Below are 72,089 nucleotides of genomic sequence, written 5' to 3'. Positions count from 1 at the left end.
TCAAATATAAAATATATATCATGGGACCTCCTTTGCCAGGACCAAAATATGGGAATAGGGTTTTCCATTTTTTCTGGCAAAAACGAAAGCTGTTTCTGGTGTAGACCATTCAGTTTGAAAGATAATGCATATATTATCAGAGAATGTTTTTTTTTGCATTCTGACCACAAGCATTGTGGTTAATGTAGACATGATTCCTTGTAAAAGGCTTCAGTTTGGTGTTTTAACATCTCAACACCTGTTTGTTGCCATAAAAAAGGAGAAAACCTTATAAAAAAAAGATCATGTTGTAGTTAAAAATGTAAGCATGCATCTCTCCGTGATTATTTGCTCACTCTTCGATTTCTGTTGCAATTTCTTCATATGGGTGACATTATTAAGAATTCATGTCAACTAGATATGCACTGTATTCTTCACAAACCATTGCACTATTTGATCTGACATTTACATGGAAGTGTTGTCAGAAGATTATGTAATAGTAGTTTTAATAATACTAATGCATAATTTACATCCCTTTTATTATGGGTTCTGATTGATCATACTTCACCATACTGGTCAGTGTCGTTTGATGAAGTCTTCAGGCGCTAGTCCAGGACCAGTTCAGATGTCACTCGTCACTAATGTTAGACGTAGTGAGGAATCGGATTCTGGTCTCCAAGTTCAAAGTGCAGTGAGCAAACCACTGCACCAACACTCTCCCCAAAAGACGATGTGTTGTATTTATTTAATTTAATTAATTGTTACTACACATCTCAGGTGAAATGTAACATTAAATTTACTTCGTGAATATAACGTTTAGTATGGTTTTTTTCTGCATATTATTGTGTCATCGTTGCAACCAATTAAATCAATTATTTTTTATACTGTTGTTAAGTAACTTTTCGATCTCTATTCATATATGACACTTGCGAAAGTGCTGTTGGCAAGTATTCTGTTTCTTATGCAGCAAAGCCTCACCGAGCCTCCAGACCTTGTTCTCAGAAGAAACCTCCATTGGATTGTGATGTTCGGATTCAATAAGTGTTTTGCACATTGGTTGAAAACCAAATGAAGCAGAGAAATCCCTTAAACACGGGGATTTAACACCCAAAGCTCCCATATAGACAAGATCACAATCTCACATGTTCTGTATTTGCCATCTTCTGACCACCTCGCTGGCAGATTTTTCTGGGAGTTTCACGGTCATGCTGTTGAGCCACAGTGCTGCAGTCGGGCGTGTGCGCACAAAGGCCCTGTTTCATTTGTGAAACGGCAACAACGATCCCCCGTATAGCCTTTAACAGGCTGTTGGGGCAAGCGCGTGTCAAGGCCGAAACGGTACGCCAAGGGGGTGAGTGGCCACCACCATGCCCGACCGCCATTGTCTCCCTAGTGGCGATGTTTACACACTACACCAGGTACGCATTTGAGGCTGAGGTGACCTAGGAGAGGCCCAGGACCGGTTCAGATAATCGTCATTGGTGTTGGCCTTGAGTAGGAATCGATCCCGACCCCCAGGTTCGTAGCGTAGCTCACTAACCGCTACGCTACCGCTCCCCATTGTGTGAAGTGACACACGTATTAGACTGCACATTGGACTATAGTGTCACGTATACATAAACATCAGCAACATTAAAGCATGCACTATCAATGAAAATGTATCAAATGTAACCATTGTCATTTGACATTTAAAATTTGTGACGAATATAATTTGCAAATGAAATGAATCATGCTGATATAGGGGACATCATTCTATTCACTAAATATGTTTGCGTCTCTTTAAAATGTAAATTAGCGATGGAGCGTACGGATAATTCAACACACATGAATCATGTAAAGACACGTGCATGTGATCCCTGGGCTGCTGCTTTGCAAAATACGTAAATATAGAAAAAATAACCACACTGTGCTGACCAGCATAGTGAACTATGGTCAAACAGCCCCATGACCAACACAGTTTAGCGAGGCCTTTATCCAGCTGCGGCTTGACAAAGGTTCGTTTATTTTTGTATAATGTTTTTGTTGTTATTGTTTTTGTAGCAACAAACGACATATTCTTCTTTCACGTCCAATTGTGTTTCAGTGAATATGATATACACACATCTCATTTTATTCGAGGATTCCTTCCCGTTTTTATGAATACAAAACAGACCGGTGTTTCACAGACGTGGTAAACACGTTTCTTCCGAGCTTTACAGTGAGTGACCTTAAATCAAGAGCCCATGAGATGAGAGGCAATGTCATTTTCGGGTTCAACCGGACACTTAAATATGAACTCTGGCACTCTCACTGATTGCCACGCTGCCTTTCGCGGGTCCCGGAGATCTACAGTGAATTGAACAAATCAAGCTCACACTCGGGGGGTATTGCCCCTTGAGTGTTTTTACAGTTTTTGAAAAAAATATCTATTCGAGGAATACAACATCGAGCCTGGAAAGAGAATCACACATTTGGCGAACATTTCTGCTGCAAGTTTGGAGGCCCTTTTTATTGATATTGCTGTTGGATGGGTGCAATCATCCAGCTATCTACCAAGATTTGACAAGCGTATCGTGAGCAGTACGTCTCTGACAAAAATATAGATGTCTGTTCAAATCGTGCAATTCAGTGAAGAGAAGCAACGGCACAGAATGATACGAAGCTCGACAAAGGCAGGACGAGGCTCATGTGAAACTGAGGGAGGGGAAACAAAACATAAGAATATACTCTTTGTTTTTTTTGGTAAAGTCACGTAGGTAAAAAAATAAGAAAATTAAAATTAAAATAAATTAACTCAATCCGTTTCGGAGGCAACACAAGCTTCCGTCTTCAGGTGGCACCGTCACAGCAAAATTACTGTATCAAGTGACTTTATCGAAAAAAATAAAGAGTATATGGACCCTTGCAGTCACGAAAACTTCAAATCTAAAACATAAGAGCTTCATAGTTGAGGTGACAGTCGAGCCCCCTGGATTTTGATGTCACGAACCGCATCGGAAACGCCACGCGGACGCTGCGCATTGCCTCGTGCACCAATGGAGACTCGCAGCACGAGTTCCGCAGTGGCGAATGCGGTAAACAACGTCAACCGAATGTGGTAAACAACTCCGACAGAATGTGGTAAACAACTCCGACAGAATGTGGTAAACAACTCTAATCGAATGTGGTAAACAACTCCGACAGAATGTGGTAAACAACTCCGACAGAATGTGGTAAACAACTCTAATCGAATGTGGTAAACAACTCCGACAGAATGTGGTAAACAACTCTAATCGAATGCGGTAAACAACTCCGACAGAATGTGGTAAACAACTCTAATCGAATGTGGTAAACAACTCCGACAGAATGTGGTAAACAACTCCGACAGAATGTGGTAAACAACTCTAATCGAATGTGGTAAACAACTCCGCCAGAATGTGGTAAACAACATCAACCGAATGGGGTAAACAACTCCAACCGAATGGGGTAAATAACGTCAACCAAATGTGGTAAACAACTCCGACAGAATGTGGTAAACAACGTCAACCGAATGCGGTAAACAACTCTAACCGAATGTGGTTAACAAATCCGACAGAATGGGGTAAACAACGTCAACCGAATTCGGTAAACAACTCCAACCGACGAAATTTCTGCGGTAAACAACTCCACTCTTCTTCTTGGTTCTTTCGGTAAAGTCACGTAGAAGGGAAATAATAAAATAATAAAAGTAAAGCATCATAAAATATGTTTTATTTTTATTATTTTATTATTTCCCGTCTACGTGACTTTACCGAAAGAACCAAGAAGATGAATCCCTGCAGTCACGAAAGCTTTAAATCGAAACTCCACTCTTACTCGTTCCCCAGAGACATCTTTGATAATTACTCCGTAATCTCCAGAAGCTCTTTGGCGAGGTATCAACCCTTCACGTCACACTGCTAAATGTCGCCATTCCTCCGTATGACATCATCACCATCAGCATTGTCCACCAAGGTGAAAGTAAAACACACCATTTGAAGCTTTCGTGACTGCAGGAATCCATACTCGTTGGTTCTTTCGGTAAAATCACGTAGGTAGAAAATAAAATCAGGTGGGAAAACCTGATGATGGACGCTTGTGTGTGCGCCCAAAACGTCGTGATCTCTTTCATTTTATACCTACGTGACTTTACCGAAAGAACCAAACGACTTGGTGACTCTGCTACCTTTATCAGTGGTGTAACAGGCAAATAAAAAATTACACAAATAAGTAAATCAACGAAATAACACATTAATCAACAACACTGCCCTCAACAGGATGGTCATGGCACATCATGCGACTTGAAGAAGGGACATTTACTAAAACGTCGCCTAATTTCATGTCACTGTATGCATATTGTAGAACTGCTTTCGCAGCGTACGTAGCCAACCGTGCTACTGACAAATGTGTTGAGTTTTAAGGGGGGAAATAAGCAGAGGCAATCCAATCGGTTTCTTTTTCTGTTACGTTCACCTCGAGATTCATACGAGGAGAGTCACCGTGACATTGCTCTCTCCAGATTGTGTCTTGGTCGTCACTGTCAAATCGTTTGGGCTGGATGTGCATTCCCAGTCCCTAATTCCGGTCCCCTCTAACGAGCTCCCGATGAGACGTGCCAAGGCTGAATTGGACACATTCCAGCTACGGTTTTAAATCTGACAGGCAAGGGAAGACATCTGCAATGCCGAAACCAAGGTTATCATAATGCGTTGTGATGACATACTCTTGCAGTGAAAAACGTTGGCAAGTAGGCTGTTTCACCCATTACGTGTTTGACCTATTCTCTTCTAGAATTTAGTATTCATCCCTCACACGCACCGAGAGTGCAAAGTTTTATATTGTTCGCAAGAGTCTGTAAGTGCTATGTGTATATCCCGAGTGGGGATGTGGTGATAGCGTGTCGCATCAAGCTCTGGTACATTCTGGTGATGTTTCCCGTGAGCGACGCCAGAGACAATTGGCGTTTGAGCCTAAAATAAGTACAGTAGAACCTCGGAGATCGAACGCACCAGAACTCGAACAAATCGGTGTTCGAACGATATTTCTGAACATTTTTTTGCCCCGGAAACCGAACGAAATTCGGAGGTCGAACGGCCAATTAGGGACTAGGAGCTGTACGGCTGAGACGCGTATGGCCCAGCGTGCATGACGCTTGCCCAGACAAAGGTTTTACCGTGTGAGAGGCTCAGTTAACACGTAGCTCTCACCAAGTGCAGTTACCCGCAAAAACATCGCTCCTAAACTTTTTCGTTAATTTCCTTTATTTTAGTGTTTTTTGGTGTTTATCCATATACAATGTCTCCATTTATTTATTGTGTTTCTTGTCTTTTTTTGTATGAATTTATGCAATGTAATTACTGTAAACTTCGTGTAAAAATACTTTTATAATGAGAGATTTCTTGTGTCTGGAATCAATTAATGGCATTTACATTAATTCTTATGGGGAAAATGTATTCGGTGTTCGAACAAATCGGTGTTCAAATGGCCTTCTGGAACGAATTAAGTTCGATCTCCGGGGTACCACTGTTGTTGTTAGGGGTGCATCGAATTCCACTTTTTAAATCCTTTATATTAAGTTCGCTTGCTTGCTTAGGACCGTGCAAATCTTTCGGTCGTCTTTTAACCCACTTCCCGTGATCCAATAGAGCTGACATTTTCCACACAGACTCGTTGTGCGTGACAATTAATGTTCGTGAAATTTTTTTTCCAAAATGTTACACTTTTTAGGACAAAAATATTATATTTAATTACCAATTGCTTAATGGTGCAATGCAATCATCTGACCCATAGGTGGCAGCCATCTCAAGCCAGAGGACGAGAGGACTCTAGCCGCCACGCATATAGAGGATTTATAGTGAAAAACTTTGTTTTTACGGGTTATACTTGTTACTATTCATCCAAGTTTTGAATACTAGATCTCGGTGTTACATAAATCGCAAATTAAGTTGTATTCTTGGGTCAAAGGGTAAAGTCACGTAGATAGGCTCATAGAAAATAACAAAAATAACTACGACGGTTCGTCAGCAGGAGAAAACAAGCGGGGAAGCTGCAGAGGCAAGTTATTCGTGGAATGTTTCTGTGAGCATAAACATCTCTTGATTTGAAACTTTCGTAACTGCAGGGATCCATACTCTTTGGTTCTTTCTTTATGACCCTTGAGCTACACCCATTTCAAACCTTTTTAAACAGTCTGCCTTAGCAGCAGACCATGCTTTCTCACCTGATGATGGACGCTTGTGTGTGCGCCCGAAACGTCGTGATTTATTTTATTTTATACCTACGTGACTTTACCGAAAGAACCAAATAGTATGAAAATCTCTGTCTCTCAGTCCCCCTGGCTTCACGTCAGTCTCCTCAATGCATTCCTCTCTCTTTGCCTGTGTTCTGTCTCCTGGACTCTCTGTGTATGTATCTCTCTGGCTCTGACTCCCTTGGTGACTCTGAGTGTCTCTGTATCTCGTTGTTTCTGTGTATCTCTCTATCTCCCCTCCGCCTCTGTGTACAGCACGAGTAGATGTTTTTCTGTCTCCCACTGTCTCCATCTGTCCTCTCAATACTTGCCTCTTATCGAGGGAGGAAAACAACTGTGTGATTCTCAATCCTATTTAATGAGGCAGGCACTATGCGGTATGTTCATATTTATTAGTATAATTTGCCTTAGAACTATATTAATATTTAGCAGCATAATACGACAAGTTAAATATGAAGTCACCGTTATCATCTATAATTAACAAGCTCTCTCACTGAAACGCTGAACATAATATGGATGGAAATACTTTGAAGTTAACCGGTGCCTGCCATCAGTTGCGAATTCCACTTTATTAAACTATCTCCCAGGTCAAGTCATCAGATTATTTTTTTTGAAAGACACATCCTCGGTAATTGGTGCATCTCAAATAATTGGATTGTTTCTTGCTGCCCTTTCTATAGGGTTATTCCTGTTTCGTCTGGTTATATTTTTGGCCTGATTGTTCAGTCGTCTCACAGCTCACCATGCCACCTCTTCTGACAACAGCAGCAAGTCACAACAATTATTGCACCGTACGCTGATTTGCCACTGCGACAGCTCTGGCTATATGGTGAGCTGTCCATTCCAAATCCTTCATGGCCGATCAGCCATTGCATCCAAGCCTGTCCAATTACGAACGGCAGCCTAACGTTTGTCATGCACTCTTCAATTTCACGTGTAAAAAAAAAAACACACTGTTATCGTGTGGATTTTTTTGTCAGCCCTTTGCTAAATCCATTGGTGGATGAAAGGCCACTGCATTCGGTGTCAGTCAAGGGGGGTTTCTCATGGTATGACGCAGTGGGTAGCCTCAGACTGGGTCAGCTATCACTCGCCACTGATATTCGTGCGTGGCCGGGAATCAAACTTGGGGTCGTCAGGTTCCCAGGGCAGTCCGCTAACCACTGCGCCACCACTTCGTCGTATCCACTGTGCAATGCGCATTCCTTTTTTTAAATATTTTTGTTCAGATATGATCCCGATTGTGCTATCGACGTCATGCTCTGAGAATAGGTATCAAATCACACGTAGCACCTGTGTTTTTAAACAACGTAGTAGTGTTTTTAAAGCCACGTAGTTAACAATGTAGGTTTGTCAACTATACCATCTCTGACCACCTTCATGCGCTCCACTGATATGTAAGTCTACCGTGAATGTAAATGCTGAATTCACGTTGTCAACCGTACTGTGACTCTGGTCAAGTCCAAACCATCGGCATCATTCGCGGACATCCTGGCGGCGTTCCTGCGATCCATATGGCGACAACTGCCTCCTTGGTTTTTTTTTTTTTAAAAACTGAGCATTCAACGATAATAACTTTCAAAATTGTTGATTTTCCGCCCAACCATACGGCAGAAGAAGAAGATACCACGAACTGTATTACTATCTGTTGGCAATCTAGCATTTGTTTTACTCTGTATTGCTTTTTCTCGGCTGTATTACATTCTAAGGCGCTACAAGTTCGTGTACGTCGATTCACTGTTCAATACAGGACTGCATGAATGGCTGTTTCTAAGTTTCAAGGTAGTGCTGCTGCTGCTGCTGTTGTTGCCGTGGATTTTCCTTTTCAAATTGTTTCTCTGTTACATTTTCGATTTTTCAATGTTTTCATTTTTCTTGTCTTCTCTTTTTACCCCTCCCCCTCCCTCCCCGAGGTCACCTTTAAATAAGAGGTGTATAGCTGAACCACAAAATAAAATAAACTAAATAGACATCCATCAGAGCGGTGTGATTCCCTTCGTGTTAGAGAACGGCCCACAGAAGTGCACCCCGCAGAACTACCGATGATTAAATACATTAAAGTTGCCTCCGGTCCACACGTTAGAGGAGCAGCACTTTCCCGCCCTCCCTGACACAGAGTAATACGCATCGCGTGACGATCAAAGCCGATATCTTTAATGATCGGAGCAGGAACGTAGCTCAATTGAGTGCATAAACAAAGTTAACTGTGATGATAAATGCTTACCCCGAGCTCTCATACTCTGATGGTGCATTGTTTTGTGTTGTGCGCCTTTTGGCGTCATCTGGTCCAACACCATGTGAGACTAGGCTCTAAGGAAAGCTGTCTCGGGTGTGGACCAATCAACTTCAAGGACAGTGCATATATTATCAGATTTTTTTTTTTTTTGCATTATGGCTACAGGTATTGTGGTCTATGCAAACATGACTCCTTGTAAAAAAGGTGTCAGTTTTGTTGCCAGATAGAAGGGTAAAAAACAATTATCATATTTTTTACTGGCAAATGAGGTTCCAATGGTGTTAACTGTGATAGTTCATTGGTGACTGGGCTGAGACCATCGACAGTCAATTAACAGTAGGCAGCTGCCTGGGATTCAATCCTAGAATCTTAGCGGTGCCAATTCAACGTTGTGACCTCTGACCCACCCGACACCTCATGTAAAGTAGAAATGCTTTAATCAGGTTGGTGCATCTCTTGTAATATTATGCATTTCAAAGTTGACTGTGGCTGGAACAATTGTTATGACTGATGCAGGCGGTGAAAGTGGCATTGATCCCGTGTTGTAGCTTCGGTGAATTGCTTGGTATGATAAAAAAAATTCAAGAGTCATGAGCTTTTTTTTTGTCTCTTGTTTTTAATGTTGTTCATCTTTCATGATTGTCTCGCCTTGTTCTATTCTTGTGCTATGTTTCATCTGAGCACGTTAGGCAAAGTGATTTCATACATGGGCTCAGCAGGAGGTTATGAGATAAACACAAGTTATTGTTTACATTTTATTTGTTTAAGAACGAAACTCCTCGAGTCGTGTATTCCTCTACGTATATCTAACATTATTATACATAACAAAGCTATTATGTTACACACCCTTTCTTGGTAAATTTACTTTTGTGCCACTGTGTTTAAGCACTATGTGAATGCAAATCATTGTGTAAAAACCTCACGCATTAGTTTCTAACTGGGTGATTCAGAGGTGAGTGCTGAGCTGGCGAGATGTTAACTATCTCGCCTTGTATACAGGAGGTTCATGGGTTCGATCCTGACCCTGACGCTTGCATTTTTGATGTTTGCATGTTCTCTCTCCCTGTGGTGGTGTGGATTTCGGGTCCTCCACATGTAGAATCATGCGTTTAGAGTATTTGGAAATGCCCTACTAATATCGAAGTAATGGCTTCGATATTAGTGGATATTAGTGGACTAATATCGAAGCAATAAGCACTCATTAATTGGAGGTCATGGGTTCGATCCCGACCCTGACACCTGTTTATTTAGAGTTTGCATGTCTCTCTACCGGTGGGCGTGTGGATTTGAAAATGTGTGTTTGATTTACATACGATGAACACAGTTTGCAGGGCATTCGAAGGTGTGCCCTGGGTGTAGATAATGTGGTCTATTCAGAATCAGAATCAAAATATTTATTGACACTGGAGGAATCAGACGAGCTATAAAGTTCTTTGTCACAGATGTGCAGTAGGGGCAGGTCAGAACGTGACAACAACAAACAGGACAAAACAGGAGAGGAGTACAACGTACAATAAAGGTAAACAAATCACCAAAACAAATACAATTAAACCATCCCCGTCCTACCAGGCAAAGCCCACTGAGGCATTAACTTGTTTTTCAGAAGCGACCTGGCCACAAATGATAGCTCAACAAAGTGACCCATCATTTTGACATTAAGAGCAGAAAATTAATCAAATTAATATATCTCAATGCATGTTTCTATTGAAGTGAGCTCGGAAGTAGTTCTATGATCTCATCTTCGAGAGCAGGGGTGGAGAACGTCCGGCCCGCGGGCCGTATAAGGCCCGCAAAATCATTTGGTGTGGCCCTGCCAAGGCAACTGCAGACGGGACTCTAAATTCAATAAATCTAGGAGCAAACCTGGAAAAGCAGTTGCGAGTAGCAGCAACATCATCAATACCAGCTAACATCACACGCCTCGCCAAAGAGAAGCAGTTCCAGCCATCACACAGGGGTGAATTAATTAAATGTTTGATCAAATATAACAGGCAAATTTTTAAGTTGATAATTTTGTATGGCCCGCGAATGATGTTATACGTATCTAAATGGCCCTTGGCAGAAAAAATGTTCCCCACCCCTGTTCTAGAGGCTGTTCACTGACACGGTGTGATGCATTGCGAGCTGCAGAAGTTCCAAATGAAAATCTCTTTGTCTCACGACACGACACGGAGAGCGCAATTTGAATATTATTGGGGGGGGGGGGGGGGAGGGGAAGCTACTACAGTACAACATTAATAATAAACAATTACAACATAATGCTATAGATGTTATAGTTTTTCGATGTAAAGCTTTCGTAACTGCAGAGATTCATCTTCTTGGTTCTTTCGGTAAAGTCAAGGCGCTCTTCCCCCCCTAACCCAGCTTAAATATACGCTGCCAAGCTTGGTGGTGTTTCATTCAGACGCTGTCTTCTCGACAGACCTGGTCTTCACCTGAGGACGGCTGCTTGCGTTGTGGCCGAAACGTCGTGAGAATTATTTTATCATGTTTTATTTTTATTATTTTATTAGTTCCCTTCTACGTGACTTTACCGAAAGAACCAAGAAGATGTTATAGTTTTGTTTGTGGTGTGTTTTTGGCTTTTGAAACTTACACACGAAGGACATGAATGGCGGTATCAATAAATGAGTGGCTCTGCACTGTCGCTGTAGCTCACTGGCCAACTACCGCTGCGGTAATTGCAAAAGAGATCACGTGGTTGTCTGGCTGGATGTGTACGCGTGCATGTATGCGCACAACCCTGTGTCAAACTACTGCGATATGAGGGCCTTCCGACACTGCGTGGCTCGCGCGGGCTATTTGACGATACGTCACCGTGCCGGTCAGGATCAGATTCTTTATAAGAATCGTTATTTAGATTGGAGAAATCCGATGACATACGAAGCTCTTGTGCACAGATGTCCAGTAGTCAGCGTGAGTTCGTGAAGATGGGGAGCATAGAAGTAAAGTACAACTTGGGGGTGGTAATTTTTCCGCATTGCCCTCCACTGCTGACAACACAGTCCTGCATGGTGGCCACCCATCCGAGTGCTGCACTGCACTATTCAGGCTCATACCTGCTTAGCTTCCAACGTCTGGCGAGATCCAAAGCGCATGTGGGGTGATTTGTTTGGGTCAAAGGGGTTCGTTGAGTTGACGCAACAAAGAGCTCTCCCCGCGCTGTGTTGCAAATTTTTCATCGAATGGATTCTCGGCAAGGAAAGGTGACTTTTCAAATAGGTGGAAATATTTCTAGATTTGAAGCTTTCGTGACTGCAAGGATTCATATTGTTAGTTTTTTTCGGTAAAGTCACGTAGGTAAAAAAATGTAATTAAAATTAATAAAAGTAAAATAAAAAATAAAATAAAAATCACGATGTTTCGGAGGCAACACAAGCTTCCGTCTTCAGGCAGGTGGAGCCGTCACAGCACGATTATTGTTTCAAGTAAGAGAAATTCCAAGAAAACAGTCCTTGTATATATACTGGTTGAGGGTGGGAGGAGCCAAGGTAGGCCCTGGATATAATCATTGTGAGGTTCGGTGCAGCTGAAGCACGCTGTTAGGAATGAGCCTTTGTTGTGTAGACTGGTTGAAATGGAAGGTTCCAAGAGTTGTTAAGGTGCGGCTGATGGAAATATAGTTTCTGGATAAACATCTGTACCCTCTTCGCGGGGCTAATAGCATGAGGTCAGCTCTTGTGTTAAGGAATTGGCCCGCTAGGCCTACGCCTGTATAGACCAGGATTCACGAGAGTCAAATGAATGGACACTTGATTTTAAAACCTCATTTTGTTTGTCTTGTTGAGTGTATTACTTGTGGGATGTCGGTGTGAAGAGCATCAAAAATATGAAATTGGCTCTGCGAATATATTAGGATTCTCCGTGCAAGACAGCAATTCGACCACTTCGCGATGGGTGGTTAACATGTAATCTAGGTACATATATATACCCGGTGTTCTGAAAAAGCTATGGAACATTCAATTTCACAATTTGTTGCACACCGTGGAGTTTTGCATTGAAACCAGTGTCAGGCAAGGATTCTCGCTGCACTTTCAAAATGTGAATCCGTTTTTTTTTATGGTTATCCCACGCGTATTCGGGTTGTACCGCGTGTTGACCGGCACGATGTCTGACGTTTCGCAGCATGTGCCGGGAGAAGTGAATATCATTCCGATCATCAACGCGCATTGCAACATAAACAGCCATCATAGAGCGATACAGCACAACAGCAAAAACTCACGCAGTTTGTTCATATATAAATTTGCAGCGGAATCACCGAGAACAACCTATATACGAGAGCCTGAGGCATCTGGCTCTTTCATCCCAGCTGATATACCGTCTCATTACCGTGATATTAACTTTCGCGTACGGTAATAAACTCGCACATTCTGTTGGAGTAATGCTTGAAGTCCTTGACAATCCTGGGCAACACGATGCACTCTCTCTGGCAAGAGACATCATTAAACGCGACGCAATAAAGTAAAGCGCGCACGTCAGTACGGAACTTTTAACGCATCAAGATTCCACAGCGTTGCCCATTGACACCAGGTGCACAGCGCATTGTTCTCTCCGCTGGCTTTTCATTGTCAGCAGGGTCAGCTACAAGTTCGCCTGCCTGTGCCACAGCGCCTCGACATTCGATGGCCCACCGTATCCCTCTTGACTCACAACCTCCTCAGCCTCTCGACACCAAGGGCCAGGACCGTCACTGCCAGGCTTTATTTATAAACGGAAGCTTCCCCCCCCCCCCCCCCCCACGTCCAACGTCTGGAATGTCATCCCTGCGACATATTCGTGGCAGCATTGAATCTACGCTCCGATTAGCACGGGTGGTTACGTACGATGCAAAATAAGTTCGACATAAATATGTAGTGTCGTAGGTCTCTTCTTCCTTCTGCTCGAGGCTTGTGTGTGTGTGCGGGTGGCATGTGCCGCACACACACACTCAGTCGGAGACAAGGTAGTCGCAGGAGGCACCGTCCTTCCATTTATTGTTGTGTTCACGCCACCAATTCCGGCCTCCCCCCACCTCTCTCTCACGACCACGCTGCCGCACGGACCGGCCCAGACACGACCTTGTCCGCGTTGCACCGACGGCGTCGACCGAGACAGTCAACTACTGTCCGGCCGCGCAATGATCGGGCGACGATGACAGCGACAACGAGACGAGTCCACTCCCAGAACCGACAGCCCAGAGCTCTCGCTTTCTGCTGCTTTTATTCCCCTCGGCGCAGCCTGGCTCCGCCCTAGCCACGCTTGGCTCCGCCCTCGCCGCGCCTCCCTTCTCGAACCCACCAGAGGGTTCCAGGGGCTTCCCCACGAGGTCTACCGTGACCCTTGGCCCAGTTCCTCTGCCCTGCCGGCACACCTGTGCATATGCTCAACGGCGTGTGCGATAAGTGTCTACCTGCGGTTGCAGCTGTTGTACAACAGTCAGGGCTATGTCTCTACACATACATAGACTCACACAGAGACCCATGGTTTTTTGTCCTTACCTCTGCACCTCCGATTAGCACGGTTGGCTTCGTCCGGTGCGAAAGAAGTTCAACATACGTACACACACTGACGTTGAAGTGACACTTGAAGGCCCAACCTCTCAGATCTACTGTAGCTTTCGAGTGACACCTTACTTAGCTGCACGCCTCGGAGCTACGGGCATTTATCTCTGTGACATATTGTACATGTCACAAACTGCATTAGCAATACAGTATTATTATAATTACGTTTTCAAGCAATTATCAAAATGTTTGTTATTGGGAATAATCTAAATTCCACAGCAACTGAAACACTCTCAAACTTTCATTCGTAAACCATTCTTGTTCCCTTTATTCTCTGCCATCCTTCATAAATTACAATGCGAGAAACATTTTCCAACACATTTATGTTTGTGTAATATATCACTGCATTTCATTACAATCAACCCTGTCATATTGCCCATCATGCATTGTTAAATGTGTCCTCTGAGGCTGTCTGAGACTTGAGCATTTCATGCAGAATGCGAAAATTTTCACCAAAAAATTAACACGATAAATTCTACAGCCTGGATGAAGGCATCTCCGTGCTGAGCCAGTAATTGGGATTTTCTCACCGTGCTTTTATCACACTGGCCAGTGTGGGTTGGTAAACAGGTGGCCAGCACTGGTTGGGATATAACTCGTCATTGATGATAGCCGTGGCCTTGAGTCAAATTTGGGGCACCAGGTTACGAGTGCAGTGTGCCAACTACTCCTGCTCCAATGTGCCGATGCATAAATTATAAAATAATATTATTTGGTTTCAAGCTACAGCTTGCCACATTTTTACTATCCCCTGCTACGATACCATATAGCATTTCGATACGGGAGAATCCAGGCCACAGTGCGCAGAAACGTGCCCAAGATAACAAAAAAATAAAAAAGGACTGCATAGAGTGTTGAATATAACCTAAAGTAATATAACATGTCGGATTATATAATGGGAATTGCGGTTCATCCGATCATTAATGTAAGAACCTCCAGTCCAACATCGTCGTAAAATATGAGGATAATAAACCTATTGACTGGTATAAATGTGTAATTAAATAACTAACTAGATTTTTATTTAACACCGTGTGTAGTACATTACAATACAAATGCAATACCGAATGCTGAAGTGAATCGTTTAAATCTAGGAGACAGATATTCGCAGTTAACATTTAATCATCATGGGTGCAGGACCCCCATTGTAAATATATTTACCATTACGCACTTTTTCCCGAAATGTGTTAACAACAAATAAAAGGGGATGATGATAATGATGATGATAATATCCTCGTCACATCTCATTTCTATACAGCCCTTTGCCAATCCACTGCTAGACAAAGGCCCCCCCCGTATCATGTTGGTCGTGGGGGAATGTTTCACCATACTTCGCCGCACAGTTCAGCGCGGGTTGGTGACAGAGCATTTTCATATTCGGCAATGTGCTTACTTCGTATGTGTTTACGCTTGCGTTCCAACCAATTATTTTGCACGCATTCACAGCCCTGTCACGAATATTGCTGTGCTGTCACCGTCCCATTCGGCGTTGATCGTCAATATCTCGCTCATAACCTGCACAGGATGAAGGTAGGTGACTCACCTTGGGGACTGACGACAGCATGTGGGCTCGGCACAAGGAGAGATCCCATTATTATTCCTGAAATTTTAATAGAAATCCCACGTCCGTCCAGCTCAATAAACTGGCTGACACGGGAGTGAAAATATATTGATGTATACATATTTTAGCAGCAACTTACAGCCGTGTGGCTTGATGAGGGACCTGCCCACACTGTGTCGGTTGCCGGGAGTTGATTGACCATACTTCACCATACTGGTCAGTGTGAGTTGTCGAAAGGCAATGGGAAGGGCATATTTTTTGGTTGTTAGCCGATGGCTGAACATGTAACTCAGGTTCTGCTGGGTTCATGGTGCGCAAATCACTGAGGCACCGTTCTATCCCTCTTAGCATTTATACTGCATTTTCAATTTTATATTGCAATACCTTTGAGAACTGTTATACAGTTTGTCAGTGTGTGCATGTATACTGCATACTGGGGAGAGGTCGCGTGGTTAGCACGCTGCACTACGAACCCGGTGACCCAAGTTCGATTCCCGCTCATGGCCAACACAAGTGACGATTATCTGAACCGGTACTGGGCCTCCCCTAGGTCGATTCAGCCTAAAAAAAATACCTGATGCGGTGTGTAAACATCGCCACTGGGGAGACAAAGGCGGCCGGGCGTGGTGTTGGCCACCCACTCCCTCGTGTGCCGTACCGGCCTTCATAGGGGCTCGCTAACAGCGCTTGCCCCAACAGTCAGTTACAGGCTATATTATTTGGTGGATGTATATTATCAATGTTTTTTTCCCAATTGTCACATTAATCTAAAACATCTGAAAATTGGACTGGACCCATTTCTGATTTTTTTTTGTTTCAGATTGATCCGGAAATGTGACGACACAACAAGGCCCTTTCTTGCTTCACTTCACGGGACGTCATTTTGTCAATTGTTAATAGTAACATTGAATAATTGAACATTATGTTGAACTCTTCAATTAAATTAATAATATTTAACATAGATACAATTACAAATATTACGTTTAGTGCAAAAGCAATGGACGCTGTTAACGTTTCTTAAAATGAAATATAAAAAAATCTGAAATCGGGCTTAAAAATCTGAAAATCTCTTATCTGGTGATCCCCAGTGTATTACTATATGTCATGGGGTTATATTTTATTTTAAAACTCATTTATAAGGGAGCACGATTTATTCCTCGGGACGGATCTATATTTTTTCCGAGCGAGTGTGAGTAAGGGGTTCGCACGCGCGCACGCGTTGAACTTCTTTCGCACCGTACGTAGCCACCCGTGCTTAATCGGACGTGTGAAAGGGTACGAAGAGGATGGTGGTGGTCATGGAGTTTGAGTGAGTGCAATGGCCTGGTCAACATGGGACTATCTCTAACAACATATGATTGCAAGTGGTAAATACAGCTATTACATGTGAGTGCCATATTGGCTTTAAAGTCACAGCCGGGGGTAGGGGTTACAAAATATATTAACACAGTGAGGTCGCGCAACAATCCTCGTGGTATTGTAAATAATCATCGGCCAAATTTCGTGACTGCAGGGATTCATCTTCTTGGTTCTTTCGGTAAAGTCACGTAGAAGGGAAGTAATAAAATAATAAAAATAAAACATAATAAAATAATTCTCACGACGTTTCGGCCACAACGCAAGCAGCCGTCCTCAGGTGAAAACCAAGTCTGTCGAGGCGACAGAGTCTGAATGAAGATTGAAAAAAAAACCAGGTCTGTCGCCTCGACAGACCTGGTTTTCATCTGAGGACGGCTGCTTGCGTTGTGGCCGAAACGTCGTGAGAATTATTTTATCATGTTTTATTTTTATTATTTTATTACTTCCTTTTTACGTTACTTTACCGAAAGAACCAAGAAGAAGAATCATCGGCCAGTTGCACAACTCTATGTGCCTGGGATGCTGTTTGTTGCTGAGAAAGCAGGTGGTCTCGGGATTAGGACATTAGCCGCTCTTCGCACAGATCAACAGATACGTTTTGGAGCATCAAAATGCCAGTGAGTTTATTATTTGGTGGACAACTAATTCATCGTACGACTTTATTACCCATCCCGCGCAGCAGCGTAGTCTATATTTAGGGGCTTCAATGCGATGGGTAGACCAGTGACACGGGGAGTCTAACCTGAAAAAAAAATAATACAATTAAAATAACTAATTCTAGATTTGAATCTTTCGTGACTGCAAGGATTCATACTCTTAGTTCTTTCAGTAAAGTCACGTAGGTAAAAAATGAAATTAAAATTAATAAAAATAAAACAATAAAATCCCGACGTTTCGGAGGCAACACAAGTCTCCGTCATCAGGTGGGACCGTCACATCAGATTTGCTGTATCAAGTGAGGCAGGGATTCCAAGATGCAAGTTCTTAAATACTTGTGTTGCCTCTGAAACGTCGTGATTTTTATTATTTAATTTTTATTAATTTTAATTTCATTTTTTACCTACGTGACTTTACCGAAAAAAAATAAGAGTATGAATCCTTGCAGTCACGAAAGCTTCAAATCTAGAAACAGCTCAATATAAGCCCTGTAATGTAAGTTTAAGATGCCGGTGGCAGTGGACGTGGGAATTTACAATAAATGGACAATAAATTGCAACTTGAAGTTTGTAGTTGAAGTAGATTTGCCGGGAGTATCACGTGAATAATCGCAGACTGGGTGTGTAACAGCAGCAGTCGATTTGGACTCGGTGCAAATGCTCAACAAACAAGAGAAATTCCATTTGGAAAACGTCAGAAGAGGTGACATTCCAGCTGGGCAATCGGGGTTTAGCGCAAGTAAAGGGATTTGTGCATCTAGCAAGCACATTGACCGAGGGCAGTTCATGCAAGTCGACTAGAGTATTAAGCTTTGCATTGGGATAGCCTTCAGAAGCATTTGGAAAAAAACGTACAAAATCTGGAAGGCAACGGAGATCTCAAGGGCAACCAATGTCAGACCAGAAGAGGCATTGGCGGTCCCGGCTCTACGTTATGGATCTGGATGCTGGCCCCATAGGAGAAAGCACATGACATAATGACGCTGGGAGCAGAAACGAACTGGATGTGATGGATCCCGGGAGTGTTGAGACTATAAATAACGAGGCATTGCGTCATAAGCCAGCAGGTATTGGTTCAAAGGTTTAAAAAAAACGTGTATTTTACCAGGTAAGGCCCACTGAGCTCTATCGCTCTTTTTCACAAGCGACTTGGCCACAAATAGTACCCCAACGAAGTGGCTTATCACGTGTAAATGTAGAGTAGCCAAATACTCTAAACGCATGTTTCATCTAAATGTGGAGGGGGAAAACCGGAGGTCCCTGAGAAAACCCCCACACGACCACGGGGAGAGAGACACGCAAACTCCAAATATACAGCAGCAGGCGTCAGGGTCGGGAAAGAAGCCACGACCTCCTGCATACCAGGCGAGGTAGTTAACATCTCCTAGCCACCATGATGATGATGATGAGAGAGAGAGAGAGCTAGAGACACGCAAACTCCAAATAAACAGCAGGCGTCAGAGTCAGGATCGAACCCACGACCTCCTGTACACCAAGCGAGGTAGTCAACATCTCCTAGCCATCGTGATGATGATGATGAGAGAGAGAGATAGAGACACGCAAACTCCAAATATACATCAGGCGTCAGAGTCAGGATCGAAGCCACGACCTCCTGTCCACCAGGCGAGATAGTTAACATCTCCTAGCCACCGTGATGATGATGATGATGAGAGAGAGACACGCAAACTCCAAATATACAGCAGCAGGCGTCAGGGTCGGGAAAAAAGCCACGACCTCCTGCATACCGAGCGAGGTAGTTAACATCTCTTAGACACCGTGGCACACTCTCACCACCCACACAGACGTGTGTGTGTGGGTTGGGCATATGACGAGATACATAGGCCAACAAATTCACGTGATTGAATTAGCACCGTCATGTGGAAGAATCAAGAAGGAATGGTTGTCCGTGCTAGAGGTGACTTGGCATTGAAAATGAGAAGCACGCCAGAGAAAAACATGTAGGTCCATAGAGAGCGATCGGCATTACCAGCGAATGGAATTGCTGGAGATAAAGAAGTTAATGCGGCCTCGTCGATATCCACCACGTGACGACTGACGTCAGAAGAGGAAGAAACAAGACGAGAAGAGAATGTGTTTTAAGGCATTAAAAGTTTTGCTGTGAAATGTAGTAGCAACGGAAATTTAATAACGTTGATGCGAGCTCAACAATAGTACTCTCAATAGACACGATCAGCCTACTTACACGAACAACGCACTTTTAAAATGAAAAAAAAACTACATCTCACACCTTCACAATGAACATTTGATGAACACTGACATTTAATGCAAATTGGGCAACCAAAATGTCGTTAACAAAAACATCAGCACGGAGATAAAACGACAAATAACCTTATACCGTTTCGGGAAATGACTTTCTATATCACGTCAAAGGAGTTTTTTTTCTTCTTATTGCGGTGCACCCTCACCACTGAAATACAACGTTGCATGCTGGCACGAGTGTGCGTGTACACACAATTACCGCAACTAAATTTGGTTGTGGCTCGTAGCTGGAATAGAATCCTGGCAGGCGCTGACACACAGGCGAGCGCACCAAAAAAATATGCCAAAAAACCTCTAGCACCACCGCCGCCACCAACAGAGGCATCATAATGACCGACATTTGAAGCTTTCGTGACTGCAAGGATTCATATTCTTAGGTTTTTTTCGGTAAAGTCACGTAGGTAATTTTAATTTAATTTTTCTTATCTACGTGACTATACCAAAAAAACCTAAGCATATCATAATGACCGCTTTGTGGAGCCTCAGAGCACCTCTCTCAAAACGTGGATTTCCTTTCACTGCGTTGCTGGGCACCGCATTGAAACCTGTTCGTAGGTTTTTTTCTTCTTTTCAAGAACGCACAGAACCTGCCACGGCAGTGGGTTTTTTTTCTTCAATAAATAAACACCCAAATTGCATAGAATATGCAACAGACATCCGCAGTGAACGCGGCGACAAATTTGAATGAATTTCACGATTATTTCTGGGCAAGGCTAACCCAGTATGTACTGCCATTCATATGAATGCAGCCATGCGCCGTATTAACAAATGTAACGCGCTATTCAGTGGCGATGCGGTGTTGGCAGTGGTTCGAAAGCGTTCATTCACGAAAAAAAGTCAATACATTCGTCAATGCCTTTAAATAAATAATATATAATTGGCAACGTTTTGAGCAGTGTCCCTTCTTCATAGGCATTTCATCATTAATATGCGAAACTAAAACTATTTATTTAATTTTACTAGGTAAGGCCTACTAAGCTATATAGCTATTTTTTAGAAGCGACCTGGCCACAAATGATAGATCAACGAAGTGGCTTATCGCGTGGAAATGTATCGCAGCCAAATACTCTCAAAGCTTGTTTGTAAATGTGGAGTGAAAAACCGGAGTACCCAGAGAACATGTTAACCCCAAATATACAACAGGCGTCAGGGTCCTGGATCGAACCCACGACCTCCTGTGTTCCAGGAGAGGTAGTTAACGTCTCACCACCATGGCACCCTGTATATGAAGAAGGGCCATTTCCTGAAACATCGCCTATTGTATATTTTTTTTCTTTTAACATGTTGGGTTTTTGCTGCATTATCCAATGTCTGGTGTATGCAGGTACAGTGAATGATCTAAATAAATAAAACATCATTTTATTATGTTTTATTTTTATTATTTTATTATTTTCCTTCTACGTGACTTTACCGAAAGAACCAAGACGATGAATCCCTGCAGTCACGAAAGCTTTCAATCGAAAAAAAACAAAGTGAATGATCTGTTGAGAAAGCCAGTGAGTGCAGCAGGCAATGTGACATTCTGCCTTGTTTCACACTTCTGGAACGATTTGCTCTTTTGCACACCAATGACAATTGGAATTGCCATGGATGTCCCTGTGCATGCACGCGACGCGTTATTATGCACATACTTGAAACCACTCATACTTGCTGCTTAATGTAAGTGAAAATGTATGTCTTAACGGCACTTCTAGCTAAGCTATTGTGAGTACAAGTACTGTGATAGATTGTCATCTTCCGAGTGCATCTTGGCACACACCATAAAAAAGTACATTTGCTATGTTTCAAAAGGGAAATGATCAATTGCAAGGGTTTTTAGCGATTTGCAATCAACTTTAAATGATTGTATTTTTGCATTGTTTGATTCACGCATAATAAACGTTGACTGTAAATGATAGCTTTGCATTTGATAAAAACAGCTGATAGCTGTGAATTAGCACACTCTTATATTGTCGATGGTCCTTAAACGTTGCTAAAACATCCAGAATACGATGCACAGGGGAAAAAACGATACTCGCCGAGCAAAGGTTCGAACAATTTGAAATACAATGTTTATTACAATAGAATTGAACAAACAATTGAAAACAGGCATCTGCATGTCCTTAGGCCTCAAAACAGCACTCCGCAGTCCATCGGGGTTTTTTATTCTTCTTCCAAAAACCATACCAATGACCCAGGCGATAAATCCAGCAGACTCATTATAACAAACGATAATTCACAGGTAAAATATTGCTATTTCTTAACATTGAGGGAAACACCCTGTGCTCCGTGTTTACACAAGCGGTGGAAGTGATTTAAAAAATAAAATACAATTCAAGCATTTCCCATTCTCGTTGACCTTTCATTCCTCGTCAGCCACGATTAAAAATTAAAGCATGTATAACGCTGTAGCCACACGATGTTTGTAAGAAAAAAAAACACAAACGATGCTGGGAAGAGAAAAGTATCAATATTACGAATCATTTAGTCTTTCAGGTCAATTTCGTAGGCTTTTTGAAGACTTAAATACAATGCTAACATCCGACAAACGTTCTACAAATTATTGTACGTTTGAATGTTACATTAATCAGTTGTATTTCTGTTCATTAAATGTGTCAAGGTTTATTTTTGTTTGTTAAGAAATATGATTCTAGATTTGAAGCTTTCGTGACTGCAAGGATTCATACTCTTAGTTCTTTCGGTAAAGTCACGTAGGTAAAAAATGAATTTTTTTTTTTAAATCACGAGGTTTCGGAGGCAACACAAGTCTCCGTCATCAGGTGGGACCGTCACAGCCAGATTTGCTGCTTAATTTTTATTTCATTTTTTACCTACGTGGCTTTACCGAAAGAACTAAGAGTAGAAATATGATGTTCATGAATGCCAACTGTTTTGTTTTTGCCCTTGACCTGAAGAAACCCTGGACAAGGCATTCGTGTTTGGGGCGTAGAACTTTGATTTGTACGGATATCTGGTGATATTGTTATCGAACGTGTGTTGGACACAGTTTTGTGTTAGATCGCGTAATTAGTAAGATTTGTCACGTAAACAGAACGTGTAAATCTGTTACTAGTACACAACAGCACACTGGTGTGTTGGAGAGTAAAACCGATATTGTGGGTATTATTGGTCTCGAAAGCCGATGTATTAAACTGACGGTTTTGACAGATCTAGGCTGGCTGAGAAACACTGTCTGTGAAAATTGGTGGCAACGCTAGGGCCAGCCACTGTAACATCCTGCACATTCGAGATCTGCTTTAACAACTGTAATGCTTCACGGGTGTAGTTCAATTGAATTATCTTTGCAGACATGGTTTCCAATTCATGACGCTACACTCAAAGTTAACCAACTGTAACCACAACGCATATTCAGACCTAACGACAGCATTTCTTTAAAAAGCAACGCTGTTATGTGCTCAGCACCTAACACACACTTTTCGGGACTATGCAATAAAACGTTAAATTCTGAAGTATTACTTAACAATAATCGTGTTACGTTCATAAGCATCATGGGAATGCTAGCTTGCCTAATATGGATAAAATTACGAAAAACAGGTATAGGTACAGGTGTATATATAGTACTGTATTTATTACCATAATTAGTATTTTGTGCTTTTCATTAACCATGTTTCAATAGAATATATAACACAAAACTTGCGCATGATGACTTCTGCCAGCAATCGTAAAAATATGCGGCCACAGAAAGTGTGTGATTACGGAGGATCTGTATACAAGAAAGCACTCTGTCATAAACTCGAGTAGGCAATTAAAGCACAAAATAGATCATTATACATCACAGCTCCTTCAAAGGCAAAAATCATCTCGCTAAGTTATATACTTTTACTAAAGATCAGGCATTAATCTCAGGAGACTTGTACAAGTTATCCTGACAATGACACACTTCTGATGATGTTTAAATAACAATATAAACTGTACTGCTGCATTACATTAGCAGCAGACTTCATGACATTAAGAATTGCTAAATGACAAACTCGACCCATTAGGAAGTCGAAGTGAAATGTGTGTGTACGATACAGTATATCAATATTGCCTACCAGTTAAGTGATCTCAATAAATAACCATGCCAAGCAATATTATGTTATGCTTAGTCTGTGTCTAATGAGAGACAAGTGTGATAAAGGATAGTAGCTGCGTGTACATGTTTACAACGATAGGCAATATAGTTTACAATGCACGCCTATAAAGATATTAAATGTTTAAACGGAGTTGCACATCAACTGCAGGTGAATGAAACAAACGTAACAATCAAATGATTTGCATCTGTTTTATCGGCTCAACTGGGAGGACAACATGCCTTAGTTTTGCTGGTAAATATCGCTAAAGCGTAATATATATTTATTTTCCAGAGTAATAAACTAAATAAAGGCACATCCATTTCATAAGAGGTTTTTTTTTTACAAGTCAACAGAACTATTGCCATGAGATATGTCATTGGGGTGGTGCCATTTTAGATGCACATCAACAATTTTGAAAAGTGAAAATTCTAAATTGTCTGTAACTGGGCTTAGATCTTTTTTGTTCTTACAAACAACCGTATTTGTACAATATCCATTCACTAAAATGTGCGGTATACAAATACTCCTACATTTTCCGTTAAAGTATTTTTAGTACGTAAAATACCAATGTATTGTTTTGTAAATGCGACACAAAATTAAAATGTTTCTGTCTGCAGCAACAACAGTTTTTGTCTGTGTTAGTGACAGTGTCTTAAGTGTAGTGTAACATGTATTTAAAAACGGTGTAGCAAAATGTACATTAAACAGCACGTTTCAACACCATGCCTTATATGCCACGTGAAAGTCAACCAGTACCATCGTCTTTAAAACCATCAAAAGCAATCTACTGCTCACCAACTGTGTGCTGGTATGCACAACGACCTTCCAAATATACTTCGTAGCCTTTAAAGGCCCCCACTTTCCGGACGATGCTCTGAGTGGCACAGAAACAAATGGCCGAGGAAGCTCCTTAAATGTTTTCACACTAAAAATCCCAGCCGCCAATTGCTTTGGTGCAATGATGTTCAATACAAATTGCACATGCCTCCCGGGGCATTCTATGTGCATTTTACCTTAAAAAGAGACACGAGGCAGAGAAACGTAGGCCTAAGGCTTGGCTTTCTCTTGTGCCTGGGTGTGAATTTCATCAGAGCACATATAACAGCCGCCATGGCCACAAAACTGCCTTCATTGAGGACGGATACAGAGCAAAAGCGCTCTCCTTTTCCCTCCTTTTCAAACTTCAAACCCCTTCAGTGGTTCCATCTCTTGCTTCGACACCAAACGTTTACTCATAAGATTTCGTCAAAATCATCCACAAGTTTGGAATGCTGCCGAGCCTTCCATAACTTATAAAGACGAAAGCTAAAGTAGGTTTCTATCATCTTCTTGCCTGCGAAAACAAAATGAAGAAAAAAGGGATACATTTATTAATTTAACCAACATATCTTAATGCAACGTACGGTGGCTTCTAAAGTTGAAACTGCATGGTGCTAACGTGAAGCTGACCTAAAATGTTTCTTGAACCTTTTTGGTGGTTTTAACTTCACATTAATTTTATACCGCATCTATGCCTTTTAATTCATGAAGTAGCTTCGCAAGTGGTACTGCTGACTGCGAAATAAACCTTTCGCCACTGTTAACAATACGTGTAAAATTGGTATTTCAGTATTGAGAGATAGACGCAATTAACTACAGAGCAGAGAACAAAGGAGAACGCTGTAGAGGAAGAGAGAGGCAGAGAGGGGAAATCGCAGAGTGAGTTCAAAAGCGACTCACTACTGGACAGCAAAAAACACAAAGCAGACGAAACACCAGTTTAACACGTCGGCTTTCGTCACCAATATTATCCAAAAATGTTCGTGGTAAGATCGCGTAAATATAAACTCTGGCTGTCCGCCCGATGACTCCAGTTGTAATTACTGACGAAACGTCGCACTCGTATTGTTAATACTCTTTGGATCTTTCGGTAAAGTAACGTAGGTAGAAAAATAAATAATAAATCACGCCGTTTCGATCGCAACACAAGCAATCGTCATCAGGTAGAAAGATGCAGCAGTAGATTGCTTGTGTTGCGATCGAAACGGCGTGATTTATTATTTATTTTTCTACCTACGTTACTTTACCGAAAGAACCAAAAAGTATGGATTTTCTGCAGCCACGAAAACTTCAAATCAAGATCGAATTGTAAATGTTGTGAATTTCGATTTAAAGCTTTCGTGACTACAGGGATTCATCTTCTTGGTTCTTTCGGTAAAGTCACGTAGAAGGGAAATAATAAAATAATAATAAAATAATTAAAATAAATGTTTTACTTTTTTATTTCCCTTCTACGTGACTTTACCGAAAGAACCAAGAAAATGTTGTGAATTTTACTCTCCAACACACCGGTTAGTGCTGAACTAGTAACGAATTGGCATGTTCTGTTTACGTGACACACCTTACTAATTGGCTGTGTCGGGCGGTGGCGGGTTTAACGGCACATTTATATTTACGCGATCTAACCCAAAACGCCTCTATTTTGGAGAGGAAGCACCGCATGAGAATGGGAAGGCCATTGCCCAGCAATAAGAAGTTAGAGGCTCACAAGCGCATCAACAAGCTTCAACACGCACCTTGAGCAGACAACTCCAGTGGTGACTCAAAAGACACCCGATAGGGCCCCATTATAGACTTGAGGCTGTCCAACAGCTGCACGCAGGAGAAGTTAAACACAACACGTTCATTTTTAATTTGCGGCATGCGTCCATGAAATGTGATTAAAGCACTGATTGAACAAACGAAGAATCGGTAAATATATTATGCGGAATGGGTGATTGTCGCTAGGTTTCAAAATTAACTGTTTTGTTCCAATGATGCTGTTTATTTGATTAAGAATAGTTTGAAGAAGTGTTTGAACGAATAAAAAAGTATTCATCCTTTCAATAAACATCATGTATGCAAATAGGCAAACACATGCATACTTTCTTTATGCACTGTCCGAACAATACAGTATGACTCAGTGAATCTATTATAAGTAGAAATTGGGGAAATATTATTCAGTAGTGGTTGTTATATAAAAAAAATCCTTATTATAAAAAGGTAAATTATTAAAATCCATTACACATAGAAAATGCCAAGGTAAAAAATTATACTTCTAAATGGAAAATCGATTCATATTCTTGGTTCTTTCGGTAAAGTCACGTATAAGGGAAATAATAAAATAGTAAAAATAAACAATAAAATTATCACGACGTGTGAAAACCACAGCAAGAAAAACCGCCACTTTAAAAAAAATATATATTGCTGTGGTTTTCACACCTGATGATGATGATTGCTTGTGTTGCAATCGAAACGTGAGAATGTTATTGTTTTATTATTATCATTTTATTATTTCCCTTCTACGTGACTTTACCGAAAGAACCAAGAATATGAATCCCTGCAGTCACGAAAGCTTTAAATCGAAGTCTTTCCTTGATTGCAAGGATTTAAATAATATATGAAAGTTGCAGGTTTACTACTTCCCCCAAGACGCCACAAAATTCCTGTCGCCATCCGCCTGCACAACAAATGGAAGGTAAAATACGCTACATCGCATATCTGCACCCCGCCTATTGAGCGGCCACATACCCGCTGTAATATCTGTGCACAATGTCCCTGTCACTATCTGTAGATGTTCGCAAATCCCGACCTTCTCGCACGCAGCAGTGGGTTCTTAATCTCGCGTACATTAGCTCACTTCTAAAAGCGCATTCGAGCATTCTCCCATGTTTAAAGCGGTCTTTGCTTTATTTTTTTGTTCGCTAACCCATCTGTTGCATGGTGTGCACGTATAATTTTTGTGCAGATGTTCGCGTATCCCGACCTTTTGACACATCCACCTCGGTCGCCATCGAGTTGGATGTGCGATGTCTGAGCGTCCTCTCCGAGTGTTTTGTGGCGCGGTATTTTAATTCGCACGCGGAAAAAACCCAAGGCCGGTACCTTCTCTCCATTGTGATTGCCCAGCACGTAGCATCCCATAATGTGGACGACGTTGAGCTCGGTGTTGATCTTGCTCATCAAGCTTCCGAGGCACTTCCAGAACCTGCACGACGGCACCAAAGAGCACCAGAGATGCTGTCACTGCCCTCGGCCAGAGGTCGCAAACGGGTTTTGATTCCTTACCCGTACCCGGCCGCACCAGGGTCGCAAACGGGTACCCGATTGCGACCTCTGGGATGAAGCCATGTTGCAGGCGCGGGTGGGTTGATTCTAGGAACTTGAATTGTGAGAAGAGACAAGACGTTGGGAAATGAGTGACAAACGGTAACTCACCAGTGACTCACGGCCTACCCGTACCCGTACCCGTACCCGGCCGCACCAGGGTCGCAAACGGGTACCCGTACCTGGCCGGGTATGGGTAGCCGGGTATCGGGTAGGGTACGGGTATCGGGTACCCGATTGCGACCTCCGCCCTCGGCCCAAAAGCTCATCCCCGTGCATGCGCCTGCAATCCAGCGTCTTGGGAGGCAGCGAGGGAGATGGCAAATTTGTGAAACTCCCAAACCCACTGAAAATTATGCTGAAACTGCACTCCTTGCAAGTTGTGTGGATGATGGGTTGAGAAAGAAATCGTTTTATTTTTGTATGTGGAGAGATTAATTCATGAAGGAGAAAATGCCTCTTCTTCTTGGTTCTTTCGGTAAAGTCACGTAGAAGGGAAGAACAGGTCTGTCGGACGCTGTCTTTCCGACAGACTGTTCTTCACCTGAGGACGGCTGCTTGCATTGTGGCCGAAACGTCGTGAGAATTGTATTTTATTATGTTTTATTATTATTATTTTATTATTTCCCTTGTACGTGACTTTACCGACAGAACCAAGAAGATGAATCCATGCAGTCACGAAAACTTTAAATCGAAAGAGAAAATGCCTGCTGAATTATTCTCTTGCTTATATTCTCCACAACGAGGAGAATGGTTATTTTGAGTTGTAGATCAATTAAGTAATGCTGATTACGTACATAATTAAATCATCTTCTTTCTCCAGCTTGGCGAATGTTGCCACCTTATTCTTCAACAGATACAAGTACCCGGGCCCTCCCTGTGTGGGGAAAAGGATAAGAAGAAGCAGAAGCATAATATCGGGTTACTGAGGTGTCACGTGACAAGCCGCTCCACTTACAGTCATCGGAGTGTCTGTCTGGTCCGTGACCACAAAAATGGAGCAAAATTAGTAACACATTCGACAAATGTTCATTGAGCCAAAGTGAATGCAAAGGTTATCCTTCAATAAACTGCTGTAGAATACTTAAAGACTGGTTATAGATTATGCAAAGGTCACTGTTAAAGCATAAAATAACAAGGGGGAAAAAACAATTATTCACGTCCAAGGATTGTGTTAGACTTTCCAACGTGCAATTAGTTTAGAGTTCGTGATACAAATGTTAGATTCTGAGCCACACAACAGCCAGGTTTTCTGTCTGGAGAGTCCTATATAGCAACACAACTTTGCATCAAAATGTAATATGTATTGAATTACCTTCACGAGAATTATCGTGACCCCATGTTACCCATACATGCATGAGTTTTGTACCATGGCTGAACATCGTTTCATATTTTATGTAAGAGATTTAGCGTTGTTATACCAGGTAAGGTCCAGTGGCCACAAATGATAGCTCAACAAAGTGGCTTATCATGCAGAAATGTATAGCACTCAAATACTCTGAACACATGTTTATAAATCCACACAACCTCGGGGAGAACACGCAAAGCCCAAATATACAGTCCTCCTGCATGCCTAGGAGAGAGAGTTAACATCTTGCCAATGCGGCGCTCCAAATATAAAGATCATCGAGTTTGTCTGTGTTTCGTCAGCGACTCTGAGATGTAATTTGGATGAACCACGTGACATACACCTAAAAGTTATTATTATTAACAAAGATGGATAGATAGACAGACAGAGAGAGCTAATACTTGAACGCCCTCAGCCTTAGTTGCGAAGCGTTCAAGAGACTATTACAATGCGATGAATGTTTTTCATCCACACTATTAAACATTATACAGCTCCTTGGCCTTGCCTGTACTCTGACAAGATAAATTACATATTCAATATAAAATCTTTGAAACACTCTTAAGAACTGTTATCGATTAATGTGTTTGCTTCTGAGAGTCTGATGCCACAAACATGATGCCCTCTGAAATTCCAAATGAATACTGTAATGTTTGAAAATATTGAATACAATTACAATATTTATTAATTATATTCATGATGATGTGACTCTCGACTGACACAATGCAAACATCGCCAGCCAAATACGTCCAGTTTTAGGAACCACATTTTGGTTGTGATGAACATAGGCATTAAAACAATGCCTTGAGTTAAAACAACCCTTGTTTGTGATAGTTCCATAATCAGATTTTATAAGCTGGCCATCAACTTTGTGGATAATAAATATATTATGATGCCCTTCAAGTTGGAGGGTAAATATCTGGCAGTTTCATGGCCAAAATAACCACCCACTATAATTGTCCCTCTCTTCAAACACACAATGCCCTTTATTTTAAATGAGCTTTGCACATGGTAGCATAATGAAGCCACCGGGTAAACAGATATCACATCCTTGTGCTAATGACTAATCCCGTATTCTTATATCATTTAGAATGCCTGCGTGCATGATTGTTCTGTCCACATGGCAATCAGATAAAATTCCCCACTGAACTGTGTGCTGGATTACAACATACACGAAATAATCTATCCTTGAGCCGTGCAGTGGTTCAATAAATATGCCAGACATAGCACTAGACCAGACGTCATTGGTTGTTATTGAGTCATAAATAAATAAACGCTTTCTTGAAGTCCATTTCAGCCATGTCGCACTGGTAATGATTTGGGCTGAAATTCCTCTCGTGTTAAATGATTAATGTGCGTCACGAAGCTTCACCTGGCAGTAAATAAGAAGCTTCCAGATTTTGCAGCCTCTTCGATATTCATTCAGCTTCTTCTCTATCTCATCTATGAAAGGGCAAAAACATTTTGATGCTGACAACAAATAAGAGGAACTTCAACTCCACACACAATTGCGGTGTAAATTGTACAAAATGGATAATGATGTCTTGTATACAATTGCATGTAAGGAGTCCCATCTACTTGTTATGAAAGTTTCTTTTCATGCATTTTATCAATGTCTCCTTTAACAATGTTGGGGTAAATCACCAAGGTGATGAGTTTTGGCCAATTTTGTCAACAACTGAATGCGGTCCACAGTAACGAGTTGGAAAAAAAATACTGCGGTGGAATACAATCGGGTGACATAATTTTCGCTGCCTGGGATATAAATCTGAAATAAATATTATGTGTTTGTTTGCTTAATATTGTAAATTTGTTATTTTCTGAACGATGACAATTATTCATCCGTAATTTAAATAAACATTCACGTACTTTTTTTACTAAAAAATCTACCCGAGGCCATGAAATAGTAGGTCAACCTTAAAAGGTGATGATTACGAAAACGATTCTGATTGGATAAAAACTTCTGCTTCAATGAGATGGAGTCTATGTCGCGTCAGTCAACCCCCTACCCCTTTCTGTAAACTCCATCTCTTTTAAGGGACAAAGAGCTGAGAAGTCCAGAAATTAACCAACTCTTTACGGAGGTCACGCACACAGGCACATGGGAGCTGTGATTCCCCGGGCTGGTGGCACTGAGCGAATGGCAGTTCTTGCGCGACCTCTACAATCGACGCTGACACTTTAGATAAATCAGCACTTTTGTGCGATAACAGGTGTTTAACTGTTGCATTTTGTTTTGCAATTTCTCGCTCATGCGGCTGTTGACTTGAAGGGCGTCCAATAATATAAAGGGTGGTCTCGAGATCCCCCTGAGGGTAGTTGCCCTACTTTCCACACTGGCCACACGTGTTGGAAGAGGTGGCAGTACCCGCACTTTACCCCACCTCATGTGTCCTGTTGTTCGACTAACAGTGGAGAACCCATGTATGCCGCTGCGTAGACAGAGGTGGCAGGCGAATATAAGAAACCCACTTCAGCATTTGTTTCTTGCTGTGGTTGTCCCACCTGATGACGGATGCTTGTGTTGCGCCCGAAACGTCGTGATTTATTATTTTATTTTTATTCAATTATTTTATAATTTATTTTTACCTACATGACTTTACCGAAAAAACCTAAGAGTATAAGAAACCCCTTGACTTATTGTGTTACAATCATGTTAATATGTGAGAGGCGCTCCAAAAGTAATGACGTCTACTTAAAAATATATATTTATTTTATATTGAACTAACATGAAAATCTAGATTTTGTTTAAGTCGGGTGACTCAACAGTAGAACAAGCGGCTCACAATCAGACGGAATGAGAGTTCACATCCTGGCTAAGGGCTACTGTGTTTGCAAAATGTGTGGCCCACTTAAAGAATCCTTCAAAAGCCCAAACGCTAAATCTGAGAATGTCAGGTTTATGCTTTTTAGATGATGGACCAGCGCAGGCCACTTGAACTCTAAAATGGACTGTGAGTGTTCTGACATGGTCACATTGGAGAAGGAATTCTGCCATCCGAATGTCCCACTTCGTTCGTTGCAACAACAAAGAGTCCTTTCAATTTCTCCCACATGTCAAAATGTAACCATGTCAAGATGTGAAGGATTCATTCAAAAGGTTACGGGGGTAGAAGTGTGACCATTAATTTTGTGGTAACCCTTGCATTGCTGTTAGTGCTATTTTAAATTAATAAATAAAATGCAATAATCCGATGAAGCTCGGCAGATTATCACCAGATTACCAGCAAGGGTAAATGCCCGTTGCCTAGCAATGTTCTGAATACCATCAGATTACGGCTTAACAAAATGACGGAAAAGCCAGTGCATGAAAGCAGAGAGGCAGGGAAATATAAGAATGTTTTGATTGAGCTGATGCGCGAAGCATCACGTGGAGTGTATGCATTCTGGTGCTGCACCGCACGCTTCAGAGTATTTGCAAAAAAGTTCAATCAAAACAAATTAACATGGAGATGAAAGATGTACGATGATCTACACTTTGGCCTGCAGCTACTTAATGACCTCTTTTGTCTCCGGTGCCTAGTTCGTACCCGTGATTGTGTTGAAATGTAATTTCCTTGTTAATTGTCTGAACAAATTAAACAGCCCTCCAACTCGAATATCTATCGAGCGCAATAACGATTTGTTTTGAAAAGCAAGGAAGTGCTGGAACACCTTAGATGCAAAGGGAGCAGCACATTAAAATACGTCAACAGCATTTGTATAACATGTCGGCTTTCGCGACCAATATCATCCATAATATAGGTTTCTGTGGGTTAGATCACAATTATAAATGGTGTGGATTTTCTCTCCAACACACCAGTTGTTGCTGTACTAGTAACGAATTAGCACGTTCTGTTTACGTGACAAACCTTACTAATTGGCTGTGTCGGGTGGTGGCGGGTTTAACGACACATTTATATTAACACGCTCTAACCCAAAAAAGCTCTATTATGGAGCATTTCATATTATTGGTTCTTTCGGTAAAGTCACGTAGAAGGAAACAAATATTTTTATTTAATTTAATATTTTTAGTTTATTATGTTTTATTTATATTTTTTTTACATGACTTTACCGAAAAAAACAAGAATATTTAATCCCTGCAGTCACGAAAGCTTTAAATCGAAATTTATGGAGCATTTGTATACGTTTTCAAAAGAATGGAAAAAATATTTCAGCACTTACCTAAAATGTCAGAAAAGGTTGCATGCTCATGGTCCTAAAAATAGAAAAGAGAAAAACAAATATTCAGAAAAAAATGTTTTGCATTTCATCAAATGTCATTAATTTTTTTTGACCTCATCGTATATATAAAATGCCCTTAGCTCCTATAATTCTTATAATCATGATGGAAAGTTCTCTTGCTGTGAGGCGGCTTTGCCTAGAGATATGAATTTCTATCAAATCCGGACTTAATAAACATTTGTAGCGGACGGGTAAGCTTGAATCCAGTGCAATCCTCTGAGCCCTGAGGCTGACAGCGTGTCTGCCTGTAATTTCCCCAAATCCTCTCCCATTGCTTCCCTCAAAATTATTGGTGTAATTTTTATACTGGTTGCGCTGGTAGACAGATAATGGAAGTGCGTAAAGGCAGCGGAACGTATAAAAGTGAATTACGAGCATAATTCTCGATTCGTTTGCTGCCGCCAAAAAAGCAAAATATCCATTACGCTTTGTTCCATCTCAAAGCTCCTGCAGTTGATCCAGCACTATTGCAGCACTGCAATGTCCCGTAACATCAACGTGCATGATCAAAACCCGAGGTGGTCCAGGAGGGCTAAACTACAATGAAAAAGTAGAGCACAAATGTTTAAGAATTTGCTGATTGTGGCAAGTATTACTGGATCAGAAAGAACCGTGGGTAATATAAGAATTGGTTCTGGCAATAAAACAGTTGTGTTAAGATGTTAAAACACCAAACATAAACCTTTTTGCACGGAATCGTGTCTGCATTAACCACACCTACCTGTGGTGAAGATACAAACGAAAACCTGCTCTGGTACTATATGCATTGTGTCTTTGAGACAGCTTTCTTTAGAACCGGGAGTAATTTGGCGATGGCCTCAACTGCCTCCATATTGGTGTTGGCCGCTGTTAAGCATGCCTCAGGAAGTGATGCTACCGTGACCAGGACCAGAACACAACTCTATCTGTGTTGACATTGGAGCAAATTACAAATCATCAGCTCCGATGTCGTCTGTAAGAGGAGGCGCGCGCACAGCTGATGATCTAAGCGGCGTTACCGGCCGTGCGTGGACCTGGGCCCACGAATGGTCACCATTGGTTGAACTAACTTACTATTGTGGACACGAAATGAATTAATGGTGGCAATTGTCAATTAAAATGATGCCAAGTGCATTCTTGAAAATTAACGTGATTTTACAGCACAACCGTGAGGAAGCGATAACGTAGTTCGTTTAAATATTCCCAATGAAATTTTGTTTGTTTATTATTATGTGAATGCAATGTTATGCGGTGGCGCAGTGGTTACTGCCTTACTCTGTGAGGTCCAATTACCTGCCACGAGTGATATCCCAACTCGCAATGACCAACGTGTTGACGCATGTCAACACCACCCTGACCTCTCTGTGTGCTCTGAAGAAGGCCCATTGCCTGATACATTGCCTATTGTATACTTGTTTCTAGTGTTAAAGACGAATGTGATGAGGTTTTTGTTATTAGTGCACCACAGCCTAAAGCAGTATCACCAGATAGTCTGCTGATACGGACAAACAACCCCCCATGACTGACACGACGTAGGGGATACCTTCATCCAGTAGTGGATTGATACACGGCTTGTACGCATTTCTACATACACAGGTACATTAATGCAATGCGAATAGTATTATCTGCATGAAAGGTCTCACAATTCCACCTAGACACTGCCGGCAGTTGTCTCGTTAGCACTGGGACATTGCCGCATGCTCTTTCAAGTAAGGGTGCACCTGATCAGGGTAGGGCTTCCGAACCAAAAAATACATAGCCCGTTTTTTCCATTGATGGTAAATCAATATCGCAAAGAGAATTTCTGAGATCCTGCCTTGAATCGCACCGATAAAAATTTAACGCTGCACTGGCCAGATGGCTACTCTTGGCTTCCAGAAAAGCTGGATTGTACTCGTATTCGCGGTTGTGTCTTTGCGAGGTTTATTTCTCTCAATCCAGAAAGCTCTACTATTCCAGATTTAAAGGGCTTACTGGAGAGCATGCATGGATGGGAAGCAAACCCAACTAATGATTTGTGTACTGCAACATTTTTGTGAAGAGTTAATACGAATGATTGAAATACATGCATGTTTTGCACATTACAGGAAAGGCATTTGAACAATTGTTTACACGGTGATACCATAACTTGGGACATGTGTAAGTAATGCATTATTTACATTGATGTAAGCTGTAATTATAGCACAATACTTAGAAAAATATTTGATATCTGTGTATATAAATAGTTCCGTAGTGCATGTGTGCGTGCGTATTGGTTTGACGTCACCGAGAGCTATTGATTACATGCCTGGCATGACCTTATTTCTACATAAATGATTTCACTTGAAAGTCAGCATTTAACACTGAACATTTGACCCAGTGGCCAAGAGCAGCACAGAACTCTCAAAACCACGTTTAGTGGACCAAAGCGATGACCCCGTGCCCTGCCCGGAGAAAATCTAAAACCTGTCCCTTCACGCCACATTGTTGTATGTGCTGCCTGTTGAACTTCTTTCGCACCACATGTAGCCAACCGTGCTAATTGGAGGTGCGGGGGAAAGACAACAAACTAAACAGAAAAAGCAGCTCTAAAGAAGTGAGTTTTCAATCTAGATTTAAAATTGCATAGCTCCAGTGGCTTCCCAATATCGGAAGGAAAAACGTTCCAGACGGCTGAAAAAGCAGATCTGAAAGCCTCGCGATGCAGTCACCGGCTTTGTTCGACGGCTGAGCCAAGAGCCGCTGCAACGAACATGGCCGGAGTTCACGTGATGATGGTTTATGCTCCTTGACGAGATCAGTGATGCATTGCGGCTCATTTGTGGCAAGCACTTTTGTGTGTGTAGTGAGTGCGACCCTTATAATGTGCTCGTTCGTGAGCGATCATTCAGCGGCGCGTTCTATGTAACCTCTGCACACGCAACTCAACTATCACTTCAAACAAGACAGCACAGCGGCCCATGCCGTGATTATATTGCTCAGCATGTGAGGTTTTGTGGTGCGGGCTGGGGGGGGGTTGTTGTGCAGATATTTTGAGATGCCTTGGAGCCAAAAGTTCTGCAAACCGTGGTCTAGAGAGAGCTCAGCCATACTAGCATAAATCGTGAACGCTTGAAATATGCAAGGGCCGGCAGAATGCAAGAATACCGGAGCTTAATGGAAAATATTCCACAGCTACATTAAGCAAGGGTATAAAAGACAAATTAGCAGGGAAATTGGCTGACATACCTCAGGCGTTATTGTAATGTTAAACACTCATCTTTAAATTGTCCATATAACCTGAGGTTCAATCACTTTTAAACTATTTTTTTTTATCTTTTTACCTTTACAATAAGAAAACTTGGGCCAAGTACTGCCAAATGTCAAATATGTTTTGGGTTACATTTCACATACGGCTGCTTGGCCTTAAAATGGGAATGTGAGAAAAAAAATGGTAATCTTTTTTTGGTTTTAAAAATCAATGCTTTATATGAGCATTTGACAAGAGAATTGGAGGAAGAAATCCAAGGGAGCCAGACAGATCTCTTTGGCCCCTGATCGGCACAGGAAGTGCGTTATATATTTATTTATTTATGTGACCCCCCCCACCCCGGCCTGCAAGAGGGCAGATACCTGCTTCAAGATGGCAGCAGATTCCATTACCTCATTGAGACAGATAGAATCGGAGAGCACCCGTGTTTTTAACGGACAAAATGTCCATTTATTCTCGCGGGCAGCTCTGCGCGCTGTAATGCCATTTTTTTTCAAAAAATTTTTTTGAATTAATAAAGCAAAGGTACAGGTGCAGCCCTGTGATTTTTTGCTCCAGAGTGAGGGTGAGAGGAACACGTGATGTGGGTCCTGAACCCTCAAGAAGGATCTGGAAAAGGGGTGTGGCCAAGGACGGGGCCTGTCCACGCCGCAGTGGATAAAAGCAGACCCCGGTGGGGGGGACCGGGATTGGTCCTGGCTAGGAAGAAACCTTCGTGGTCACTTGATACAGCCATCGTGCTGTGACTGTTCCACCTGAAGACGGAAGCTTGTGTTGCCTCCGAAACGTCGTGATTTTTATTTTATTTTTTATTTTACTTTTATTAATTTACATTTTTTACCTACGTGACTTTACCGAAAAAACCAAAGAATATGAATCCTTGCAGTCACGAAAGCTTCATATATAGAAGTGATCCTCGGTCTCCGGGCATCGCACACGTGGACCAGGCAGCGTGTTGGCTGTCCTGGTCCGATTTAGTAGTTGTCCATACAGAGTGTAAATAGCCATCTCCCCAAATCATCTTCTTGGTTCTTTCGGTAAAGTCACGTAGAAGGGAAATAATAAAATAATAAAAATAAAACATAATGTTTATTATTTTATCATTATTTTCATTATTTTATTATTTCCCTTCTACGTGACTTTACCGAAAGAACCAAGAAGATGAATCCCTGCAGTCACGAAAGCTTTAAATCAAAAAATCTCCCCGAATGTTTATAAATCTCGATTTTCGTGACTGCACGGATCCATACTGTTTGGTTCTTTCGGTAAAGTCACATAGGTATAAAATAAAATAAATTAAATCATTTGTCTTACTTGTAGCCTCCACTCCCCCGACCCCACACCCCACCCTCCCTGTCTCTCCTCCCTTGCTCCTCCCCCCCCCCCTCTCTTACCTATATGGCCTCTTGTTGCAGCAGCCCTTTTGCCCACTTCAGCAATTGTTTCTTGCTGTGGTTGTCCCACCTGATGACGGACGCTGTGTTGCGCCCGAAACGTCGTGATTTAGTTCATTTTATTTTATACCTATGTGACTTTACCGAAAGAACCAAAGAGTGTTTATAGTTAAGTATAGGAATGGTGGGTTACCAGCCTATATCGTTATCCCGTTAGTGTTAATAGTTTATGTGATGTTAGTTAATAAAACGTCTTGCCTCCAAGTTCTAGTGTGTGCCTCGATTGAACCCACGACACCTAAATCTGCTGTTGTATTTTGAGTTGGCCCTGTAGCCGAGAGCACCATTCAATAGCTCATGACTCAAGTCACTGAGGTCACTCGAGCAGAAAGACTGGGGCTTGACAGCTATCAGGGGCTCCTCTCATCTCATATTAGTGCCTATGCGACCAAGTGTTTGTCTCAGTGAAAGCTTCAAGAGCAAGACACAATGTCACATTGGCCTGACGTCGTATTTTAAAACGACACTCCACATTTGTGTGCTCTACAAAATACAGCAGTACATATGGATAAACATGTTCACATGAATGAAATGTCAAACGCATTAAAGCAACAGATTTCATGCCCACGTGCATATGCGCTTCTGTGTGTGTGTGTGGGGGTGTGCATGTGGATATATGCTTGTGTGTGTGTAGGTGTGCATGTGGATGTACAATTCCCAGTGTTCGCGCGTGTGTAGGCGTGCATGTGTCCATACATATGTACGCATTTACGCCCATCTCCCACGGCGTCCATAACCGACCGTGGGTCTTGTATCAGCACTATGTGCGAGTGTTGTGGCAAGCCTCTGGGGTGGTCTGCTGAGGCGTGCGGAGGTGAGCGAGTCACCGATTCATGTTGTGCTGCTTTCAAAACAACCTACTGCACGGCAGTGTCACTTACGTAAAGGATAGCGATGATGGACGGATCATCTTTGCGGATGATGTTGGGGATGTACTCGGCCTTTGGGACCTTTGATGAAATCAGCTGTGGGATGAACAAAAAACACGAGATGGAATTGTGTTTTTTATCGTGACTGTTTTCAGCGCTTGCTTCTCTCTGAGGCTTAACGCAACACATGTCGTAGCTCTGCTAAAGCCCCTCGTAACAAAACAACACAAACGATTGTTTATTATGCAAATGGGTCGCATAAAACGCCGCATTAAATGCAGCAGACAGTAATGGGAAAGATTATGAAACAAAACATGCAGTGCATTTAGCGCAAATCGCTTGGCTGCATCCAACATTGATCAACACAGCAGAATGCTGCTGCTGCTGCTACGTGGCGTTCTAAATATACAAACACAGGACGACGGACGACGGGATGTGCGCATTGTGCAGAGAAGACGCTTGGGCTGCCTTGGGCACAATTACAAACCTGCGTGGCATGATGTCGGAATGTAACCAACATGAAACGTGTACGCAATTTTCAGGCCTTTAATGTTAAATGGTTCCTCTTTAAATGATTAAAAAATAAAACATTTAACAGTTTTAACTAAATAAATACAGGGTATCCGTAAAGATATCACACATTATAAAATACAACCAGACAGTGGCATGAACAGAGCGGTTAAATGTTGGGGTTATGTGAAAAATCCCACAATAACCGAAAATCGTGAATTATTTTCAAATGCACATATCAGAAGCATTCTAATGAATCACACCCAAACACCCGTTTGTTTGTGATTGCTCAAATCTTGACTAATCTATCATGGCCTCAACACATTGGCCATGTGTTAAGATTTAGAGGGATTAAACTGATGTGATCAAATATTTATACTACCAAGTATGTGTGTGTATAGTTTTATCAACCTTGCTCTAACTACTGTCTAATTACTTGATAAAGTGTGAGGTTATGTCTGGAGGCTGAATGACCATAATGTTCACTGAAGGGTCTTGGGCAATGGGCCAACAGCTGAAAAGTTAGATGGTGACATTCGAGATCTGTTGTTCAACTGACCAGAATTCAGACACATGTCTGAATTCATAATTATTTGATCAACCATCTATCTGAACAGAGCTAAGGCTCCACTCGGGTATTAGCAGAGGTGACGTGATCGCTGATCCATCAACAACGTCACAGTGGCAGGCAGAATAGACCTCGTCAACATTAACAAACCATTCGGACTCTGTCTTCTCGACAGACCTGTTCTCCACCTGAGGACAGCTGCTTGCGTTGTGGCCGAAACGCAGTGAGAATTATTTTATAATGTTTTATTTTTATTATTTTATTATTTCCATTCTACGTGACTTTACCGAAAGAACCAAGAAGATTAACAAACCATTTTCTCGTCAGACACCACACCACCACCATTCAGCCAGGTTTCAACCAGCAACTTTGCCGTGGCGTGGGCTCCGGTGAACAATTTTCACACCGAACAAGGTCATCGCGTAGCCAGATGAGTAATCTGGGAAAGCCCAAACTGTAAATGTAGACATGTGCAGACTGATGAATGTTGAGGTGGAGGATGATTGTCCTCTGAGCAGACTGAATAGAGGACTGAGAGCTGTGAACACTGCAGATGATAATGATGATGATGTAGCCTGGCTCAGCAAGGTACGCATTCACTAGAAGTTGCATGGATGAGACCTTCATAGAAAACCTGTAAACTGAAAATGAATTTGAAATAATTGCCCCGAATTCAGCAAAGGTTTGGTGCAAGGCCCATAGTTGTTCAATTGTGAAGATAGTCCACCTCGTCAAATGTGTAAACGTTTATTAGCATTGTACTCAAAGCCACTGCAATATCTGCCCATTCTTTACGGTTCAATATTGCCTAATTGTAAGATTTACGATCCAACACGTGAAATATCTGAACTCACTCGCCCTGGAATGCGAGTGAATGGGGAACACACCTTCGAAGGTCACAATATGAGTTCAATAAAAAAAACAAAAGCTTCTGTGTGGATTTTAATTGCTTCCCAGTTCAATAGTAACAATAAATGTGAAGAGAAACATTATTCAACAAATCTTTTGTTGTTGCTTCAAGGCCATGGCTCCTGCGTCACTATTTTTGAGTAAATATACTCTCGTTTATGTAAATACACGCGCATATCACGCACAAATATTAACAGCATAATATACACAGTAAAACCTCTCTAAGCTGGACTCGATTCAGCAGGATTGTGGGTAATCTGGAGAGGTACCCATAAATTAGAAATAAACACCGATTTTCATAGACCATTAAACAAAAATTCTGGAACAATATTTGCGTGCCAAGCTGTGCACAGAAAGGTATGTAATTCTACACCCAATCCACATGTGTCAGCAGATTTAAGATGTACAGGACATTTTTGATACATTCATCAACACGAGGGAGTGTAAGACACTATTTCAATCTTTGTAACAATTAGAATTGATGCAGATGTGTGCACTAGTAGTTCTAAAGCTATACACGTTACCTGGTGTATGCAATTTTGTGAGTACGTGCCCTTGGCTGTCTAAGCCATTCAAACTAAACTACGCGCATTTTTTATTTCATCTGAACCGATTCGGTGCCCCTCGACCCCTCTCACCATTGTTCTACACGCCAGTATGTACTCTAGTACGTACACTAGTACTCTAGCACGTACTGGCATTCATGAGTGCATGTGTAATGACAGGGTTCCACCTGTCGACCTGGAGGGCTAAGTTATATAATGACTAACTAGCAGGGGGGCATATCTGGGGTGAAGGTTAAAGGCGGAGTCAGTCGGAAAGTTCCGGGAACCTGCTCGAAGGTTCTGGAAGGAGGCGTGGCCGGAGGCGGGGCTTGGCCACACCGGGAGGTATATAAGGGGGACGGAACCAGAGGTTCGGGGCTGTTGTGTGTCCTGGGTCCTGGCTGCGTCGCTGCTAGCCATCATCTCTCTTCGTCGTCCGGCCGCATGGCCGATCCTCTGCACGGCTCTCATCGTCATCGTCGCTACGCTAGTCAGACAGCTGTGTCGTTAAGACGCCGACGATGGGGTTGTGTAGAAGGGTCGGCTACGTGTCGCCATGTAGATACGTTGTGTATAACGGCCAGTGTTGTGCCCAGAAGCTCTGGACACGACGTGTCTCGGAAGTCGTGCACTACACACGTGACCACTTCACAACACAAGCAGGACCCTTGTGAGCGAGGGTGTTTAAGACCCAGGTCTTCATCATGAGTAAAAAAAAAAGTCTCAATACGTGTCTGCTAGATATAACCACAAAAAACAATGCCCTAAGGAATGTTAGATGTATGTTTAATTACTCTCAAGATAAAGAGGTATTCAGTTTTTTTGTGCGCACTTCACCCACAATGCGCTGAAGTAACCTTAAGCGGGAATGCATCCATCTAAAATATTAATCCCGTCATCGTGCCAAGAAGGGCACACAGCATTTTTTTTTCAAAGCAAACAAACAAAACGCTTTCCACTTGCCCCGGAACCCATCCCAAGGATTTAATTACAATGGATGAACCTGCCAAGAAGACTAATGACCCTTTGGCACGCCGAAAATTCATTTAGAGCACGCTCAAGGGCTGACCACAGCCCAGAGATCTAGTAGCCTGGAGGACTTTAATAATCTCCACCACCATCTCCCCCCCAACGTGCGTGGTCTGATGGTTCTGGATTAATCAAAAATAAGAGGGGGGGGGTTTTAGTTGTCCCTGGATACATTTGCTTTCTCCTTCTCCTCCTCCTCCTGCACTCGTGTGACAATGAATGCGATGTTTAATACTACAGTGTACAGCTATCTTCTTGGTTCTTTCGGTAAAGTCACGTAGAAGGGAAATAATAAAATAAAATAAAAATACATAATAAAATATAATTATCACGACGTTTCGTCCACAACGCAAGCAGCCGTCCTCAGGTGAAGAACAGAGCTGTCTGAAAAACAGCGTCCTAATGAACACCGCCAAGCTTGGCAGCGTATTTTCAGCTGGGTGGGAAGAACAGAGCGCCTTGACAAAGGAGTTTACATATCAACAGAGGAAGTTAGCATATTGACGCTAAAAAACTGCAACTACCCTACTTCCATATAATAAACCGATGTGAAAAAACTAAACATAAAATACATCAATATAATCAATGTACTCAATATACTCTCCAATAAGCTGAGCTATTAACATTAAGTAACTGGGTATACACTACACTATATAATGACTACCATATATTGTACAGCTACACTTTAATTTGTATAGTATCTGAATGCAACAGAGTTGAAAATAACTTGATGATGATTTTGATGATAATTTTCTTATTTATAATAATTAAATAAACACGAGACATTCATGCAAACAGCATGTAAAAGTTTGTGGGTTAAGTCACTAGTCTTCGATTTAACCAGGAGAGCAGGTAAACACATTGGCACATGGGAATCATTGTCGCTCTTGCAATGAAGACCTGAGTCTCATCAAGGCATTTTAAAGTGACAGAATATTTGAGATCATAATTTTTTTTACAAATCTATTAAGTTTCACAATAATTTTCATGCTCAGAAAGGAAAACTACTAGAATAGGCAAGTTGAGGCAATGGAGAAAATTGCACAAAATATGATTACATTATCAAGTATAGTTAAACGTACGAGCGCGTGGATATTTTTCATTAACAAATTACTGTCTTATTCTTTGGGTCTTTTGGTAAAGTCACGTAGATAGGTTCAAAGAAAATAACAAAAAACCACGACGTTTCGATCGCAACACAAGCGGTCTCTCTTTTTTATCTCTTTTTTCTTCCTGATGACGAACGCTTGTGTTGCGATTGAAGCGTCGTAGTTTTTTGTTTTTTTTTGTTATTTTCTTTTAACCTATCTACGTGACTTTACCGAAAGAACCAAAGAATATGAACACCCATACATATGTATTAAACACAAGCCATGCGTAAGTCCTTAGGATGTGACCATCCGTCCGAGCCGGCCAGCAAACTTTTTTTTATAATAAAGTATGACCTGTATGCCCTATACACACATCCCAGGTTTTTCCTTGCTTAGCACTCAACTGGCAATACGTGTGTGTGGTAGTGTAGGGGTTAGCATGCTGCGCTACGAGCCTGGCAAGCCAAGCTCAATTCCTGCTTATAGCCAACACCATTGACATTTATCTGAACTGGTCCTGGGCCTCCCCGAGGTCGACTCAGCCTCAAATGAGTACCTGGTACGATGTGTAAACATCGCCACGAGGGAGACAAAGGCGGCTGGGTGTGGTGCTGACCACCCAACCCCTCATGTGCTATGCCGGCCTTCATAGGTGCTCGCTAACAGCACTTGCCCCAACAGTCTGTCAAAGATACGGGGGATCTTTGTCTATGATGCTTATATTCAGCCAGACTAGTGATAGATGGAAAACAGATACTTTTCATTCCATTACCCGCTGTTCCACAACAGCAGAAAACAGGGATGTCGGGCCGTGCTCTGGAGCATTAACAATGAATGAGAGCCTCACCGCTCTATTGGCAGTGAATGGGGGATGTGGTACGATTTAAAATGTGATGGTGCAGCAAGCACATTTGGCAGACTTGGGACTTTTCTGCAATGTACATGGAGGACCTTTAACAGATACACAACGACCTGATGTTTAGGAGAACCTTCTCCAATGCTTAACAGGGGGCACAGAGGCTGGAGGGAGGCCAGAGAAAATCGAATCATATTTAAAGATTCATGACCGCATTGGATTTGTAAACACATAACTACATACACAAGAAAAAGCAGGCAGCATGCGGTTTGTTGATTGTCTTCATTTGTAATAGTTAATTGTATCCAAATGGTTCCTGGGGTCTCTAAACAATCACACATTCTCCACGTAACGGAAAGAACCTTTCTTAAAAGAGGAACTCGTTATGTGCTGTCTTCGAACATACTGGGTAATGAAATAGACACGCCGACTTCGATCTGCATCGCCACAAAAGTAATACTCTAAAATCTATCCACCTGATCGGCCTCCTTAGCACCAATAGGCATGTTAAGGAAGTAGTAACCTGGAAGGCAAACATTTCTTAATTTGTTGATACCTACCCTGGGCTATATGTTCCAGGTTGTCGTCCTGCGTGCCTTTGAAGCTTTGTTCACGATAAAAAAGCAATTAAGTTTTGGTAATGAACACTCTTGTGACGTGATTGCTGTATCACTTCATTCGATGCAGTAATATCACAAGAGTTAAACGTGGACGTGATTTTAAATGCTTTATTATTATTATCAGCAAAGCTTTAACTGGTGTCGGTAGCCTGGAACACACAGCCTATGTCTGTACCCACAAGATAACCGCTGTCCATCGTTTGGTATTGCATCTTTCAACTGCTGACTGTGTGTGATGATTGATTGATTTTGAACCAACACATCAGCTTTTGTAAATACTCCAAGTAAACATGATAAATTATCGTCCATCGTCAATTTTAAGGTCTACCCATGAAATGTCAGTAATAGCACTTTGGATGATGAGGATACTTTACCAAAGTGGTCAGTGCGGATCGGTGTCGGATGATGCCTTACAACATTTAAAATATCACTCGCCAACTGATGTTAATCCAGGGTTGGGAATCAAACTCAGGTCGCCGGCTTCACGGTGCAGTGTGCGAATCACCGCGTCACTACCACGCCACCCAAATCAATCGCAACGGATAATCTATCGCAACTTTCCGCACTGCAAGTGGCACCACCCTTTTCCGCGATGGTCAACTCAAACGCAGAGGTAACGACGAAATAAAAACGTAAACGTGAAGACACCGACTGGAATCACAACAGGAAAAAATTAACCCGTAAAAACAAAGTTTTTCACTATAAATCCTTTATATGCGTGGCATTGGTTTTATTTCATTATTCATTTCTGTTTTTCTTGAGTAAGAGTTTCATTTTTATCACATTGGTATTTGAAATTAAATATGAAAAAAAAAATCCTAAAAAGTGAAAAATTTTGGAAAAAAAATTTCACGAAAATAAATTGTCACGCACAACGAGTCTGTGTGCAAAATGTCAGCTCGATTGGATCACGGGAAGTGGGTTAAAAAACGACCAAAAGATTTGCACGGTCGTAAGCGCGCAAGCAAGCAAGCAAGTGAACTTAATATAAAGGATTTAAAAAAAAATTAAGACTCACCATAACTTTAGGCGGGATGAAGTCCGTTCGGCTGCAAGATTCTAGCTCGATCTCCCTCTCCTCCTCCCAGCGGGCGCTGTTGGGCTCCCTGTGCAACCTCTCGTAGGCGCTCTGCATGTCGTGACCTGACACACGAGGTTCCGCGACCACCGCATTTCAGTTGGGGAGGATACGTGCAGGACGGAAACATAACAGTGAAACACAACAGCACTCAGATTGTAAATGTTGTGGATTTGCTCTCCAACACACCGGTGTGCTGTACTAGTGACGAATTGGCACGTTCTGTTTACGTGACAAACCTTACTAGTTGGCTTAGTCTGGTGGTGGCTGGTTTAACGACACATTTATATATTTATGCGATCTAACCCAAAAAAATAAACCTCTATTATGGATAAAAAAAGAGGCTGTCTTGTACGGCAAAAACACAAATGGAATTTTGGCGTGCTTTGCACGTCAAGATGCCATCACAATTCTCGTGCACATTTTGCACAGACCTGTTGCCATGGCTTCCAGCTAAACGGAGCTGAGACCGTGCAATCTTTAATTTTGACGGTAGAAAGGCAACATGACAAACTGTCTTCTTGGTTCTTTCGGTAAAGTCACGTAGAAGGGAAATAATAAAATAATAAAAATGAAACATAATAAAATAATTCTCACGACGTTTCGGCCACAACGCAAGCAGCCGTCCTCAGGTGAAGACCAGGTCTTTTATTTTTATTATTTTATTATTTCCCTTCTACGTGACTTTACCGAAAGAACCAAGAAGATGAATCCCTGCAGTCACGAAAGCTTTAAATCGAAAAATGACAAACTGTGTTCCCGTTTAAGAATCATTAGGATTCATCCGCCGAAGTGTTGTCATCATAGCCTAATGCTGCTGCCGTGTCACCCCGAGCGCCTCTTCTCGTTGTCTTTCCACTGCCTACATCACAACGCCACAAACTCGGGGCTCTTCTGAGCTGGCCGGCTGCATTCTGCGAACTTTGCGCAGTGGTGGCGACGTCGCGTCGGCTTGCAGAGCCCGCGAGCATTCGCGGTTACGTTTGGCCGTGCAGGGCACCCGTTTTGCACGTGTGTAGAAATCAAAGGAAAAATTGCAATTCAACTGAAATTACATTCGATGGCTTGGTGGTGGGGGGGGGGGTGAATGCAACGAGCCGAGTGTGAACACCCGCGGTGCAGAGGGAACGGGAGGACGCACACACTGAGAAGCCCCCTCCAAAGATGCTGTTGAGAAGGCATTAATTCTAGATTTGAAGCTTTCGTGACTGCAAGGATTCATATTCTTAGGTTTTTTCGGTAAAGTCCCCCCTCTCTCTATTTAAGGCCTCGACACAGAGGCGTAGTTTCTCTTTGTGCCTATGTTTGCTCTCTCTCTATGTATCTCTGTGATATCTGTCTGCTTATATGTCTGTCTATGTTTCTGGTTCTGTGTTTAATCTCTCTCTCAAATTTAGCATTCTCAGGAAGAACGTAATCAACCAGATAGGGTGTTGACTGTTATGTTATCCGACTCTCTGTTGTATTACATTACATTTCTAATTATACTAGATTTGTGTTTCTATTTAATTTATACCTGATGATGATTGCTTGTGTTGCAATCGAAACGTCGTATGCTAGTGTTTAATTTAATTTATTATTTTATCTTTATACGTGACTTTACCGAAAGAACCAAAGAATAATTCCTGCAGTCACGAAAGCTCCAAATTAAGTATAAAAATTAAAATTAATAAAAGTAAAATAAAATAAAAATAAATAAAAATCACGACGTTTCGGAGGCAACACAAGCTTCCGTCTTCAGGTGGAACCGTCACAGCACACTTGCTGTATCAAGTAAATGAGAAATTCCAAGAGATACTACACCGTATATATACTTCGTGATTTTACCGAAAAAACCTAAGAATATGAGAAGGCATTGTTCATGCCGACTGCTGCTTTTGTTTCTCATATCCAAAGCTCACTGGCAGAACTTTGACAGCGCAGATTTATTTGGCGTAGCACACAGTGTCCCGCGTGTTAGGCTAACGAGCGCTAAAATTAGTGACTTCTTCCAAATATTTAAAATATATCTTTGGCTTCGCCCCCCCCACCCACCCCCTGTGTTTTTTTAAAGTGCTTACAATATAATGTTGTGATCTATTTTCATCGCACTAATTTTTTCTACAAACCCAACCTGAAAATCCTTGCTGAGGAAGGGATTAAAAAACGACAAGCGTGTTGAATATGAGGTGTTACGTCACAGTTGACAGAGTCCTTTCTCAGGCGACTACAAACAATGCAATTGGTGATAACTGCACGAGGTGCCACAGTTTATTTACGAGACAAAGCTCTCCGTGAACTTGACATTAATGGGAAATATACACGAATTAAAATGTATCTATTTCGCATGAGCTTGATATGAAACAGCCTCACATTGCAACACTCAAAGTAAAATACTATCTAATTATTTTACTTTTCCCACTTTCATTACCACATTACTTCCACTAGAAGAGTCACGTAAATGAGCCAGAAGTTAATTTAATTTAAAAAAAGCTTCTGCTGTTATTAACAAATTCATTTCAACTTGTTCAACGTGTCCAGTATGATGAAGCTTTGATTAATATACTTCATTAGATAATCAATATAATTTCCTTTGATATAGAGATAATGAGTTATGTTGTTTTACCTGCGGTTGATTTCTATTGATTAATAGACTTAATTAGATAATCAATATCATTTCCTTTGATATAGAGATAATGAGTTCTTTTGTTTTACCTGCGGTTGATTTCCATTGATTAATAGACTTAATTAGATAATCAATATAATTTCCTTTGATATAGGGATAATGAGTTTTTGCTGTTTTACCTGCGGTTGATTTCTATTGGGTAACTCTTGCTCTATTTTGTCCTCTGTACTACTTCACTTCATCGTATTTGTTCTTGTCATTTTGGCGACTCTTGAAAATGAGATGATCACAGTCTCTTGAGCCGTCACCCAGTTAAATAAACTTGGGACATTCATTCTCGATTTGAAGCTTTCGTGATTGCAAGAATTCATACTCTTAGTTCTTTCGGTAAAGTCACGTAGGTAAAAAATGAAATTAAAATTAATAAAAATAAAATAATTTAAAAATCACGACGTTTCGGAGGCAACACAAGTCTCTGTCATCAGGTGGGACCGTCACAGCCAGATTTGCTGCATCAAGGGACATTCACTGAAACTTGATACCAGTGTGGATTTTCCTTCGTCGGGGCCAAAAGGGCAACGAACGTGGGGGTCGCGTCAGTCGCCGAGGCCACTCACTGAATCGAGCATCGAGGACTGGGTCGGACTTGGACTGCGACACGTCGCTCAGAGGCAGGGCCCGGCCACACTCTCTGCTTTCTTGACGGTCGAGGGACACTAAACGGACAGGAACCAACATTGGACAGACTGTCAATTATTGGTAAAGAGGCGAAGAGCACAAGTGGCATTCAAACGTGCACTTATAACACTGTACGAGTACACATTTATTCAAGTTGACAGTTTCGCTGTTGCAAGTATAATCCACTTCAACAAAAGTATTGGGTCTGTTTTTTTACGTCTAAAACTTTTTGTGTTGGCAGTTTTGCACCACGCCATAAAAATGCTGACAAGCGATAGTAAAACGTATTTTTCGTCCTTGTATTTGTACATTGTAATGTTGAGCGCACTGGACTTGCAACCCAGAGGTCACCGGATCGCTCTCTCGCGGTGCGGCATTTTTAAGTATGAGCAAGGTTCTAAAAATCCCATGGTGCACCGCAGTTAGTAGATCGTTGTGCCACACGTGGTATGGTAAAGGGTGTGTACCCCCGGCTCTCCCAAGACGAATGGCCCAATGTGGAAGAGGAGACAAAAATACCATCTGGAGGTGTCTCTCCAGAAGGCACACTCGTGAAGGCCTTGCCGCTGGCTGTGGCATTAGCAAGCAATTGCAGGGCTGCACCTCTACGTTTTACTTCGCTTACAAACAAAATCCTTGACCTCAGGCTCACGGCAAAATGCGTAGTCACCGTTTTTTTCAAAAGTTACCCGCATATAACTCAACTGGAATATATAAATACTGCAAACAAGACTTGGCAGGCCCCTCCTGCATGACAGTCACGGTTCCTCAATTGAGGCTTTCCTTGGTAATACAAGCGTAGTAGTAATCATATAAAGTCTGCCCTATGAGCACGGATGTTTGTAGCCTGGAGCCTGACGTGGCACCATGTCTCTGGAAAACCCACCAAGTACGTTTGTGGCACATTAGGAATGGACCACTCTTCTAATGATTTCCTCGTGCAGCAAGGTAGTAAAGTGTGGTTTTGTGAAGGTCCTTATGTGCTGTGCAGTACATGAATGCACGTGTGTACACCAGCATGCGATGACTGAGTTGGGCCTGTGGGTGGCTGGCAGGGTTATTGATTAACCAGACTGGTACACCAGTCACGTGGTTAACGGCGACCCGATTGAGAATTGCTGTGTGACAACACGTGCTGTTGCATTTTACAGATTGAGCACAATAAATGTGTTTGCCCTCGATTCGGAGCACCTGTCCACGTCCTTCATTTCGAGTGTGCAACACATTCATCGCCATCGAGCCACAGCGGGCCAGATGGCCGCCGCTCATTACGCATTTCTACCGGTCCTTTGCTCGTAGTGGACACGATGGCTCCCCTTTATTGGGGCAGCGAAGCGTGTGACTTGCCTGCAGCCCTCCCGCGGTGCCGTCCCACCATCCGCAGATGTTTGTGGAAGTTCCTGCGAGAGAACGAGCGAGCGAGAGAGTGAGATGCATTACCTGATGAGAGACGTCGCTTTAACAGGGTAATATTTACCCGACTAACAAGCGGCAGCATCCGACGTCAAATCGCGCTCCTGTTAAGTGCCCGTGTGGGCAACTTTTTCCGCTCGCTCGTCGGTTGAGTGAGCTGGAAGCACCAGCTCATTAAGCGAGCCTCCTCGTTAAAATATAAAACGCACCTGTGTCCCGCTGCTCTGAGACGCTACAGTTACGTCTCTCTGTGCACTGCGTGAAAAGTCACAGATTTTCAAAAATTTTGAGCGAAATGCGCTGTGCGACGCGGCTCGCTATAAAACGTCCGTCGTGAACACCGAACTCAAAATGCGAAGCTGAAAGAATGGTACAATGCAACGGGAAGGCGTGCGCAGTTGGCAGTCGGCCAGAGGTTCGTATTTCACTTGGGAAGCCACTTTGTAATGCAGAACCAGCCCTTCCTACAAAATGGAGAAGCGGTGGCACTTTATACCCATTTTAGATAAAGACTGGAAGCGGATGTGCAGCCCAATCAACGCCCACTCTCAAATTTAAGCCGAGTTCGGTTGGAATATCCACGAAGAACCACATACACGCGTGTGAACCAACGTGCCCGCGTTAAATCGCACACAAAAACGCAACACACTTGAATTTATTTAAGTGCCAGCACTTCAACCATGTCCGTGGCTTTTTTCTTTTGTATCACGAAACATTACCACATTTTCTATAACCCCAAGGATGGATTTAAGACTTTCAAATGTGAACAACTGTCAATACATTTAGTCGGTAGAGAGTGCCTCTCCTAACATGTCAAAAACAACAACAACAACAATGTTCACATGGGTAGACGCTCCGAGCACAGGCGAACGAGACAGTCAGCTGTCTTCTGCCACAGCTGTGTGGTGTTTTACGATTCTACAGAGAGGTCGTGACCCCCCTCACAAGTCGGCCTGCCACCACGGCTACAACCCAAAATGGAAATTCTCAAGGCCAACGCTCCGTACAGTCACATTCACAAAACCGCAGGGGGGGGGGGCACACGCATGTGCATGCACACACCGAGAATAAAAGCCAGCCCCCGCCCCACACACACCTCCATGGCTGTTCTTCCACGTGCACGCACGGAACACACGTCAATGTGCATTGGCACGAATGGCCAACACATTCATCGCGAACGCTGATGTTCACGGCGCTTCGCTGCGATTACAGTTTCCCTGTGACTATCGCTGAATCGGAAGTGAGAGGACGCTCTGGGTTCTGAGGCGGGAGCTGCGTGCTCAGAGCCGTGCCCTGTGAACTTCCGTGCCCAGAGACTGCGGCTTTATCAGATCACAAGGGCAAAATCGGCGCCGAGCTGTGCTAGTGCGCTGGCATTCTTCCATTACTGATCAGCGAAGAGGCGAAATCAAATCCGCAAGCAGTCGGTGCCAGAACTGCCGTTGGGTTAATCCACCTCTCAATCCACCAAACTGCCTTCCCCATGAGATGCAAGTGTTTGGAAGTGTTCCCAGAAAACGCCGTCACCCTGTGCGCCTACCCCATCGGCCAGAACAAATAAATGCCACTATGAAGGCTGATAAAATAATATTCAAATCTACTTTGCCTGCCCACCGTTTGATGTACTACCAAGTCTTCCACCAAACATAATGGCTATAAATTCAAACGTACGCTTGAAATTTAAATTCTGTACTCAGGGAAGCCTCCCATAAGTTTTCAAGATTTTCTGATGTTTAGTCTCAAACTCTGCATCGCTGTCAATGGAAATACAATATAGGTATTCATAAAAAGTTGGTAAAGGCGCAACCCTGCAATTGTTTGCAAGCACCACCGCTGATGGAAGGGCAAGCTCTCGAGACCTTCTCTAGAGGGCCATTTGGCCTAATCTTCCACACTTGCCAGACATCTTGGGAGGGGTGGAAGTACCCACACTTTTCATCACAACACATGACCTGCCGATCGACTGTGGTGAACCCATTGCCACTTGCTTGGGTGGACAGAGGCGGGGGGGGGAATGCCCCATCATTTCAACTGCTGCGCCAAGAGGTCATACCTGGAAACCTCTCGATTGCAATTCCAGTGGTGTAAACCATGACACTACGGAAGCACAAGCAGGCGGGCATTCATCGCCAGTGCCTAAATTACGCCTCCTTAATTCTAGATTTGAAGCTTTCGTGACTGCAAGGATTCATATTCTTAGGTTTTTTCGGTAAAGTCACGTAGGTAAAACATTAAAATTAATAAAAGTAAAACAAAATAAAAAATTTAAATCACGACGTTTCGGAGGCAACACAAGCTTCCGTCTTCAGGTGGAACCGTCACAGCCACGACAGCTGTATCAAGTAAATGAGAGATTACAAGAGCTACCACTCCGTATATATAATGGTTGGAGAGGGGGAAGGGCCAAGTACGGCACACTTTTTATTAATTACGCCTCCTTCTCTACCAGGCCGTACTGGGCCGTAGCTGTAGGGATCTGGCCGAGGGTAGAAAGCGTTGGCTAGGTGTGATGGTATCAATGGCTCTGGCCATTGACCTTTCTCTCCGGCCGCTGGAAAGGCAATGCTCACCTCTGCACCATCGCTGAAGGATCCAGTTCCCGCTTGCGTCTCTTCCGCTCCGCGTATCCACGGAAGGCACTGCAGACGTGCAAAGCACAGCCGCTCGATTCACGATTAATTATTTACGCGCAAAAAAAAAAGTCGAGCATTTTAAATGAAGCACAGTCCTGAGATGCGACGTAATGACGCGGAATGTTATTTAATGGAGGGTACTTACGCGATGCTGTGGTTCGGTGTTCGTGCAAAAGAAAAAGGAAAACAGAATTACAAGATGCTCATTATTAAAATGCAAATGGGTTTTTGCACACGAGATTTATTTATCGCAGAAAATATGACGCAAGTATAACGTGCAAAAAATTGTAAATGTTCAGTTACTTTAAACAATGATTCTTTAAAAATATATATATAAACAAATCCTTCACTCAATAATACGCATGCATTTATATGGAGTTATTACTGTCGCCTGATGATTAATGCGTTGATAATTATGCGGTTGCCTCGTGATTGTACGCACATTTTTAAACCCAGCAAATGTGCAACGGCTGAGAGGTCGGCGAAAGGAATGAAGCATCTACCACGTTGGCCTTGAAGACCTCTCAACCTTGGCCTATTCTACCCCAGCTCATCGTCACATGGCACTTGTCAAGACTTTTAGTTTATAGGGTTATTATTTTTAAAATATATAAAAAATATAACAGGTCAGGACCAGTTTCAAGCACCAGTGGTGAAGGAGACCCCCCCCCCCACCCCCCTTCCCCGGAATATTCCAAGGAGCACGAGGTTCGGGACGACGGTCGGGGCAGCGTGCTACGTACGCTTGCAGCGTCGACGCAGTGCTGTGCAGCATGTGCATGCTCTCGCTGGGGAACCAACTCCGGCACTCGATGTCGTCTGTCAGGCGAGAGACAAAAAACGATGGGCCCCCACCCCCCCATTTTCAAGCAATCCTCACAACAAGTGACCGTGTACTATGAGACATCTCCTTTACCAGTGGCAAAATATAGTAGTAGGTTTTTACCCTTTAAACTGGTACAAAAACTGACACCTGTATACAAGGCATCATGTTTGCAATAACCACAACACAAGCAGTCAAAATGCAAACAAAAAGAAACAACTCTGATGATGATAATGATATGCACTGTCCTTGAAGTTGATTGGTCCACACCCGAGACAGCTTTTCTTAGAGCCTAGTCTCCAATAGAGATTAGGCTCTAAGAAAAGCTATCATCATCAGAGTTGTTTCTTTTTGTTTGCATTTTGACTGCTTGTGTTGTGGTTATTGCAAACATGATGCCTTGTATACAGGTGTCAGTTTTGTACCAGTTGAAAGGGTAAAAACCTACTACTATAAGTCACCAGAAAAAAAAGAAAATGAAAAAATTTACGGTAACACACCTTGCCTTAGGTGGCCCTGCAAATTGCTCGTTCAGAATGAAGTGAAAGAAAGCACTCCACGTGTGTAGTTTAGCGATCGTACCGGCCAAAGCAAGCCTCGCTCGCTGTTATGCCTGTCATACTCCAGTGGGAGCTTAGTCATGATCAGGGATTCTTGCGACTGAACCCAAACGTCCTTTAAAACATCTTACAAACAACACGTCCACCGCCCCGAGCGCTGGGGTTTAATTAAACTTGGTATATAACTGAAATGATAAAAGATTAATGTATACATTATTAAACAATATTACATCTCACAATATGCTCAACATCATTAAACCTACGTATGTTAATTGTGAGCGAGCGAGCACTAATATTCATCGTATTTGTATTTTTGTATTCTAAGATTGTATATTACGGCTAATTCACATTTTACATTTCACATTTTATATGGTCTACTTTTTCATAATTTTACATACTTTAGCCCATTAGTATTAGTTATACTTTGTAACGTTAGTATAGTTAGACTGTATATCACCTATTTAAGTTTTTAAGATGCCTACATGTTGAATGTATGCACCTTCCGGCCATAGTAAATTCCGTGTATGTGCAAACTTTCATGGCGATTAAAACCGTTTCTGATACTGATTCTGATCCATATTGCATACAAATGTCTGACGTGCCCTGTCCAAGCCCGACTACATTTCTTAACAGTTTGAATTCTCTTTACTATGCACGCGTTCTCTAATCCACGAGTTCTTCTCGCCTATCTCAATGTAATTCCACGCATGCACTTCTCCACGCCTGAGATGAGATGGTGGCCGATGGCCGACAACATTAACGAAGTGGGTGATCCAAGGCCATTGAACGTGTTGTTCGGAGGACACGTCCATTTGGGGGAGAGACGGAGCAATGAAATCACCTCGTGTGCCGGTGCAAGGTGAACGTTCAAATCGCAAGCTCGTGAGAGACAGTGGTGGATGGGGAGACCTTCATCCAGCAGTGGATTGGCCATGGTTGCTGCTGATGATATATATGTCACTGCTGGCAAGATTCTTTTTCCAATTTGGTGCCAACAATCTTCCAAGATCTCTCCACATCCTGACCACACTCCAGGGTCAACGTGTAAACCATAAAGTGTTCAATATCTCTGCTGACACACCCCTAGAACACACACACACAGCCAACTTCCACATCCGTTTGCGCCAATGTCTCCCTACGCACTCACAAAAGACTTCATGAATACCTGCTTAGCAGAGCAGCACACACACACAGGATGAGTTTAATCTTCGTCACTGACAATCGGTACTGAACACACGATGTTTTACTCTCCGCGTGGCTTATCGGCTGATTTAAAATGTTCTGCTCAGCTGTTTGGAAAGCCCTTTTTGACCTGCTGCACATTATTTTATTTTTTACAGCTTTTATAGAATTCAAAAAGTACCCCCATCTTTCGGTTGGCAATATTTTTGGTTTGTAGTGCAGCTTTCAGCATTCCATGGAAAAATCACTTCGGTCAGCTCTTTCCCACTATCAGAGAAGTGCGTCACAGCTTCCATCCAATGATCTGTCCCAAATTATTCATAAGTTTTCATCATCATTATCAATCATCCATGGTAAATCCAATGCTGGATAAAGTGCAATTTTTGGGAACAAGATTAGCAGGCGTCCCTAAATATTTGACATAGGAATGAAATACCATAATTTATTTTTTAAACCTTAAAAAACTACAAACCCATCAGCCTCTTATCACATTGTTAACGATAATAATTTGTGAACAAAATTTGAGGCCAGCTAACAAGGGGAGCAAGAAGAAAGGTTTTAGTTTTTTTTTAAATCGGCCACTTACACATTACACAGCAGTGGTCTCAACATACACATACAAATACAGGAGGTCAAATGTGTGGAAGGTTAAACAATGACTCGAGGTAATTTTACCATACCTGTCCACCCACACGGTTTACCCGTATTCTTGTACAGGGAAATTGAGTTTTCAGGTCCATATGGCATACAGCCGTTTCAATACGGGCACATTTTTTTTCAACATTGTCTATTTATTTGTGTTTCTCCCTTGTGGTACTTAGTAGGATGAAGGTTGAGATTTCTAAGGGCACGGGGTGACCAATAAGGTATGGATTGTTCTAGTAATAAGTTAGGCACTTGATAAAGGGTATGTTTTTACTTTCCCCAAAAACGTGGCAGTTGAAAAGAGCTCGCACGTCACTGGAGCCTCGCACACAACCACCACCACCACCACCACCCTCCCCACCAAAAGGAAGTCAGCAACAAAAACTTACTAAAAAATACATCAAAACAAATTGGCAACGTTTAGCGTGAAGTCTAATTATAAAACTGAACGTGCAGCCATGCAGACAACAGTGCTGTTTGAAAGCGGCACCGGTCAAGTGATGACACAGTTACATAAACTCTCAATGTGCCTTGGGATAGAAAATGAGTGAAAAGTGTGTCTATTTTTGTCCGCGAATGCTAATGCTACTCTCACGAGCACGCCGGTTCCCTTTATGTTGCACATTAAAGCCAGGAGCGTAAACACTCAGAGGCCAAATGAATGCACGCGAGGTTCATCCTTTTGTTCGGAGAAAGAACGGTGAAAGCAAAATAAATGTTTTTAGTCCTCCTGATGCAAAAACGCGAATTTCAAATGGGAGTCTTACCTTTGTCCGTGCCTAATCAGTGGCTCTGCAGAACAACACTACTTTTGTCTCTCGCTCCCTTGTTCCGAGAATTAGACCTCGAGTGTGAAACATTTAACGCTAAGACGGTACACAATGTCTCAAATCAGAACATCTAATAATAAATGCACCGGACAAAAACACCGTGCAAAAACGTCACAAGGACAGCATTGCAATGCTACACGAGCTAACCGTGAAAAGCACCTGTAAGTACATAACATCACTTGCAGCACACTTACCCACATACACCCACACGAGCATAGATACAACTATAGGCTTGTCAATCAACTGCTGGATGAAGGCCTCCCCACACCGTGTCAATCGAGGGAGTTGCTTGACTCCACTCCAACGCGGCTCGCCATGCTTCGGGCACTCGCCACCGATGCTTGCGATGGTCAAGAATAAAACTCACCATCCAATATGAAACCACAATATCGAGTAATACTTTAGGATTTTGGCACCGCTACGCATGAGATAAAATTTCGCCGTTTAAATATATCGCGTCTATTCAGAGTTCCTCCACCACATCTCAGTAGTGTAGGGCTCTGCCCCACAGAGTCAGGGTTTGACATTTCACTCAGTGGCTGTTGTATGCCATTCGCAGACGACCACAACCTCGTCCTGGAATGTTTCGCACCGTTGTCGGCAACCAGCGGCGCCTCCGTGCGTCGCACATGCCACTGCCTACTGGGCCACGCACAACGTGCGCTGCGATCCGGCTGAAAAAAACACGCAGAAACAGAGGCGATGCGCAAACGACGCCGCGACACCCACCGGAGATGCGATCCATGCTGTACATGCGCTCCAGCTTCTTCTTGCTGCTCAGCGCCTCCTGCTCGGCCTTCTCCTGCTCCAGGTCGAAGGAATGCTTGAAGACGCCGAGGTTCTCGCAAGCCGGGCACTCCAGGGAGTCGCGCTCCCTCACGCTGGAGCCGCCGCCGCCGCCGCCACCATCCCGGCTGCTCCCGGCGCTGCTGCTGCCGCCGCTGCTGCCGCTGAAGTGCGATCCCCGAGAGATTGCGTGAAGCCAGCGCAGGTGGCGCCTGCCCTTGTTCTCCTTGCTGTGGCCTCCGCCGCCGTGGCTGCAGCCGGCGGCCGGAGAGGTCCGGGCGGACGCGGAGCGGGAGGGCGGCGGCGGCGACGGGGACGGGGGTCCGTAGTCGCGCTCGTCGCTGAGGATGGTGTACACCTTGGGCGGCTGCAGCAGCCCCGGGTCGGGCAGAGGAGGAGGCGCGGGAACGGGAGACGAGGAGGGGATGGAGGGGACGGAGGGGGAGGGAGCCGGCGTGGCGGGGGTACGCTCCGCCGCCTCGTCCGAGAAGCTGCGGCTAAGCGAGAGGCGACGCTTCTGCTGGAGCAGCGAGGGGGGCTGTAGGCACGGGGAGGGCGTCGTCGCGGCTGACGCCGACACCACCGCCGCCGCCGCCGCCGATGCCACCGCCGATGGTGCTTCCACGCCGGGCTCCGACAAGCACCGTTCTGCCAAGTGGCAATCGCACCGCACGCTCTCACGGCGCCGCCCACAGCAAAACAACGCCCTGAAGCTGACCAGAGCCATTTGCTGTCCGCCAGCCGGTGCTGATGTGCGACGTTGTTGCTTGGTAAAGTTCTAGGCAATGAAGCGTTTGACAGCAGGCACGGCGGCCGGGTCTAGAGACACAGCGCGGCGCTCACATGTTAGCGATCGGCTATATAACTGGGTCATTTTTACAGTGTGAATTAGTGGTGTAGCGAGCGTGCTGGCTGTGCGTGTGAGCGTGCAGACAGTGAGTCTCCTAGGGGGCTCACCTGTGCCTCCTCTTTCGTGGCCCTGCATGTGACCGAGCTGAACGTAGTCCCCGAAAGATTTCACTGCCCTGCGCACCCACAGGTCACAACAACACAGCGAAGCAGATGTTCAAGGGCACCAAGATGGATTTGACAGAATATGGTGACAACACAATTATCAAAGCTACTGGATTTTTATTGTACTCCTTCATGGTGAATTATAATGCCAATTGTTCATCCAGGAAAGCCTCACCCGAGTCTCAAGACTATTTTTAAGGAAGGTCCTGCTACATGGGAATATTACGAATTGTTTGTGCATGTGGCTTGGTGACAGGTACCAAATTCATATTTAGCCAGACACTATTTCAAATGCGGCAATAGCACTCCTACTTTAAGCAGATCAACACAATCTGACCGTGATGACTAACAATAAATGAATAAACCAGCGAGCCAAAATGGCACTTTGTAGCTGCAATCAAGATTATGATGCAAAATGGCCATCGAAAGGCAAATTCACGATTTGCCAGTCTTTTAATGAGACTTACTGTACCTGAATTTAATTGCCGCTGAGGAAATAGCTTCTGCTCGCATTTGTCTTCGCTTGGACACAGAGGTCCCCATAGTCAGCCGAGCGCTCGCCCCGCTCTTCACGGTGCACAACGCAGCACGCCAAAGTGAGAAAACACAGAAACAAATGGAAATGTAAAAAAGAAAATAACAGCAGCTTTCGTGCTAGAGAGCCCCCCCCCCCCTATAAACGTGTCTCTATCCCTGCCCCAGCTCTCACAACGCCGTGGAGCGACACCACAGCGCCCACGACTACTGCTGCTGCTGCTGTTGCCCGACTGCCGTTGTAATTGTTGGACAGCGATGCCCGAGTCATGATTCTGACCGGGAGTCTTCCTCCAGACTGAGTGAAGCGGCGGGTCAACGTGGTGGGGTAGGGATGGGGTGATAGGGGGGTGGGTGGGAGGATGAGGCGTCCGTGTGTGTGTGTCTCTCTCCCCTCTCACTCCCTCGCTCGCTCTCTCTGTGTTGTCAGTGTCTGCGTGCGGCCGTAGCGGTGCTGGGAGGTGAATAGAGGAATGGGGGTGGTGGTGGTGACGACTCCGCCGTTTGTGTCCCGTGGGGGTGGAGGGGGGGTGATAAGCAGGAGGGGGGGGCGATCGTACCGATGAGAAGTGGCTAAGCGCGTCTGCACGATGTGCACTACCCACCACTGGCTGCAGACACACAGCACACAAAGATCCCCCGTATAGCCTTAACAGACTATAGGGGCAAGTGCTGTTAGCGAGCACCTATGCAGGCCGGCACGGCACACGAGGGGGTGGGTGGCCAGCACCACGCGCGGCCGCCTTTGTCTCCCCAGTGGCGATGTGTTTACACCGCACCAGATACTAATTTGAGGCTGAGTCGACCTAGGGGAAATCCAGGACCGGTCCAGATATTCGTTACTGATGTAGGCAGTGTGCGCGCTAACCGCGACACCACCGCTCCCACGCACCCATCCACACACACACAAGACAAAGACCCCCCGTATAGCCTGAACAGACTCTTGGGGAAAGTGCTGATAGCGAGCACCTACGAAGGCCGGAACGGCACACGAGGGGGGAGGGGGGTGGCTAGCACCATGCCCGGCCGCCTTTGTCTCCCCGGTGACGATGCTTCTACACACACCCACGCGCACCCACACACACAGTCACACACGCGCACTCCCCTCCTTTGCACGTGCGCAATCGTCAGCACCACGCCTCCTTCTCCGCTTTCACCTCCCTCTCCCATCCATCTCCCATCCATCCCCAACCTCCAACACCCACCCCCCCATCCCACGCACAGATGACACACAAGACAAAGACTTACACAGCACACACACACACCGCTCCTCCCTTCCCTCCCACACCGACCATTGAGTGCCAAGTTGCTGTTCGCTAGCGCCTATCGCGAGATGGTGAATGTGTGATGGTCTTCTGGCGTTGCTACAGACAGAGAGAGATAGATACACGCGCACAGAAACTGCGGCGGCCACCTTTCGTCTTCCCCCCGCGTTCGTCGCCGCTGTTTCCCGACCACAACCGCTGTGTCTTAAATGAGCTGCTGCTTGCTGCTGCTTTGCTCCTGGCTGCTGCTGCTCAAATTAGGCTGAGTCAGCCGTGGGGGGAAGGGAGGTGGAGGAGGGAGGATGTAGGGAGGGTTTGGAAGCGTCAACGAGTCGCACTGCCACCCCGTGTTGCACGTGGAGCACCACACGGGGACACGGATCGACACCCAACCCAGGCGTGATGGCACCGGCTGCGTACAATGGGCACGTTCGAAGGGGAAAAATAAACACACACGTGAACACAATGACAAAGATCCCCCCATAGAGCCTGAATAGACTGTAGGGGCAAGTGCTGTTAGCGAGCACCTATAAAGGCCGGCACGGCACACGAGGGGGTCGGTGGACAACACCACGCCCGGCCGCCTTTGTCTCCCCAGTGGCGATGTTTACACACCGCACCAGGTACTCATTTAAGGCTGAGTCGACCTAGGGGAAGCCCTGGGACCGGTTCAGATAATCGTCACTGGTGTTGGCCGTGAGCGGGAATCGAACCCGGGTCGCCAGGTTCATAGCGCAGCGCGCTAACCGCTACACCACCACACACACACACGTGCGTCACACATGGACGCGTTAAATAGCTCTGGCTCATTGTTTTGGAGATACGCACATGTGTGTGTGTGGGGGGGGGTAGGTCGACTCAGCCTTAAATGAGTACCTGGTGCGGTGTGTAAACATCGCCACTGGGGAGACAAAGGCGGTCGGGCGTGGTGCTGGCCACCCACCCCCTCGTTCGTGTACCGTTCCGGCCTTCATAGATGCTCGCTAACAGCACTTGCCCCTACAGTCTGTTAAGGCTATACGGGGGATCTTTATCTTTGTAGCGGGTAGCGCGCCGCGCTTCGAACCTCACGATCCGGGTTCGATTCCCGCTCACGGTCAACACCCGCGACGATTATCTGAACCGGTCCTGGGCCCTCCCCTAGGTCGACTCAGCCTCAAATGAGTAGCTGGTGCGGTGTGTCGTAAACATCGCCACTGGGGAGACAAAAGCGGGCCGGGCGTGGTGTTGGCCTTCATAGGTGCTCGCTAACAACACTAGCAACACTAACAAGAAACAGTTTGCTACAAGCTATACGGGGGGTCTTTGTCTTGTGCGTGACGTCTCACGATTATGTGCACATACCGGCAGTGTTGATACGTAGCTCCTATCTCGACGCTCGGGCACATGTGCCGCCTTGCACTGTGGATAAAAAATAACAAATGCGCACAGAATTAATCTCATTTTACAATTCCAAAAGTATTGTCTTTGGGAGGATATCCAATTGAAATGATGCCTTAGGGGCCGTCCATACATGACGTCACGCGATTTTGGACGATTTTTGACCCCCCTCCCTTCGTCACACGGCGTCACAAAAAGTCAGACCCCCCCCTCAAATATGCCCATTTGATGTGACGTCACATTTCTCAAACCCCCTCCCCCCCATCGTCACACATCGTCACAAATGTCTGACCCCCCCCCTCCCCAAGGTGCGTGACGTCATTTATGGACGGCCCCTTATGGGATAATTGCGATACAATTCTAACTTCTATTGTCTTTTGTTTCTCAAAAAGAATGATGTATGCATGTAAGACGTTTCTGTCTCTACGTGTCGCACCGGCATGACCATCGCAAGTTAATGAATATCACGCACAATTAAAAACACGTGGTCAAATGTGTCGAGCAAAACTCCCACGTTTTCTATGTCACCTCTTCTAAGACTGACCATCTACGGTATCTGCCGTGGCGGCTAATTATTAACTACCTCGCCTGGTATGCGGGAGGTCGTGAGTTCGATCCCGACCCTGACGTGCCTGCTGCTGTATATTTGGAGTTTGCGTGTCTCTCTCTCACATCATCATCACGGTGGTTAGGAGATGTTAACTACCTCGCCTGTTATGCAGGAGGTCGTGAGTTCGATCCCGACCCTGACGTGCCTGCTGCTGTATATTTGGAGTTTGCGTGTCTCTCTCCACGTGGTCGTGTGGATTTTTCTCCGGGTCCTCCGGTTTTTCCCTCCACATTTATAAACATGCGTTTAGAGTATTTGTCTGCTAAAATGTCCACGTAATAAGTGAGCTATCATTTGTGGCCAGGTCGCTTCTGAAAAAGAGTTCTATATAGCTCAGTGGGCCTTTCCTGGACAAATAAAAACTATGATAATTGGTTTTTTACCCTTCTATCTGGCAACAAAACTGACACCTTTTTTTACAAGGAGTCATGTTTACATAGACCACAATACCTGCAGTCATAATGCAAACAAAAAACATAACTCTGATAATGTGCACTGTCCTTGAAGTTGATTGGTCCACACCCGAGACAGCTTTCCTTAGAACCTAGTCTCACATGGGTTGGACCAGATGACGCCAAAAGGCGCGCTCTAAGGAAAGCTGTCTCGGGTGTGGACCAATCAACTTCAAGGACAGTGCATACATTATCAGAGTTATGTTTTTTGTTTGCATTATGACTGCAGGTATTGTGGTCTATGCAAACATGACTCCTTGTAAAAAAAAAGGTGTCAGTTTTGTTGCCAGATAGAAGGGTAAAAAAACAATTATCATATTTTTTTACTGGCAAATGAGGTTCCAATGAAATAAAAACTAGTTTAGTTTCGTTGACCTTGGTCTTCCAACAGCTTCGACTGGTCGAGGCTGTTATTTACTCCCTCCGTTGAATATTTCATGATTTGTCGTCGGTGAAGAAAGAAGATTTATAATTCCCAATGTAGTTTTATTCATGCAATTACTGTGCAATGCTTAATGGAGATTTATGCATTTCTTGCGCTATGAAGATGGGATTACAACAATCTTGAGATTTGAAATGTAAAGTAACTGTTTACATATTCAATGTAAAACATCATTAGTCGCTCGTGTCTGCTCAAAAGAACTCCCGTTGACACACAGCAACAACAACAACAGCTGCCATTCGCCACGAAGTGATGCTGATGTTGCCACTGTGCTTTGTGCCATCCTCGGTGCACTTCGAGGCCACGTGAAATGTCGAATGCTTGCTGGCAGGAGGTCACAGGACAGACCCACGTGTTATGGGTAAACTGAGATGAGGCACAGGCTGACATAGACACAAAGCACTGAGAAACCCTGGCATTCAACAGAAGCGGCCAATACACCATCAGAGAAAGTGAGCTGCTTGCCTTTTAAGGCTTTGGCTCATAGATGTAAACTGGCAAATACTTGCACACACACACACACATACGCATTTACTATCTGAGCTTCATTGCAAGGAAGATAAAGTGTCATTATGCTTCGTGCTAGACACTACACCCACCCAGCTTTATCTCATCCTTGTAGAATTGATTGTGCTGCCAGGTTACGTTCAGTGATCTGGGATTGCTTTTAGGTGTTCAATGAGACGACGCTGTCAAATTATCACAAGTTAGAAAAATGTGCAAATGAAGAGTTACAAAAAAAAAGATATTCTCACATGGTATGTCAATGCCGATTGTGATGTTGATAGGGATGAAGTATATATTTCTAAGAAATTAGTTGAACTGTATGTCTAATCATTGCATTTATGACGTTTGCCTATGAATACAGTTCAGTACATTGCAAACGAATGGCCTTTTATTGCAAGGAAGACCAGTTGTCCTTCTACCTAATGTGTTTTGCCATATATGTATCCTTGCAGCAGGTCATTAATTTTAATGTAATTACTTGGTAATTGTTCCTTTCAGAGAAGGGACATGTTAAAAACTGAGCAGGGCATGTGTTTTTTTTCTTCTAATTTGATAATAGATCCATTTAAAATCCCCTTCAGACCATATCATAATAATAATTGTGAATAACGTACGGAACTTTGTCAATCTACTGATGGGTAAATTCTTCTGCGAACCATATCAGATACGGATGTTGTTTGAACGTACTTCACCACGCTAGTCAGTGGTGGTGGATGGGTGTTCACGGCTGATTTAGATAGCACTGGCCACTGTTAGTCACAGCAGGGAGTCAAACGCGAGGCGTGCAGTTCATCGCGCAGAGAGTTACGTACTGCGCAGCCGTTCAACCCAAACTAAAAAGTAAAAAGAGGCCACATTTATATTCTTAGGTTTTTTCGGTAAAGTCACGTAGGTAAAAACATTAAAAAGTGGCTGTGACGGTACCACCTGAAGACGGAAGCTTGTGTTGCCTCCGAAACGTCGTGATTTTTATTTTATTTTTATTTTATTTTACTTTTTAATGTTTTTACCTACGTGACTTTACCGAAAAAACCTAAGAATATGAATCATTGCAGTCACGAAAGCTTCACATCTAGAATTAGGCCACATTTAGTTTTTTTCTGAAGGTCATTCAGAAAATAAATTGTAAATTCTCATATATGCAAAATAGGCCAACTCTAATGTGCGCCGAACGGCCATTGTTTAGCCTAATGCGTTAGAATTAGCTAATGTTAATCATTACTGGTATATTGTTATTTAATTGCAGTAATTTCGAACACGGGAGGAGGTTGGAATGTAACACAAGGTATAATCAGTGCTCTGGTTACCTGCTGCAGATGTATTGCCATGTGCCCGTATGGAAGTCGTGGCTCTATCTCAATGAATATTTTTCCCAGAAACGTGGTGACTCACTCCTTGTTGTTGCCAGTGTGTGTTCATGTACTGTATGTGATAATTAATGCCTTTTTAGCACGATGTAATTCACGATGATTCGCCTGTCCAATAGTTTTCATAGGGGCTTTGGGGGGAGTGGGTGGTTATGGTGGTAATCACGTCCACCGTAGCCTAACAACGGCAAAATGTGTTCTTCTAGATTTGAAGCTTTCGTGACTGCAAGGATTCATATTCTTAGGTTTTTTCGGTAAAGTCACGTAGGTAAAAAAATTTTCAAATTAATAGAAGTAAAATAAAATAAAAAATTAAATAAAAATCACGACGTTTCGGAGGCAACACAAGCTTCCGTCTTCAGGTGGAACCGTCACAGCCCGACAGCTGTATCAAGTAAATGAGATATTACAAGAGATACCACTCCGTATATATAATGGTTGAGGGGGGGAGGGCCAGTATTCTTGCTTGAGGCTCTTTCCCAGCATAATGACTAATTATGAGACTTCGTCATTTAAAAAAAAAATCCTCCACTATTTTCCATTGTCTTTGGGAATTAATCATGACGATTAATCATAACGTCTTCATGGAATATAATTACTGATCTTTGTCATCAATCCACTGCTGGATGAGAGCCTCTCCACACCGTGGTTATTTGAGAATATTATACGATTTATTTTATTTTATACCTACGTGACTTTACCGAAAGCACCAAAGAGTATGGATTCCTGCAGTCACGAAAGCTTCAAATCAAGATTGAATCATACTTCATGCCTCGATGGAAGGCGTTGGGTTTGTAACGTGGGCGCACAGGAAACTAGTCTGGCCATCTTTTTGCGCTCATAAAAAAACGTGTACATTTCAACCCCTTACGATGAGTCATATTTGTAGAAGTAAAAATGTTGTCGCAGAACACGTACACATTACTACTATACCGCTTGTGTGCCCCGCTGCGAAGCTTACTTGGCAGTTAGAAAAATGTTGTTGCTTCGCCAAAAGCTGCCTCGTACGATCCTACATGTGGCTGTAACTGATTGCAACTTTCCACTGCGGCCTTCAAAGCGCTGTGGAGGAAAACGAAACCCTCATTTAATTCATTTGTAATAATCGAACAGCAACAACATAATCGAATCGACGAACAAGAACAAAACTCAGCTGCTACTTCAAAACGTTTGGCCGAATGATTATGAATGATTAGGAATGTGACATTATTAATGGGTTGTCGCAGGTTGCACTCTTACAATAAGTATTATTTTCTCATGTTGTATTTCATAACCTCATGCATGCACACATTCCACGCCAAAATGGCACTTAATGCCACCCTATTAAAATGCAATGCGTGAAACGTACTCGCATGCAATTAACAGTTACATAAAATATTACACACGTGTCAATGCGCTGAAAAGTAACATTTATTTTCCTCCCAAAAATACCAATAATCTGGTCCCTAATTTTCCCTTATTTCTGCAAGCAATGTTTATAACGCTCAACTGTTACTAATTGCTTAACGGATCAAGTGACCTCATAGTGGAGCAAACAAAAGGAATACAGCCACCTGAAGCAGACAAAGATATGCTGTTATAAAGTAATGGTTAGCACACTGCACTTGCAATCCAGAGGTCACCCAATCGATCTCCGAAGCACGGCAGTTGAAGCAATTGGAAAGTGCCTTAGATCCACCCTCCTCTGTCCACCCAGCAGCATTAATGGGTACACGACTGTCGATCGGCAGGTCGCTTATGGTTGGGTAAAATAGGAGGCACTCCCACTTCTTTCAAAATGTACGGCCAGTGTGGAAGAGTAGACCAAATTACCCTCCCAAGAAGGCCGTCTAGAATTCCCCCTCCTACAAGCAGTGGCATGAGCAAGGCAATTACAGGGCCACGACAGTGGAGTCTGCTGCTGTGGATCTCGTGTTATGGGGCATCTCCCTGCAGGAGGGAGCCATTTCAGATTCATTCCCCAACTGTGTTCCACAAAAAAGCGTGACGCGGTTGGATGGAAATTAAAAGGACTGAGCCCAATATATCGGTGCAATATTTTGGCTTGTATTTTCCTACAAATAACGATGAGTAGAATTTAATAAAAGTGTAAATATAATAAAGTATAAATCTCTCAATAATATTTGCAAACACCAGAGGATGTTTCCCATTTAAAATAAACCACAATGAGTTTTTTTTAATGTTTAACTTGTTATTGATTATTCGTTTCTAAAATAGACCAATTATGAGTCAAATCTAATGTTCTTGTCACAGTTTTAACGAACTATTCATGTATTGTAAGGGATGTAAGACCACAATACACTTTCTATCTCATGGTTGCATACACAACAGATTCTTCAGAGCAGCAACAATGATTGGGGAATGTCTACCTCTGAAAGGACAATTACTCAAATTAAATACAAAAGGTTGGTAGGATTTCTGTAAATTTATTGCTGCCATGGAATTAATTATATGCTTTAATAGGATATAAAACATGTCACCTTGCATCCAATGGTTTAAAAACAATCCTAAATGAATAGTAGCAATGAAAAGTGACTCACTTAGAGATTATAATTATTTACATTGCACACCTCATCTCAGTTTATTATGGAATGGGTGGCTTGGGAGCGGATGACTCAGTGAGGTTGGGACAATTAATTACTCAAACGTCTTTCGGAAACTGAGAGAAGCCGCGGGTTACATTGGATCAGGAATTAAACCCCACCCAAAAAAAAATCAGATGCGCAAACAAGCAGATTAGAACGCGGATTTAATTCTCTCTTCGAGAGCAAAGTTATTCCCTCTGATGGCACCTCCACGTTCAAGAAATCAGGCCGAGAATCGTCAAGATCCAAATCGCCAACGCTCGAACGCAGAACAATGGCATCGCCTCCACGCCTCTCACGGCGCTCCAGCCGCAGTCTACCCGCTCGCATTGCTCACGGCGGAGATTTTAAACCAGGCATGTCCAAAGTTCGGCCCGCGGGCCAATCACGGCCCGCAGTCAGATTTCATTCGGCCCGCAGCTTCGGTCTTATAATGTGTTATTTATGGCTCGCCAGCTCTGTCAGAATAAATAGATCATAAAATGTTTTCTGACTGAATGAAAGGCAGAATTGCGACTTTAGAGTTGTTCACGTCTGCCTGAGTGGCTTATATTTGGTTACATTGTCATTTGAAAAATAAAGGTAATTGTGACAATGACATTTTTTTATAACAGTGTGTATTTTCATGTAACTTTGTGGTTAAAAAAAATGTCAGACGGAATTATTGGCCCCCGGCAATCTTCACTTTATCAAATGTTTGGAGACCCCTGTTTTAAACGAAGGAACACGAATGCATGTCTCCACGGCGCCATGCGGTCGTTACGAATTCTAATTGAGTCCAATAATTTCAAGAGGATTGTCCACTAACACGCTGCCGCGGTGTAATGGTTAGCGTGAAATGACCTGTAAGGGGCCGTCCATAAATGACGTCACGCACCGGGGGGGGGGGTGGTCAGACATTTGTGACGATGTGTGACGAGGGGGGGGTAGAAATGTGACGTCACGTAAAAATGTGCAACTTTACATAAATATAGACAACGTTCTACTTAATTAAATAGACTTTTTGATAAAGTTTTCTCCTACAACATCAGAGTGCAGCGCCACATTAAATACGCACTACAATGACAATAGTTAAAAGCGATTTTAAGCAGGTTTTTTTTTTTGGGGAGGGGGCAGAGCTTTGTGACGTCATATTTGAGGGGGGGGGTCTGAATTTTTGTTACGCCGTGTGACGATGGTGGGGGGGGGGGGGTCAAAAATCGTCCAAAATCGCGTGACGTCATTTATGGTCGGACCCTAATCCAAACGGCGCCAGTTTTATCTCCCGGCACGGCAGCGGAAGCAATGGGCAGGTTTATTATATTATTTTAGTTGATTCCTCCTCCCTCTGTCCAGCCAGCAGTATAAACTATAAACTCTTTTATATTACCAGATAAGACCCACTGAGCTATGTACTGTAGCTCTTTTTCAGAATCGACCTCGGCCACAAACGATCGCTCAACGAAGCGGCTTATCACGTGGAAATTTCTAGCAGCCAAATACTCTAAACGCCTGTTTCTAAATGTAGAGGGGAAAACCAGGGTACCCGGAGAAAAATCCACGCGACCATGTGGAGAGAGACAAGCAAACTCCAAATATACAGGCGTCAGGGTCTGGATTGAATCCACAACCTCCTGCTTACCAGGCGAGGTAGTTAACATCTCGCCACCACCATTGGAACCTCATTTGCCGGTAAAAATATGATAATTGTTTTTTTACCCTTCTAACTGGCAACAAAACTGACACCTTTTTATGTTTGCATAGACCACAATACCAGCAGTCATAATGCAAACAAACAAAAACACAACTCTGATAATGTGCAGTGTTTTGTTTGCATTATGACTGCAGGTATTGTGGTCTATGCAAACATGGCTCCTTGTAAAAAAAGGTGTCAGTTTTGTTGCCAGATAGAAGGTTAAAAAACCAATTATCATCTCGCCACCAGTTTCAATGGGTGTCCCACAGCTGATCAATCGGCAGGTCGCATATGGAGGGGTAACGAGCGGGTGGCTCCCACCTCTTCCAATATGTCTAGCCAGTGTGGAAGAGCAGGCCAAATACCCTACAGGGGGTCCTCGCTGGAACTCCTTCGAGTGGACGACATACCGCCAGCAGCGTCGTGAGCGAAATTTCAGGACTGTGTCTATACATTGTGTTTTCCTCTACAACGGCACGTACTCGTCAAAGGATGATACTGTACTAGTTTGTTGTTTTATTATATTCGATGTCACGCTTCTCCGTGGTATTTCTCCGGCTGGGCGAGTGTCGCCTTGCTGCTATTTTCTCGGCGATTCGGGGATCATTGTGAAATCCAGTGTAAAATTCCAACAACTTCTGCCAGCCTTTATTCACGATGGGGATTTCCACTGAATCTCTCTCACTCTCTCGTGTGCCAAGCCAATGAGCCATTGCTCGTTATCAGTTCTTGAAGAACAAGGATATACGTGTGTCCGTATTGCTGCTATTACTGCAGGGTGATTGTCCCCCAGATATCGGGGTGCTCATACATCTGTGATAGTCATTAAGTCATTAAAAAAAACCCTCATTATAGATTCCAAACACTCATTACTGGAATCCCATTGAGGTCTCTGTCACCAGCCCTAAAGACTGGTCCAATAAATTGAAGCTTACCTCTGCCAACCCACGCATGACTTGAAGAAGCCCTGTCTTTAATATTCCTCTGCGTAGAATGTCAGGATGTGCGTAGGAGTGGTGCGTAGGTGGTAGGGATTTCCCGACCTTTTGGCTTGTAACTTTTTATTACTGAGCAAAAAAATATATATAATGATACATCCAGAAATATCCTTTGATGGTTAACAATGGAGGCTTGCAAAATGTGGTGGCGACATTTGATTCGTTTCTCATCTTCTTTTTTAGTGAAATATATTTTCTAAATTTTCATAATGGCGATGATAATAATATACAGCGCTTTCTCCAACCACTGCTAGATAAAGGCTTCCCAACATCGTGTCAATCATCGGGGTTGTGTGACCATACTTCACCATGCTGGTCAGTGCAGGTTCCCTAAGGGAGGTGCCAAAACCGGTTAAGGTAATGCTCTTCAATGATGTTATCCAAGGCCCAGAATTGAACTCAGGTCGCTGGGTTCATTGCGCTATGCACAAATCATATGCTGACGTACCATCCCAGAGTTTATATCATCAGAATCAGAATATTTATACTGGAGGAATCCGATGAGCTATGAAGCTTTTTTCCACAGACGTCCAGTAGATGTCTATTATAGTCTACATGAGAAATGATGTGCAATTTAAACCAAAAACTACTCTTCAAAAATGTATGACCGATGCAATGGCGACGATGCACGCGCGTAATCCAGCAGTGTGGAGGCAAGAGTTGGTGGCTCACAAAGATGTTGCAAGACTACCTTCCCATTTGCGTCAATGTGCCATATCCTGGCTTGCCAGGAGAAGGCAGTATGGCAAGTGTAGACTAATCTCCATCTGTTCCATCTGTCTTGC

General features: G+C 43.3%; 1 protein-coding gene across 2 annotated transcripts; it reads right to left on the bottom strand.

Moving 5' to 3' along the window:
* Positions 1 to 23,098: 23,098 nt before the first annotated feature.
* NSMF (NMDA receptor synaptonuclear signaling and neuronal migration factor) lies at positions 23,099 to 60,338 on the bottom strand. 2 transcript variants are annotated; one of them, XM_061550563.1, is made up of 15 exons: positions 59,962 to 60,338; positions 59,433 to 59,500; positions 58,419 to 59,123; positions 54,393 to 54,468; positions 53,587 to 53,655; positions 50,951 to 51,003; positions 49,543 to 49,641; positions 46,261 to 46,385; positions 39,127 to 39,210; positions 33,524 to 33,557; positions 30,732 to 30,802; positions 28,812 to 28,891; positions 27,793 to 27,895; positions 26,445 to 26,520; positions 23,099 to 25,222 (listed from the first exon to the last, which is right to left on the bottom strand). In XM_061550563.1, exons 1-15 carry the CDS (start codon positions 60,030 to 60,032, stop codon positions 25,122 to 25,124), a joined length of 1,815 nt encoding a protein of 604 aa, XP_061406547.1. In that variant the 5' UTR covers positions 60,033 to 60,338; the 3' UTR covers positions 23,099 to 25,121. The 2 variants fall into 2 exon arrangements, with proteins under 2 accessions (XP_061406547.1, XP_061406548.1); XM_061550564.1 differs by having other exon boundaries at positions 58,419 to 59,294; positions 59,962 to 60,043.
* Between the last annotated feature and the right edge of the window lie 11,751 nt (positions 60,339 to 72,089).

The sequence above is a fragment of the Lethenteron reissneri genome, chromosome 12, assembly GCF_015708825.2.
Source record: "Lethenteron reissneri isolate LAM-NWPU_2019-01 chromosome 12, ASM1570882v1, whole genome shotgun sequence".
NCBI classification, from domain to species: Eukaryota; Metazoa; Chordata; class Hyperoartia; order Petromyzontiformes; family Petromyzontidae; genus Lethenteron; species Lethenteron reissneri.
Note: the sequence above shows the minus strand (reverse complement) of the source record. Positions and strands in the feature narration are given on the sequence as shown.

What these genes read in the sequence shown, in the direction of transcription:
- NSMF (XM_061550563.1), bottom strand. Translation starts at nt 60,032, where the DNA reads ATGGGGACCTCTGTGTCCAAGCGAAGACAAATGCGAGCAGAAGCTATT. An exon ending in AGCTTCTTATTTACTGCCAG is followed by an intron (nt 28,892 to 30,731) that starts GTGAAGCTTCGT and finishes TTCCCCACACAG; the next exon opens with GGAGGGCCCGGGTACTTGTA. An exon ending in GCAATCACAATGGAGAGAAG is followed by an intron (nt 26,521 to 27,792) that starts GTACCGGCCTTG and finishes TCCTGCGTGCAG; the next exon opens with CTGTTGGACAGCCTCAAGTC.